The 72,089-nt window shown below is 48.1% G+C and overlaps 1 protein-coding gene across 2 annotated transcripts; it reads right to left on the reverse strand.

Annotated features, from left to right (window-relative positions):
- Positions 1-17,160: 17,160 nt before the first annotated feature.
- LOC144598401 (C-type lectin LmsL-like) lies at positions 17,161-40,035 on the reverse strand. Of its 2 annotated transcripts, XM_078408540.1 has the most exons (6): positions 39,990-40,035; positions 23,212-23,282; positions 21,327-21,481; positions 19,024-19,164; positions 18,171-18,276; positions 17,161-17,359 (listed from the first exon to the last, which is right to left on the reverse strand). In XM_078408540.1, the coding sequence occupies exons 2-6, from the start codon at positions 23,264-23,266 to the stop codon at positions 17,283-17,285; spliced, it is 534 nt and encodes a 177-aa protein (XP_078264666.1). In that variant the 5' UTR covers positions 23,267-23,282; positions 39,990-40,035; the 3' UTR covers positions 17,161-17,282. The 2 variants fall into 2 exon arrangements, with proteins under 2 accessions (XP_078264666.1, XP_078264676.1); XM_078408550.1 differs by lacking the exon at positions 39,990-40,035 and having other exon boundaries at positions 23,212-23,284.
- Positions 40,036-72,089: the final 32,054 nt, after the last annotated feature.

Here is a 72,089-nt window from a genome sequence, read left to right on the forward strand (position 1 = left end):
TCCCTTCTGCTCTGGGACCCTCCTCCCCCCCCCCCCCCCCAACCACCCCCCACCCCCCCGCCCTTCCCCGCCAATCTAGTGTAGACCCTCTAGAATAGAATACAAAATCTCCTTCCCAGGATATTTAGCTCAGGGCACCAGGAGGATTAGAAAAATTACTATCCTTAGTAATGTCCTGCTTTTTAATCTCTTTCCTAACTCACTGTATTAACTCCGCAGTAACCCTTCCATTTTCCTGGCTAGGTCAGGGTACCGATGTGCACCTTGACCTCTGACTGCTCACCCTTCCCCTTGAGAATGTTCTGCAGCTTGGAAAACAGTTGGGAAACATCCACATCATTGACTCCTTGTTCATACCGGTTATTAGCTGATGACACTTAAACCATTGTCACTGAGCCATCTTATATGAACCTTGGGAAAATCTTGGTGCAAAATTACCCAGAAAGATGATCAGGGAAGAAAACACAGGGGTCAATGATGCTGCGTTGCTTGAATATATAGAAGTCCACAATACTTTTTTAAAGATTTCTTCTATTCGTGTACAAAAAGGCCAATGCAAAACAAAACATATTGCTCGGGGCTTTGCACGTTATATTTGTGTAATGCACAAACATGCCTGAATTTGACATTGATCTTTATTTTTGCTGCAGATTGTCCATTTGTGTCACTGCCTGAATATTTGTTCTGACTCATAACTCATGTTCTGAATTTTCCACTTACACTGTACTCTGTTCCGAATCCCAAAATGTTTCTGCTGCAATCCATATCACTAACAGCTATGCTTCCACACCATTCCATGCAACATGAGATTGCCAATTTTACCACATGAACAAACAAATTGACATGTATATCACGGAGTACTGGGCTTGTCAAAAAAAAAAGGAAGTTGTCAGGGCAATTGAAAAGTAATAAAGAGAGATTATTTTTGCAGTAATTGCTTATTGGACCATTTTTCTCTTCAGATTTCCTAAAACATATTTGCTGGAGTTGCAGTACGCCAATTCCCATTTACTGGTTAATATTCTAAATAATTGTTTTTATTTCTAGTCTCTAACAGCATCAGTTCTTGTTTCCATTCCATTTGTTTTGTGCATTTTTAAAGTTATCTTTGAAGCTCTCATATAAGAATCACAGTTGAGTGCCATTAAACTATGCACAAGGTATATGTCACAAACAATTCACATTCTTCTTCTGCTGCAATATTTACTCCAACTCCAACTGGCAAAGAAACATCAATGTTTAAGGGAACAAGCAACAACTTAGACTTAAATAGATCCTTTAACCTCATTACAGATCCCCAGGAGCTCCACAGCGGTATATCAGTCCAGGCAGTAGGGGAAATAATCGAGTGCACCGATAACGTTAAGGATGCCGGTGGGTTTTGGTGAGTATGTAAGAGATGTAGCCAGACTGGACCCTTCCCCGCCCCCCCCCCCCCCCCTCCCCACCCCACCCCCCCTCCCCCCCCCCCACCCCACCCCACCCCACCCCTCTGCAATCACCACTTCACACCCACCTACAGCCTGACTTCTCCAGTCTGCAAGGACTGGCCCCCCGTCCACTACCCACCCCCCCCCTTGCTGCCCAAAACCAGTCTGGCCACTTCTCCATCCCCAACAATAGAAATTGCGGAGGTGGAGAGGCTATTCAGGAAACAGAAAAGCCGGAAATCTCCAGGACCGGACAATGTTTCCCCATTTATCCTCAAGCTCTGTGCCGAACAACTGGAACAGACAATTTCAACCAGTCCCTGCAAACATGTACTGCCCCTGCCTGCTTCAAAGTCTCCACTCTTGTCCCTGTAACCAAAAAGACAAAGATCACTGGTCTTAATGACTACAGGCCTGTCACACTTACCTCTGTAGTCATGAAGACCTTTGAAAGACTTGGGCTGGCCCAGCTGGAAAACATCACAAACCCCCTGCTGGACCCCCTGCAGTTTGCATACCAGGACAATAGACCGGTGGATGATGCAGTCAACCTAGGCCTGCACTTCATCCTCCAGCACCTAGCCCACAAGGGGACCTATGCAAGGATTCTGTTTGTGAACTTTAGCTCTGCATTTAACACCATTGTGCCAGAGCTACTATACACAGATGTGACTGTGGTGCTGTTGATGGTGAGTGAGTGGAGTGGAGGGGGAGCTCTCCTAAAGTCAGCAGTCAGTTCCACTCTCTTCAGAGCATTGAGCTCCAGATTGTTAGGAAATCACCAGGACGCCAACTGTGTCACTTCCCCTCTGTAGGCAGATTCCTCCCCATCCTGGATCAGTCCAATCAGGGTAGTGTCATCCGCAAACTTGAGAAGCTTGACAGAGGAGTCTGTGGAGGTGCAGTCATTGGTGTAGAGAGAGTAAAGGAGAGTGCAGGGAGAGTACGCAGCCTTGTGGTGCTCCTATGCTGAGGGTCTGCAGGTCCGAGGTATGCTTACCCAGCCTCACATGCTGCTTCCTGTCTGTCAGGAAGTTGATGATCCACTGACAGAGGGATTCAAACACAGTCAACTGGGAGAGTTTGTAATAATCCTTAAAATGCTTTTAATGCGCTATTTATGATACCTCATCTTCTCAAGCCCTTTTAAATCTTTTCTTCACTCAACTCTGAAATATAATTTAATCTTCCATGTTCTTTACTGCTTTTTTTAAACGATGCCAGTAAATCTGCATAAAACATTAACAGTGTTTTGTTAGTGTGTTTCCTTTCTGTAACCTGCTCCATTACAGCTACACAACTAATTAACAGAGGCTTTACACTCCAGTCTTGGGTTCAGCCATTTTAATTCAGGATCACTCTGGCTACAGCCTCATGGGTAATATATCCCCGGTACTGCACCACCGGGTGCGCTATTCCCATAACATCCCCCTTTATATACAAAACAGATATGTACAGGAACTTTACATGTATAGCCATAAATTAAATTCTTCCATGGTATCTTATTTCACTGAGTCCAACATGTCTCCAACAGTCCATTTTCCAACATGTCTTTGACAATCCATTTCCGTGGGAGCTTCCAAATTTTCCTCCCTTGGATCTGCGACAGTTCAGTGCTCGGAATTATCTAAACTTTGAACAACACACGTCTGGTTCCTCATTCCCTTTCCCTTTTTATCTATTAATTTGTTTGTTTATTTATTTAGTTTTATTTGCCATTATATAAAACAATGCATATCAAACTATAACCGAAATTATAACATTAACTTTTTATACATAACCTAATATCCTTTATATCTATATTTAACTACATGTACAGGCCCGATCCTTATGTGGGCACATAATCCTGCAGATAGCGTGGTTTTCGAACGCATCTACCAGATCTTGTTGTCAGGGTTTGATGCTCCCTGGGGACCGGTGGTCGGCTCATAGGTTGATTTTCTCGCTCCGGTTCAGGCAACGTCACCAGGTCATCTAGGTCACCATCAGCACGATGACATGGCTCGTTGGTCTTCCTCAGATGGCGCCGATTCCGACGATAGATGACGCCGTCCTCGGTTCTGACTTCATAAGATCTGGGTTGCGCAACACGGCCTACAACCACAGCCTTCCTCCAGGACTGATGTCGATTATCGGTCGGCTTCACTCGAACTGGATGGCCAGCTTTCAGGAGAATCAGATCTTGAGATCCTCTGTTGTAGTAGTCTGCTTGTCTGTCTCTAGCTGCTCTCAACTCATCTCTTACTTTTTTTGGAATTTCAGGTTTGAGCAGCCTCTGAGTAGTCGGTAGAATGGTCCTGGTACGTCTGTTCATCAATCTTTGAACTGGACTGCTACTCATGCCAGGTGTTGGTGTGTTGCGAAAAGCTAGTAGGCTCACGTAAGGGTCAGCTCCGGCAGCCTTAGCCTTCCTCAACAATGACTTCGCAACTTTCACACTGCTCTCCGCCTTTCCATTACTCTGTGGATAATAGGGTGATGTGCTCGTATGTTCAAACTGCCACTTCTTGGTAAATCTCTTGAACTCCTCAGCTGTGAACTGTGGCCCATTATCTGTGATGAGCTGATCTGGTATTCCATATCTTGCGAACTGGCCTTTCATTTTATGGATGACATTCACTGCCAGTGTTTTCTCTAGATAGTCTATTTCCCAATATCCTGAGAAATAGTCCACAGTGATCAAATAGTTCCTTCCATCGAAGTGGAACAAATCTGCACCCACCTTCGCCCATGGTCTCTCTGGAATTTCATGGGAATGCAGTGTTTCTTTTGGTTGCTCTTTCCCTTGAGCTTGACATGTCTCACATTTTTGTACGAAGTCCTTGATTTCTGCACGTACTAGGCTACTGGGACTACTACTAACAAGCACTACGATTGGCTAGCATGCAATAGTCCATCTACATCTCTTCTTGTAGAAATAAAGGAACAACAGTAGCTTAAGCAATGAAAACAAATGTGAAGAATATACTAGCACAGTTACACAAAATCACCATATCTAACGGGTGGTCTACAAACCCGTCCGGCCCTCGTGCGGTAAGAGACCGCCTCACCTCCTTTCACGGGAGAACAAGGAGAGGAGAGTGGGGACGCAACAGGCGACTTGACAGGGCTAGTGGGAGACGACATGGGCACGCCAGGCACCGACCGACGCGGGGAACCCGCGACAGGAACAACGGTTGGTGGTGGGGGTTGGGTTACCACTCAAGTACAGGTACCAGATGAACCAGAAATGGTACAAGAAGGTACACATGTTAGTGAGAGTTTGAATCAGCCTGAAAATGGAGGTTCAAGTGGGGTTGACAGTCAAACAAAATTGACTGATGGACTGGAATCTATGAATGTAGGTCAAAAGGAAGGCTGGACCTGATTAAAAATGAGTCCAAGTGGTTCTAAACAGCCAGAGACTTTTGGTCAGAGAAGATATCCAGAAAGAAGGAGAAACCCAGTGGTTAGGTTAAATTTGTGAAGTTATTTCCTGAAATGCACATATCATTGTATATGCAACATATATGCATAATGCCTCATTTTATTCAGGTTATATAAAAGTAAACTATCAGACCATTGTAAAAATTTCATACCATTGGTTATATTCAAAACAAATTGTCCACAAGGTAATATTTTTTTTTTATTAGGGTGGAAGGAGTTGTAATAGCGCCACCTTTGGTGGAGGATTGTAAATGATTGAATAAACCACAGTGCAGCTATGCAGCCATGAGTTAACTTGTTATTCTGTGTCTGAGCTCAAGATATCATAGGTGGTAAATGTAAACATGAACTAGTGGAAGAGATAACAAAGCTTGTTTATCCTTCCTGTGAAGTTACAGTAGACCACCTAGTGGCATAGAAATGTTACTGTAAATGGGGGGCTTATGATTGGCTCGGTGAGGGGATTGTGGTGTGGGTCGCCTAAAAGGTGAGATAGTATAATGTCAAGGCACCCTTGCATTGTGTTTGACGTGTATTAACCATTTATTGTTGAATAAGATTAACATAAACATAAAGTACATTATGGATATTTAAATAATTGGAACCCATGTAGTTAATGGAATATTTTCGTAGCGTAGTATCTAACAAAAAACAAAAGTTGTTTACTGCACAGTATCAGTGTTGGCTAATTCTGCTGTGAAGTCAGAGAACTGGTGGGCAGTTTACTGCCACCATCTCACCATGATATCATGCAATAAAACCTCAAAGCAAATCTGCAAAGTCTCCGCTTTTCATTTTCCATTAATTTCCCTCTAAATTAATTTCTTCCACAGAAGGACATCATCGTTGCACTAATGAGGGAGGATGATTTCGCAGGCACTTCAAACGCAACAATATGGGTCAAGGTTAAAACTCCAGGGGATTAGATTCCCAACAATTAGCAGAAGATAGAGGAGCAAATATCATGGCAAATTGCTGAGAGAAATTGTATTGGAATAATAGTGGATTTGAATTTCCCCAGTATTGTGGGATCATCTTCATGAGATAGGATTACAACGGGTAGAGTGTTTAAAGAGTATCCAAGAATGCTTTTTGTGCCAGAAGATAGATAGTCCACCTATGGATGGGGCCATTCCGTGCCCGGGTGGTGTTAGAGAGGGGCTATTCGCTGTCCACGGGCAACCTGGGGGATTTCCGGGACCGCTGGGCACCGCAGGGTATTGGATGCATCCTGGATAGGGATTGTAATATAGTTGTATCATCGTTTCATTTGGTTTATTTGTTTCTATTGTATTCTGGTTGTGGGTTCTGTATTGTTTTATTGTATGTAAATATTGTTTTAAAATAATTGAATACTTTTTTTGATTTAAAAAAAAGGATTGGCCGTGCTGGGCGTAGTCCGATGGAACGGCCAGATAAATGGGTGAAGTGTCCGTTGGTGAGCACTTTGGCATTAGTGGCCGTATCTCAGTAAGTTTCTGTTTGGGTTTAAACTTCAGCAGCATCAGTTTGACTTCCCAATCCCTCCCAACACGGCCGCTCCCACTCTACCTGGCCATCCTTCTATACCTCCGTCGTGCCAATCCCACAGCTACTGCCGGTCACCGTCCCCTCTCTTGGCCTTACCTCTCACCAGAGTAGTGTCTGTGGCTCCGATCACACGATCTCACCGCTCACACTGCCAGAAATAACATTGGAAGGTGAGTGAACTGAACACCAGAGACAGCAGTGAATAAGTGTAACGCAGACCAATAGACAGCAAAACGCACAGTGAATGATTACCAGCTCCTTCCTTCAGTGTCCCGGACAGGTGAGTGGCTGCTTCAGGTTGTCAGTGTAACTTCTACCCACATTATAGACAATAGACAATAGGTGCAGAAGGCCATTCGGCATTTCGAGCCAGCACCGCCATTCAATGTGTGTAAGAAAATAACTGCAGATGCTGGTACAAATCGAAGGTATTTATTTCACAAAATGCTGGAGTAACTCAGCAGGCCAGGCGGCATCTCAGGAGAGAAGGAATGGGTGACGTTTCGGGTCGAGACCCTTCTTCAGACCACCATTCAATGTGATCATGCTGATCATTCACAATCAGTACCCCCTGACTCCGCTACCTTTAAGAGTTCTATCCAGCTCTCTCTTGAAAGCATCCAGAGAATTGGCCTCCACTGCCTTCTGAGGCAGAGAATTCCACAGATTTACAACTCTCTGACTGAAAAAGTTTTTCCTCATCTCTGTTCTAAATGGCCTACCCCCTATTCTTAAACTGTGGCCCCTGGTTCTGGACTCCCCCAACATTGGGAACATGCCTCTAACGTGTCCAACCCCTTAATAATCTTATATGTTTCAATAAGATCCCTTGTCATCCTTCTAAATTCCAGTGTATACAAGCCTAGTTGCTCCAGTCTATCAACATACGACAGTCCCGCCATTCCGGGAATTAACCTAGTGAACCTATGCTGCACGCCCTCAATAGCAAGAATATCCTTCCTCAAATTTGGAGTCCAAAACTGCACACAGTACTCCAGGTGCGGTCTCACTAGGGCCCTGAACAACTGCAGAAGGACCTCTTTGCTCCTACACTCAACTCCTCTTGTCATAAAGATCAACATGCCATTAGCTTTCTTCACTGCCTGCTGTACCTGCATGTTAACTTTAAGTGACTGATGAACAAGGACACCCAGATCTCTTTGTACTTCCCCATTCCCTATCTTGATACCATTCAGATAATAATCTGCCTTCCTATTCTTACCACCAAAGTGGATAACCTCACATTTATCCACATTAAACTGCATCTGCCCAGTCACACAACCTGTCCAAGTCACCCTGCAACCTCTTAGCATCTTCCTCACAGTTCACACGACCACCCAGCTTTGTTTCATCTGCAAATTTGCTAACTTTACTTTTAATCCCTTCATCCATAACATAACATAACATAACATAACAACACTTTATTGTCACTCGGCACAACACCGAGCGAAATTTCAGCAGTCACACAAAATACAGCAAAAAAGAAAAGAACACAGGACACCCGACCCCAACACAAACATCCATCACAGTGACTCCAAACCCCCCCTCACTGTGATGGAGGCAACAAAACTTCCCCTCTCTTCCCCCCGCACCCACGGACAGGCAGCTCGTCCCCTACCGAGGCAAACGACACGCACAGCCCCCGCAAGGGGATGGAAGGCCCCCCGGCCGAGCCGCCCCGGGCACCGAAACGTCCCGCGGCCACACCGGGCAATGTTAAGTCCAACGGCCGAGCCGCACCGGGCACTGAAACGTCCCGCGGCCGAACAGCGCTGACGATGTTAAGTCCAGCGGCCAAGCCGCACCGGGCACTGAAACGTCCCGCGGCCACACCGGGCGATGTTAAGTCCAGCGGCCAAGCCGCACCGGGCATTGAAACGTCCCGCGGCCGAGCCGCACCGGGCACTGAAACGTCCCGCGGCCACACCGGGCACTGAAACGTCCCGCGGCCACACCGGACGATGTTAAGTCCAGCGGCCAAGCCGCACCGGGCACTGAAACGTCCCGCGGCCGAGCCGCACCGGGCACTGAAACGTCCCGCGGCCGCACCGGGCGATGTTAAGTCCAGCGGCCGAGCCGCACCGGGCACTGAAACGTCCCGCGGCCGAGCTGCGCCGGCAATGTTAAGGCCCGCAGCCGAGCCGCTCCGGGCACTGAAACGTCCCGCAGCCGAGCTGCGCCGGCAATGTTAAGGCCCGCAGCCGAGCCGCGCCCCGGGGAAGAGACCTAATAAAATAAAGGTTTCCCCCCGCCCCACCCCCCCACCCCACCCCACACCCCCACCACACACCCCCACCACACATACACAGCCAAAAACAGAAACAAAAACCATCCCAACACCGACACAAACAAAAAAAAAAGAAAAAAAGACAACAGACTGCCAGAGAGCCGCAGCCGTTAGTCATTAATGTATAAATAGCTGCGGTCCCAGCACCGAGCCTTGCGGTACTCCACTAGTCACTGCCTGCCATTCTGAAAGGGACCCGTTAATCCCTACCCTTTGTTTCCTGTCTGCCAACCAATTTTCTATCCATGTCAGAACCCTACCCCCAATACTATGTGCTCTAACCTTACCCACTAATCTCCAATGTGGGACCTTATCAAAGGCTTTCTGAAAGTCCAGGTACACTACATTCACTGGCTCTCCCTTGTCCATTTTCCGAGTTACATCCTCAAAAAATTCCAAAAGATTAGTCAAGCATGATTTCCCCTTCGTAAATCAATGCTGACTCGGAACGATCCTGTTACTGCTATCCAAATGTTCCGCAATTTCTTCCTTTATAATTGACTCCAGCATCTTCCCCACCACGAATGTCAGACTAACTGGTCTATAATTTCCTGTTTTCTCTCTCCCTCCTTTCTTAAAAGGTGGGCTAACATTAGCTACCCTCCAATCCACAGGAACTGATCCTGAATCTATAGAACTTCCTTAAGCACCCTGGGATGCAGACCATCAGGCCCTGGGGATTTATCAGCCTTCAGTCCCATCAGTCTACCCAACACCATTTCCTGCCTACTGTGAATTTCCTTCAGTTCCTCCGTCACCCTAGGACCTCTTTCCACTAGTACATCTGGGAGATTGTTGGTATCTTCCTTAGTGAAGACAGATCCAAATTACCGGTTCAACTCGTCTGCCATTTCCTTGTTCCCCATAATAAATTCACCTGCTTTTATTCACAAAATGCTGGAGTAACTCAGCAGGTCAGGCAGCATCTCGGGAGAGAAGGAATGGGTGACGTTTCGGGTCGAGATCCTTCTTCAGACTGAAATTCGGACATCAGTCGGAAGAAGGGTCTCGACCCGAAACGTCACCCATTCCTTCTCTCCCGAGATGCTGCCTGACCTGCTGAGTTACTCCAGCATTTTGTGAATAAAAAGCTTCGATTTGTACCAGCATCTGCAGTTATCCTCTTATAAATTCACCTGCTTCTGTCTTCAAGGGACCCACATTTGTCTTAACTATTTTTTTCCCTCTTCATGTACCCAAAGAAACTTTTACTGTCCTCCTTTATATTATTGGCTAGCTCACCTTCGTACCTCATCATTTCTCCCTGCATTGCCTTTTTCGTTATTTTCTGTTGCTCTTTAAAAGCGTCCCAATCCTCAGGCTTCTCGCTCATCTTTGCTATGTTATATTTCTTCTCCTTTACTTTTATACTGTCCTTGACTTCCCTTGTCAGCCACAGTCGCCTCTTACTCCCCTTAGAATCTTTCTTCCTCTTTAGAATGAACTGATCACGTGGCTGCGCCTAACGGCTGCGGCTCTCTGGCAGTCTGTTTGTCTTTTTTTCTTTTTTTTGTTTGTGTCGGTGTTGGGATGGTTTTTGTTTCTGTTTTTGGCTGTGTGGGGGTGGGGGTGGGTGTGGGTGTGGGTGTGGGTGTGGGGGTGGGGGTGGGGGGGAAACCTTTCTTTTATTAGGTCTCTTCCCCGGGGCGCAGCTCGGCCGCGGGACCTTCCATCGGCCGTGGGGCCTTACATCGCCCGGCGCGGCTCGGCCCAGCCGCTGGACTTAACATCGCCGGTGCGGCTCGGCCGCGGGACGTTTCAGTGCCCGGTGCGGCTCGGCTGCGGGACGTTTCAGTGCCCGGTGCGGCTCGGCCGCGGGACTTAACATCGCCGGCGCGGCTCGGCCGCGGGACGTTTCAGTGCCCGGTGCGGCTCGGCCGCGGGACGTTTCAGTGCCCGGTGCGGCTCGGCCGCGGGACGTTTCAGTGCCCGGTGCGGCTCGGCTGCGGGACATTTCAGTGCCCAGTGCGGCTCGGCTGCGGGACGTTTCAGTGCCCGGTGCGGCTCGGCCGCGGGACGTTTCAGTGCCCGGTGCAGCTCGGCCGCGGGACGTTTCAGTGCCCGGTGCGGCTCGGCCGCGGGACATTTCAGTGCCCGGTGCGGCTCGACCGCGGGACGTTTCAGTGCCCGGTGCGGCTCGGCCGCGGGACTTAGCAGCGGCCGCGGGGCCTTCCATCGCCTGGCGCGGCTCGGCCGCTGGACTTAACATCGCCCGGTGCGGCTGCGGGACGTTTCGGTGCCCGGGACGGCTCGGCCGCGGGGCCTTCCATCCCCTTGCGGGGGCTGTGCGTGTCGGTTGCCTCGGTAGGGGTCGAGCTGCCTGTCCGTGGGTGCGGGGGGAAGAGAGGGGAAGTTTTGTTGCCTTCCATCACAGTGAGGGGGTGTTTGGAGTCACTGTGATGGATGTTTGTGTTGGGGTCGGGTGTCCTGTGTTCTTTTCTTTTTTGCTGTGTCTTGTGACTGCTGAAATTTCGTTCGGTATTTATACCGAATGACAATAAAGTTCTGTTATGTTATGTTATGTTATGTTATCCTGCACCTTCTGTATTATTCCCAGAAATACCTGCCATTGTTGTTCCACCGTCTTCCCTGCTGGGGTCTCTTTCCAGTCAACTCTAGCCAGCTCCTCTCTCATGCCTCCATAGTCCCCCTTGTTCAACTGCAATACTGACACTTCCGATTTTCCCTTCTCCCTCTCAAATTGTAGATTAAAACTGATCATATTATGATCACTACCTCCTAATGGCTCTTTTACCTCTAGTCCCCTTATCAAATCCGGTTCATTACATAACACTAAATCCAGAATGGCCTTCTCCCTGGTAGGCTCCAGTACAAGCTGCTCTAAGAATCCATCTTGGAGGCACTCCACAAATTTGCAGCCATGTCTCTGTAATTCCCACAACATCATATGATGTTGTAGGGATCACTGAGACATGGCTACAAGAGGACCAGGGCTCGGAACTGAATATTCAGGGGTACATAACGTATAGAAAAGACAGACAGGTGGGCAGAGGGGGTGGGGTCGCTCTGTTGGTAAGGAATGATATTCAGTCCCTTGCAAGGGGTGACATAGAATCAGGAGATGTAGAATCAGTATGGATAGAAATGAGGAATTGTAAGGGTAAAAAGACCCAAATGGGAGTTATCTACAGGCCCCCAAACAGTAGTCTCGACATAGGGTGCAAGTTGAATCAAGAGCTAAAATTGGCATGTCGCAAATGTAATGCTACAGTGGTTATGGGAGATTTCAACATGCAGGTAGACTGGGAAAATTAGGATGGTAATGGACCCCAGGAAAGAGAGTTTGTGGAGTGCCTCCGAGATGGATTCATAGAACAGCTTGTACTGGAGCCTACCAGGGAGAAGGCAATTCTGGATTTAGTATTGTGTAATGAACCTGATCTGATAGAAACATAGAAAATAGGTGCAGGAGTAGGCCATTCGGCCCTTCGAGCCTGCACCGCCATTCAATATGATCATGGCTGATCATCCAACTCAGTATCCTGTACCTGCCTTAACTCCATACCCCCTGATCCCTTTAGCCACAAGGGCCACATCTAACTCCCTCTTAAATATAGCCAATGAACTAGCCTCAACTACCTTCTGTGGCAGAGAATTCCACAGATTCACCACTCTCTGTGTGAAAAAAAACGTTCTCATCTCGGTCCTAAAAGACTTCCCCCTTATCCTTAAACTGTGACCCCTGGTTCTGGACTTCCCCAACATCGGGAACAATCTTCCTGCATCTAGCCTGTCCAACCCCTTAAGAATTTTGTAAGTTTCTATAAGATCCCCCCTCAATCCTCTAAATTCCAGCGAGTACAAGCCGAGTCTATCCAGTCTTTCTTCATATGAAAGTCCTGCCATCCCAGGAATCAATCTGGTGAACCTTCTCTGTACTCCCTCTATGGCAAGAATGTCTTTCCTCAGATTAGGAGACCAAAACTGTACGCAATACTCCAGGTGTGGTCTCACCAATGCCCTGTACAACTGCAGTAGAACCTCCCTGCTCCTATACTCAAATCCCCTCGCTATGAATGCCAACATACCATTCGTTTTCTTCACTGCCTGCTGCACCTGCATGCCTACTTTCAATGACTGGTGTACCACGACACCCAGGTCTCGTTGCATCTCCCCTTTTCCTAATCGGCCACCATTCAGACAATAGTCTGCTTTCCTGTTCTTGCCACCAAAGTGGATAACCTCACATTTATCGACATTATACTGCATCTGCCATGCATTTGCCCACTCACCTAACCTATCCGAGTCACCTTGCAGCCTCCTAGCATCCTCCTCACAGCTAACACTGCCCCCCAGCTTCGTGTCATCCGCAAACTTGGAGATGTTGCATTCAATTCCCTCGTCCAAATCATTAATATATATTGTAAATAGCTGGGGTCCCAGCACTGAACCTTGCGGTACCCCACTAGTCACTGCCTGCCATTCTGAAAAGGACCCGTTTATTCCTACTCTTTGCTTCCTGTCTGCCAGCCAGTTCTCTATCCACATCAATACTGAACCCACAATACCGTGTGCTTTATGTTTGCATACTAATCTCTTATGTGGGATCTTGTCGAAAGCCTTCTGGAAGTCCAGATATAACACATCCACTGGTTCTCCCTTATCCACTCTACTAGTTACATCCTCGAAAAATGCTATAAGATTCGTCAGACATGATTTGCCTTTCATAAATCCATGCTGACTTTATCCAATGAATTCACCACTTTCCAAATGTGTTGCTATCACATCTTTAATAACTGACTCTAGCATTTTCCCCACTACCGATGTTAGACTAACTGGTCTGTAATTCCCCGTTTTCTCTCTCTCCCTCCCTTTTTGAAAAGTGGGGTTACATTAGCTACCCTCCAATCCTCAGGAACTACTCCAGAATCTAAAGAGTTTTGAAAAATTATCACTAATGCATCCACTATTTCTGGGGCTACCTCCTTAAGCACTCTGGGATGCAGCCTATCTGGCCCTAGGGATTTATCGGCCTTTAATCCATTCAATTTACCTAACACCACTTCCCGACTAACCTGGATTTCACTCAGTTCCTCCATCACATTTGACCCCCGGTCCCCTGCTATTTCTGGCAGATTATTTATGTCTTCCTTAGTGAAGACAGAACCAAAGTAGTTATTCAATTGGTCTGCCATGTCCTTGTTCCCCATGATCAATTTCTGACTGCACGGGACCTACATTTGTTTTAACTAATCTTTTTCTCTTCACATATCTATAAAAGCTTTTGCAGTCAGTTTTTATGTTCCCTACCAGTTTTCTTTCATAATCTATTTTCCCTTTCCTAATTAAGCCCTTTGTCCTCCTCTGCTGGACTCTGAATTTCTCCCAGTCCTCTGGAAGGCTGCTTTTTCTTGCTAATTTGTATGCTTCATCTTTTGTTTTGATACTATCCCTAATTTCCCTTGTTAGCCACGGATGCACTACCTTCCCTGATTTATTCTTTTGCCAAACGGGGATGAACAATTGTTGTAGTTCATCCATGCGGTCTTTAAATGCCTTCCATTGCATATCCACCGTCAACCCTTTAAAAATCAATTACCAGTCTATCTTGGCCAATTCACGTCTCATACCCTCAAAGTTACCTTTCTTTAAGTTTAGAACCATTGTTTCTGAATTAACTATGTCACTCTTCATCCTAATGAACTCAACCATATTATGGTCACTCTTGCCCAAGGGGCCACGCATATCAAGACTGCTAACTAACCCTTCCTCAGTACTCAATACCCACTTGCACGTCTTTGGAGTGTGGGTGGAAAGCGAAGAACTTGGAGAAAACCCACGCAGGTCACGGGGAGAACGTACAAACTCCGCACAGACAGCACCCGTAGTCGGGATCGAACCTGGATCTCTGGCGCTGCATTCGCTGTAAGGCAGCAACTTTACCGCTGCACCACCTCGCTGTTCATTTCCATCTTGGGACATGAGTATTGCTGAGAGATGTGCACTTGCAAAGTTTGGAGACATTATTGTGTCTTTCCTAATCTCCTCTGAGGACATTTGTTAAAGGGACAAACATTTGTTGTGACTTTAGTGTCACACAGAGGTTGGAGCTTCATTATACAGTGGAGTCAGAGAGTGATACAGTGTGGAAACAGGCCCTTTGGTCCATCGTACCCACACCGGCCAACATGTCCCAGCTACACTAGTCATAGAGTGATACAGTGTGGAAACAGGCCCTTTGGCCCAACTTGCCCACACCGGCCAACATGTCCCAGCTACACCAGTCATAGAGTGATACAGTGTGGAAACAGGCCCTTTGGCCCAACTTGCCCACACCGGCCAACATGTCCCAGCTACACTAGTCATAGAGTGATACAGTGTGGAAACAGGCCCTTTGGCCCAACTTGCCCACACCGGCCAACATGTCCCAGCTACACTAGTCATAGAGTGATACAGTGTGTAAACAGGCCCTTTGGCCCAACTTGCCCACACCGGCCAACATGTCCCAGCTACACCAGTCATAGAGTGATAAAGTGTGGAAACAGGCCCTTTGGCCCAACTTGCCCACACCGGCCAACATGTCCCAGCTACACTAGTCCCACCTGCTGGCATTTGCCCCATATCCCTCCAAACCTGTCCTGTCCATGTACCTAACTGTTTCTTAAAGGTAAATAGTCCCAGCCTCAACTGCCTCCTCTGGCAGCTTGTTCCATAACCCCACCACTCTTTGTGTGAAAATGTTACCCCTCAGATTCCTAATAAACATTTTAACCTTAAAGCTACAGTATGTTCTCTTGTGATTCACCTACTCTGGGCCAGAGACTGTGTGCTTCTTCATCCCAAGTGCGTGAAGGAGAGATATAGGAGGTCCTTCCTTCTCGCTGCTGTGAGACTGCACAACCAACACTGCTCCCAGCAGACGAGTCAACAATAACAGCTAAGGTCACACAGGAAACTGATGACAATTTATCCTTGTCTTTACTTTTATTTATAGTGTCTTGCTATCCACTTTGCTGCTGTAACACTGTAAATTTCCCCGGTGTGGGACGAATAAAGGAATATATTATTATTAAGATCACCCCTCATCCTCCTGAGCTCCAAGGAATAAAGTCGAAGGAAGTCAAGGAATATCCAGCTAATATGATTAGACAGCTTCCCCTGAAACAACAATGAGCCTTCCTCTTTCTCCTCAGTCACATTTTATCCCACATCACCATTCTGAATACTCTGGCAATAAAGGCTCAGGGCAGGAATTGGAGGAGAGATGATCATTGAGATGAACAGGTTGGACACGTGTGGGATGATCAAGGGGGTAAGGTGTGGGAGGCCCATTGTCCTGGCGGCAGCACTGGTTGGGGTGACAGGGGTCAGCCTGGCCAGACGATGTTGACAATGTCCATCACTGCTGCTCTGCTGGTCTGTGGTGGCTGCAGGCTGTGTCCCCATGGGCTCAGCTCCACCTGCAGGCTGTGTCCCAACTGTGGGCTCAGCTCCACCTGCAGGCTGTACCCACCCGTGGGCTCAGCTCCACCTGCAGGCTGTGTCCCTGTGGGCTCAGCTCCACCTGCAGGCTGTGTCCCCATGGGCTCAGCTCCACCTGCAGGCTGTGTCCCACCTGTGGGCTCAGCTCCACCTGCAGGCTGTGTCCACCTGTGGGCTCAGCTCCACCTGCAGGCTGTGTCCCACCCGTGGGCTCAGCTCCACCTGCAGGCTGTGTCCCCGTGGGCTCAGCTCCACCTGCAGGCTGTGTCCCACCCGTGGGCTCAGCTCCACCTGCAGGCTGTGTCCCCGTGGGCTCAGCTCCACCTGCAGGCTGTGTCCCACCCGTGGGCTCAGCTCCACCTGCAGGCTGTGTCCCACCCGTGGGCTCAGCTCCACCTGCAGGCTGTGTCCCACCCGTGGGCTCAGCTCCACCTGCAGGCTGTGTCCCCGTGGGCTCAGCTCCACCTGCAGGCTGTGTCCCACCCGTGGGCTCAGCTCCACCTGCAGGCTGTGTCCCCGTGGGCTCAGCTCCACCTGCAGGCTGTGTCCCACCCGTGGGCTCAGCTCCACCTGCAGGCTGTGTCCCACCCGTGGGCTCGGCCGGGCAACTGCCAGGGTGCAGACGGTGGGACCCCAACCCGAATATGGGCTCCAGCCAGAACCATGGGGACATTGCCCGACACCCGGGTGAGCTGATTTATAAACACACAGCACAGGTTTCCTTACAGATGTGCCGAGGAATTTCTGGGCCCAGTTGATCTTCTGCAGCCCACCCACAGGACTGTGAGAGCTCTCTCTCTCCCTGCAACTATTCCACTAACTCCCCGTGGATCCTCTCCACAGCCGTTATTTCTCTCCCAGGTGCGTGTCCGGGACCCGACACACCAGGTGCGGTCGAAGGGCAAGCGTTCATTTTGCAAAGTGTGTGCCACCTTCTCCTCAGCGCAGCACTGAGTGCAGAGGTGGGGAACAAGCAACAGTGGGTCAGGAAGGCTGTGGGAAACTGGACTCACACAGCACCAAACACACAGCTCATGATGCAGGTCTCTTTATTATTGGCTGAGAAGCTAAGCGTGTACAGTCACCACAGACAGTGAGAGGGACTACAAAGAAATCAAAGCACTGGATCCACTGCTGGGAGGTTGAGTGGACCATTCTGGAGTCTTCTAATGACAGCCCGCTTTGTAGGAACAAACAAAACCAATTGTTTCATCACACGGCAGGTCATTCCAAGCTCCATTATCTAGAAGCAGGAAAAGAGAAAAACATTTACCTGTTAGTCTACAAGCAAATGGAGCTGACACTGGGAATCTGAACTGAATGCTGGCAATACCCAATAGGTCAGTTGGCACGTGTGGAGAGGAAACAGGGAGGTCATTGGTCAAGAAGATTGTCCCTCTGCCCACTTTGATTTATCGGTGGCTATTTTACATTTACGACCAGTAAATCTAGTTTCACACTCGAGGAAACATCCTCTCGACATCCCCCTACAAATCCTTCACAGTGGGATCGGCCCCTGGCTGGTCACCCCTCAATCTTCTCTCTTGTGGAGAACAAACCCCAGCCTGTTGGATCTTCATGGCCATTCTGTTTTGTGACCAGTTCACTGCTCCACTGCCTCTCAGTCTTTTGTCAAACAGTATCATGGAACGTCTCACAGGACAGCATGTCCACTCCAACCGGATATACAGAGGTTGAGCAGAATGTTCCTGCATTTAATTCACTTTGAAATGAATCTCAGGACATTCCTTTCACTTTCCTGTCTGTGTTCAGTTCTTTCTTTATGTGTCGTATCTCACTGTATCTCCCTCTAACTCCAGTGTTCCCCCCTTGTACATTCCTCCTGCACAGTTACAGTCAGTGTCTGTTCCCCTGACTCCAGCATTACATCCCATATATCCTCCACTCACTGCTGGGCAGTCAGTCCAGTTCTGCAGAGCACAGGACCCATGGGGCTGGTTCACCCCTCTGTGTACCAGCGGGTCTGTAGAGGTCAATACTGTGTCTGAAATTAACTTCCAGCAAAACAACATTTCTGTCACGGTTGCACTTACAATGAGTGTGCGCACAATCTTCATTGCCTTGATAATTGTCAGGTTGATTATCATCCCATTGTCTGTAACTTGATGGAGATCCATCGATCCAAGTGAAAGTCCCTTCCTGTGGGTACAAATCAATGGTCATCACTGTTGGAATGCTGAGTAAGCTGCCACTGAACTGTACAGGGAGGAGCTGTACATGAGCCGAAGTGACCGCAGAATACGAGCAGCCGGGACAAGTAGGGCAGTGGATGGGAGTTTAAACTATGGAATGGCAGGGTGGGGGAATCTCATGGACGTAACAGAATCCTTGAGATGAAAGTGACAGGATCTGAGAGTGAAGGTCAGGGAAGAGGAGAAATGGTAACTCAGAAAATGAGGAAAAGATGGTCATTGAACACAAATACAAAGTAAGATCTCCCAGAGAAAGACAGATATGCCCAGTGTTATCCGGGTGCGTTTGTATATTCACCCTGTTTCCCAGCGAGTGCTCCGGTTTATGTGAGAGGAAGTAGGTTACAATGAAATGACTGCATGGATGGGGGTGATGGGATTGTACTGGGAGCTGGCGTGGACTCGATGGGCTGAACGGCCTTCTCTGTTGTCAGAAATTAAGAAACTAAATCCTGGAACAAAGTCAGCCATTGCAATCATTGTTTTGACCAAGTATCTTGGTTAATGGTGCCCGCCCGGGCCGGGAGGTGGATTGTTAACTGTACCTAGCGGTTGCCAACTTCCTCACTCCCAAATACGGGACAAGGTGACGTCACCGCCCCGCGCCCCACGTGACATCACCCAGCCAGCGGCCACGTGCGCCCACTCAACCAATGGCAGCCGCCCGGGCCGGGAGGGGGGTTGCTAACAGTACCTGGCATCTGTCGTTTAGGCCAATCCAGGTGTCTGGATTCCCTTGGTTCACTGCAGCAATCACGTTGGTAATGAACGTGTCTTGTTCACTCGAGGTCACAGTAGCCAGGTGCCCGTAATGTGCTTGCCGTTTGCAGAACGCCTGTAAAATAGTTTAATATCAAAATATTTTATCTGTGAATTAATACGTTTCATCCTCTCACATGCCTCCAAATAAATAATAATAATAATAATAATAATAATCCATTTATTTTATATAGCGCCTTATCACATGCTCAAAGCGCTTTACAAAAACAATTAACATAGAAACAAACAGACAAACTATCCTGACGGAAAAGCGGCGAATACACAACGCCAGCGTCCTCTCACGTCAGGGTCCGGCAGTAGACATTAAAAAGCACAAGACACACAGATATAATTTTTTACACAAAACAGCCATCACAGTGATTGCTCTAGGCATACCCTCACTGTGATGGAAGGCAAAGTCTTATCTCCTCCTCATTCTTCTCCCGTGGTGCCACGAGGTGATCGAGGCTCCCAACTTTTTGAAGCCCCCACCGGGCGATGGAAAGTCCCAGGGCCGAGCCGAGCAGGCCGATGAAAGTCCTGAGCCCCCACCGGGCGATGGAAAGTGCTGCGGCCGAGCCACGCAGGGCGATGAAAGTCCTGAGCCCCCACCGGGCGATGGAAAGTGCTGCAGCCGGGCCACGCAGGGCGATGAAGGGCCTGCGGGCGGGTTGATCGTACCTCGCGCTTCGGGGCGGTCGAAGCTGCTACGGCTGGAGCTCCCAAAAGCCGGTCGCCAGCCAGGGACCTGCGAACTCCCAATGTTGCGGTCTGCAGGGCCCACGGCCGAAGCCTCCGAGATGGTAAGTCCAGGCCCTGCGACCGGAGTCTTTGAGGTCGATCCCAGCTGGAGGCCGCCGACTCCACGATGTTAGGCCGTAGCGCGAACGGAGATACGACACGGTAAAGGTCGCATCTCCGTTGAGGAGGAGATTTGAAAAAAAAGTTTCCCCCAACCCCCCCACATACACAGAGTTAAAAATAGAACAAAACGTACATTTAACAACGACAATGACAAAAAAACGGAGAGACTGCCGGTGAGCCGCAGCTGCAGAACACAGCCACGCCCCCTTATCAGGATTAATATTGCAAATGGGCAACTTTGTACATTTGAATCAGAGTTCTTGTTCTTTAATCTCTCTGATGCCAACCCCAGCTCTGAGTTAACTCCTGGATGTGGAGTTTCCCCCGAATCCCAATATTTCACCCACCGGTCGGAGCGATAGAAACGGGAGCCCACGGCCGCAGTGAAGGGCAGCCTGGAACACAGGGCCTCATCGCAGGTATTCAACGACAGGCCGCAGTGAAGGGCAGCCTGGAACACAGGGCCTCATCGCAGGTATTCAACGACAGGCCGCAGTGAAGGGCAGCCTGGAACACAGGGCCTCATCGCAGGTATTCAACGACAGGCCGCAGTGAAGGGCAGCCTGGAACACAGGGCCTCATCGCAGGTATTCAACGACAGGCCGCAGTGAAGGGCAGCCTGCAACACAGGGCCTCATCGCAGGTATTCAACAACAGGCTGCAGTGAAGGGCAGCCTGCAACACAGGGCCTCATCACAGGGCCTTGGTGAGACCGCACCTGGAGTATTGTGTACAGTTTTGGTCTCCTAATCTGAGGAAAGACATTCTAGCCTTAGAGGGAGTACAGAGAAGGTTCACCAGATTGAACCCTGGGATGGCAGGACTTTCATATGAGGAAAGACTAGATAGACTGGGCTTGTACTCGCTGGAATTTAGAAGACTGAGGGGGGATCTTATTGAAACATATCAAATTCTTAAGGGGTTGGAGAGGCTAGATGCGGGAAGATTGTTCCCGATGTTGGGGAAGTCCAGAACCAGGGGTCACAGCTTAAGGATAAGGGAAGTCTTTTAGGACCGAGATGAGAAAACATTTCTTCACACAGAGACTGGTGAGTCTGTGGAATTCTCTGCCACAGAAGGTAGTTGAGGCCAGTTCATTGGCTATATTTAAGAGGGAGTTAGATGTGGCCCTTGTGCCTAAAGGGATCAGGGGGTATGGAGAGAAGGCAGGTACAGGTTACTGAGCTGGATGATCAGCCATGATCATATTGAATGGCGGTGCAGGCTCGAAGGGCCGAATGGCCTACTCCTGCACCTATTTTCTATGTTTCTATGTATTCAACGACAGGCTGTGCTGTGAGTTCATGGGAATGAACCAGCAGAGAGCAATGTTCCCCTGGCCTCCCAGAACAACCACTAGTTTCAGGGACTTACCTCAGCATCTGACCAGGTCTTTTTGTGACTGAAAAATTGATAACAGGATGATAAGGTAGGAAAATAAAACCAGTTTTCAGCACACGGCCCTTCGGATAAGGCGCGCATTTCAAGGTCTTGCTGAGTCTCCTCCGGTCCCAAGGAATCGGTCGTCCCTGTCAGTTAAGGAGAATTCAGATTTAAACCAACTCACCGACCAAAGGGCCTTCCTCAGCGTGTCCCGTTTGTCTGCATTTGGCCCCTCTCCTCTCATCCTTTCCGATCCATGAACCCGTCCAAGTGGCCTTGTAACATTGTAGATGTACCTGCCTGCCCCACTACCTCTGGCACCCTCATTGTGAATAACATCCCTCCAGTGTTTCTGCCCTGCACTGTGATATCTATGTTCAATTGTTGCACCTCATGAATTTATAACCCCCCCTCCCCTTATAACTCAATCCCACCACACCTGGTAACACCATGTCCTGGTGGGGTCTCACCAACATCTTGTAAGGCTGTAACATGGATCCCAACTCCTTTAATCTTCGATGAGGGCAAGCGTGCCAAACACCTTCTTCACCACCTTGTCCACCTGAACCACTACTTTCACAGAGCTATGTGATCGTATCCTGAGCTGAGAAAAGGGCAATGGGTAGAAGACATTGGTTGGATTTGTCCGCAGTCACCCAGCAGTTTGGCCCACAGCAGGGGTGGCCACGTCACTGAGCTGCAAACTGGAAGTGTCCTGAGCTAATGCTGCCACCACCATCATCAGGTAAGACAGGAGAGAAGCAATGGTTGGCAATTAAAGAATTAACCCACAGTTCATAACAGATAGAGAGCCATTTAAGAAACACCAACTACAGAGGAAAGTGTGGTCCAAGCGTGGCCATTGTTTAAACAAGACTGATCCGAGCCGGGAAACCATGAAGTCCAGGATCAGGAGCCGCTTCTTCCCTACAACCACCAGGCGACTCAACACAACGTACAAATAGGCTCTGAAATAGAGAGACTTTGGGGCATTATTTCTCATTGTACGTCCCCTTTTCCTAACTTGACACCATTCAGATAATACTCTGCCTTCCTATTCTTACCACCAAAGTGGATAACCTCACACTTATCCACATTAAACTGCATCTGCCATGCATCCGCCCACTCACACAACTTGTCCAAGTCAATAGACAATAGACAATAGACAATAGGTGCAGGAGTAGGCCATTCAGCCCTTCGAGCCAGCACCGCCATTCAATGCGATCATGGCTGATCACTCTCAATCAGTACCCCGTTCCTGCCTTCTCCCCTGCAGTCACCCTGCAAACTCATAGTATCTTCCTCACAGTTCACACTACCACCCAACTTTGTATCATCTGCAAATTTGCTAATGGTACTTTTAATCCCTTCATCCAAGTCATTAATGTATATTGTAAATAGCTGCGGTCCCAGCACCAAGCCTTGTGGTACCCCACTTGTCACTGCCTGCCATTCTGAAAGGGACCCATTTATCCCCAATCTTTGCTTTCTGTCTGCCAACCAATTTTCTATCCATGTCAGTACCCTACCCCCAATACCATGTGCTCTAATTTTGTGCTCAAATGCTCTGCAATTTCGTCTTTTATAAGTGACTCCAGCATCTTCCCCACCACTGATGTCAGACTAACTGGTCTATAATTTCCCGTTTTCTCTCTCCCTCCTTTCTTAAAATGTGGGATAACATTAGCTACCCTCCAAACCACCTGAATCTATAGAACATTGGAAAATGATCACCAATGCGTCCACAATTTCTAGAGCCACCTCCTTAAGTACCCTGTTCCACAAACTCCCATGTTCCACAGTCCCAACACAGTGCCTGTGCATTCATTCCTCACCCCAATGTATTTCTAACACTCCTGGAACCAATGGACCTTACCTGCCACATCACTGGCAAGCAGTGCGGTCAGCACCAAAACCCACATCAGCATCATGTTTCCTTCCTCAAACCTGAAACACAAGAAAACGATTGATGATTAGTGTCAAGTTTCACAGTGAAGGTGGGCATCTCCTGCTGTCGTTCCCACCTCTCTCTCTCCCAGCTCTCCGTGTCGATGAGGTTTCCAATGCTGTTGCATCTTATATACCTGTAGTTCTGGCATCTTGGAGGCTTTGCAACCATTGGAATCAATGCAATTGGCTGCAGCAATCTATGTAAAACTCCTGATGACCAATCACTGACTGACAGATTAGAACAAGATGAACAGGAAGCCACAGAAATGTCTTGTGATCTCCAAGTGTGACTGTACAATGTGGCACTGTATCTGAACACTTCATGGTCCCATTATCTGGTTATGATATGTCCAATTAATATTATCAATGGGGACAATTAAGATGGACAATCTAGGCAAATATTTCCAACACAACTGACTATTTATGCAGACCATTTCACTCGTACCTATTTTCACTCTGGGGTGGGACTGACTGATGGGCCAAATGGCCCTTTCTTTCTCTGGGTTTTCTCTTGTTCCCCAAACACTTCCCACTCTAAAGGCAGAGCAAGTGGGCCCTTGGACCCATTGTACTTTCAGCTTCATCGTCAACCCCTGGTAGAATCACAGCATGATACAATGATACTACACAGAAGGATGCCATTTGGCCCATCCTATCTGTGCCATCTCTTTGATCGTGTGATTCATTTAACACAATTCTCCTGCTCTTTCCTGGAACCACTGGAAATTGTTCCTTCACACATTTCGCCAAGTCCTTTGAAAGTTATTGTTGACTCTGCTTCCACCAGCCTTTCAATCGTCAGTTTCAGTTCATGACAACTTCCTGAACAAAACGGATTCCTCCTGTCCCCTCTGATCCATTTGCAAATGGAGGCAGTTACGCCGGCTAGAGTAACTGCTTCCAACATGGACCGTGGTGACATGGAGAGTGGGACTACAAGTGATGCAGGCAGGGGAACAAGGTGCGGACTGAGTGGGAGGACTGTAGGAAGCAACCTGATCAGGGCAATGTGGTTCGTGGCCATTTGACAGGGAAGAGGGAAGAAAAACGTAGTTGTCATTGGGGATAGTATAGTTAGGGGCATTGACACTGTTCTATGTCGTGAGGATCGAGAGTCGCGAAGGCTATTGCCTGCCTGGTGCCCAGGTTCAGGGCATCTAGTCTGACCGGCAGAGGAACTTGGAGTGGGAGGGGAAAGATCCGGTCGTCGTGGTCAATGTGGGTCCCAATGATGTAGGTAGGAGAAGGAAAGAGGTTCTGCTAAAGGAATTGAGCAGCTAGGTACCAAATTGAAAAGCAGAACCTAGAAGGTGGGCGCAGGTTATTGATTGTGGATGATCAGCCATGATCACAATGAATGGCTCGAAGGGCTGAATGGCCTCCTCCTGCACCTATTTTCTATGTTTCTATGTTTCTAAGGAAATAATCTCTGAACTGCTACCGTATGTTGGCAAAGGGTTAAGAGGATTAGAGAGTTGAACACTTGGCTCAAAGACTGGTGTGGAAGGTGGGTTTGAATTTGTGGGCCATTGGCACCAGTATTAATGATTTGGACGAGGGGATTGAAGGCTTTGTAGCCAAGTTTGTGGATGATACGAAAATAGGTGGAGGGGCAGGAAGTGTAGAGAAAGCAGGGACTCTGCAGAAGGACTTGGACAGGTTGGGAGAGTGGGCAGAGAAGTGGCAGATGGAATATAGTGCAGAAAAGTGTGGAGTCAACCATTTTGGTCCTAGGAATAAAGGCGTAGACTATTTTCTAAATGGGGAGAGAGCCCCTAGAGCTCTATCTAACTCTCTTTTAAATTAATCCAGTGAATTGGCCCCCACTGCCCTCTGTGGCAGAGAATTCCACAAATTCACAACTCTCTGGGTGAAAAAGTTTCTTCTCACCTCAGTTTTAAATGGCCTCCCCTTTATTCTTAGACTGTGGCCCCTGGTTCTGGACTCCCCCAACATTGGGAACATTTTTCCTGCATCTAGCTTGTCCAGTCCTTTTATAATTTTATACGACTCTATAAGATCCCCTCTCATCCTTCTAAACTCCAGTGAATACAATCCTAGTCTTTCCAATTTTTCCTCGTATGACAGTCCCTCCATTGTGGGAATTATTGGAGGGGGAATGACACTTGCCCACACTGTGGACAAGTCCTGATGATTGGGAACAGACTGATTGGTCATTAGCTGGACTGGATTTGTCCAGCTTTATTGTGGAGTCTAATGTATGGGCCAATTCACAGCGAAGACTTATGGAGGAAGGAAATATGTGAGACAAGGTGGTTGGAAGGAAGGTGAAGGAATGGTTCTCAATTGGAGGGGTGTTCATACTGTTGATGTAGAGGGGAATGCTCTTATGTTTGTCCTTGGGTGTCACCAGTGGGGTTTATCAGCACTAAAGACTGAAGCTTTTATAATACTGACCAGAGGAAGAAATTGAGGTTGTTTGGAAAAACAAGCAGGGAATATATTTCAGCCAGAAATACAGAATTAAATGTTTGAAATACACAACATCATCTGGGGGACAGACAGAGTTTACATTCGAGGTAAATATTCAATGTTTTGATTGGTCAGCCTGTTATGTAGAGAGCAGGAGCGAGGGAAAGAGATCCACGCAGGTGACTGATATCAGTTAAACATAAATGATTCCAAGCTGTGTTTGCTTTATCTATCTTTACAGCACCATTACATTGTAGAAATAATGAACACAATAGCACCTTTCAAAAGCTGAATTAATAAAACTAAGGCAAAACCTGTACACAATACTCCAGATGTGGTCTTACCAGGGCCGTGTACAAGTGCAGTGAGAGTTTAGAGTCACACAGAGATCAGAGCAGCGATGATCAGCAAGTTCCATCCAAAGGAGCTTCACTGAAGAGTTGGGTTTTTACAACATTCTGACGGCTTCATTTAACGAGATGCTCCCACATCTAATAATCAGTGTGCGCATTCTGCGCTCCACAGCCCTGAGGTGGAACATTCAGCAGATTCCCAACCCTCTTAACAAGGAGATTCCCCTTCATCTAAATCCTGAAATTTGCCCCCATGTTGAACCCACCCCAGTTCCAGACTCTCCAGATTGAGGAACCAGCCTCTCATTATCCACCCATCTGTCCCTCTCGGAAAACACAACAACATTTTTCTAAATTACAGTCGGATAAGTCCCATTATTCTCAGTCTCCCCATCTTTCATTCTGAAAATCCATCTGTTGAATCAATGCTGCACTGACTCCAAGGCAAATATTTCCTGCCTTCGGTCTGGAGAGTGAATCACCCGCTAAACTCCAAATGTGCTCTCACCAAAACTGGAATATCAGAGAAACTTGCCCCTCCGTTGCCCTTGAAATCTTTCCCCTCTCAGTTTAAAACTATATGTACCCTTTGGTTTCAGACTCCCCTACCCTTGTGAAAAGACTGTGGCCGTCCACGTTATCTGTGCCCCTCATGATTCATAAACCTCCCAAAGGTCACCCCTCAGCTAGCTCCACTCCAGGGTAATGGGGTGGGGGGGGGGGTGAGGGGTATGGGGAGAAGGCAGGAACGGGGTACTGATTGTGGATGATCAGCCGTGATCACATTGAATGGTGGTGCTGGCTCAAAAGGCCGAATGGCCTCCTCCTGTGTCTATTATCTATTGAAAACAGTCCCAGTTTATCCAGGCTCTCCTTATAACACAACCCCTCCATTCCTGGCATCAACATTGTCATTTTTTTCTGCCATCCTCTTTAAGTTATTATTATCCCTCCCTAGTCAGACCTGTACACAATATTCCAAGTATGGTCTCACCAATGTTGTGCTGCTGTAACATGCTGCCCCAACTCTTGTACTCATAGTCCCAGCCAATGAAGGCAAACTTGTCAGACAGTGCGTTCAGAAAGTATTCAGACCACTTTACATTTTCCACATTTTGCTACGTTACAGCCTTATTTTTAAATGGATTAAATTCATTTTCTTTATCATCAATCTACAAATAATACCCCAAAATAAAAAAGCAAAAACAGGCATTTAGAAATGTTTGCAAAATTAAATATTGTGGCGCGTCGAAGGAGGCCCGAAATAAAGGCGAGGAGCCGGGTATTTCTGGACGTTGGGTTTTATTTCACAGTTACCAGACCGGTCAAGTCTGCTGGAATGACTTCGCGCCCAAAACCTCGTCCTTATATACGTAGCAAAGGAACGCCCCCCTGGACTGGTCCATTCCAGTGCCGAGGGGTCGGTAGTGGTATGGCCCGACCTTGGGAGCCGCCGCAGGACCCCCCCCCAGAACCGGAGTCACGAAACGCACTGGCGGTCGCACAACCCGACCGGACCGCGTACGAAAATCGGCCGACAGAGGGGCCTGCGGAGGCACAGTTGGAGGGACAGGTGGCGAGACAGGTGGTGGGACCCGCAAAGGGGGGCGACCTCGTGGCCGAGGCTGGGCAACCCGCACCGATTGGTCAATGTCTAAGTGGGCTGGCTTTAAGCGGTCAATTGACACGGCCTCCGGCCGGCCCCCCATGTCCAAGACAAAGGTTGTCTGTCCGTGCTCCAGCACCCGGTACGGGCCTTCATACGGCCTCTGGAGTGGCGTCCGGTGGGCGTCACGGCGCAGGAACACAAAGGCGCAGTCCCGGAGGGCCGATGGCACGTAAGGGCAGAATGTCCCATGGAGGGACGTCGGCACCGGTGTGAGCTTGCCAACTCGCTCTCGAAGGCGCTGTTGGGTGGATGAGGGCGGTTCCTCTCGCCCCGGCAACGAGGGCACGAACTCCCCGGGCACCGTGAGCGGGGACCCGTATACGAGCTCCGCTGAGGATGAAGCCACGTCCTCCTTGGGCGCAGTCCGGATGCCCAGCAAGACCCATGGTAGCTCGTCCATCCAGTCGGGGCCGGAGAGTCGCGCCTTCAGCGCTGTCTTCAGCTGCCGGTGGAACCTCTCCATCAGGCCGTTTGCCTGCGGGTGATAGGCCGTGGTGTGGTGCAGCCGCACGCCCGCCATGGCCGACCACAGCTTAGAGGTGAACTGTGGCCCCCGGTCCGATGAGATGACCACCGGCACCCCAAAGCGAGCGATCCAGTGCGCGGCCAACGCACGAGCGCATGTAGATGTGGATGTGTCGGCCAGCGGTATGGCCTCCGGCCACCGTGTGAAGTGGTCCACCACCGTGAGGAGGAGGTTGATGCCCTGGGACGGCGGGAGAGAGCCCACAATGTCCACGTGCAGGTGGTCGAAACGCCGGCAGGGTAGACCGATCTCCTGGAGTGGTGCCCGGACGTGGCGTTGAATCTTCGCCGTCTGGCACGGAATGCAGGTGCGGGCCCAGTGGCCAACCTGCCTACGCAGACCGTGCCACATGAACCGCGCAGCTACTAGTGCGGTCGACGCCTGGATGGATGGGTGAGCCAGCCCGTGGACCACGTCGAACACCCTCCGTCGCCAGGCGGCGGGTACGATGGAGCGCGGCAGACCTGCCGACACATCGCACAGTATCGTCGCTCCTCCGGGGCAGAGAGGGACATCCTCAAGGTGGAGGCCAGAGATGGCAGTCCGGTAGGCGGGCATCTCACCATCTGTTAGCTGGGCCTCCGCCAGGGCAGAATAATCAATGCCGGGCGCCACTTCTGAAACGGCATTGACGGCGGGGCGAGACAACGCGTCGGCCACCCGGTTTTCCTTCCCCTCGATGAAGCGGATGGAGGTGGAAGGAAAACCGGGTGGTCGACGCGTGGAACTCTGTGACCTCTTCGGCCGTGTCCTGGTCAAGGGCTCCCACCAGGTGGAAAAAACGGGTGTCATCTGCGGTGATGCCCCACAGCTGGAACTGGGCCTCCGCTTGGTAAAACCAAACGCGAGCCTGGGTGGTCCAGAAAGTCGGGAGCTTGATGCCTACCGCGTCGACAGCTGGGGCCTGGTCGGCCTGTGAGCCGGACGAACGGTCAGCTTTCCATCGTGTGTCCATCCTACTATCAATGGACCGTCAGGGTCACCAATGTGGTGCGTCGAAGGAGGCCCGAAATAAAGGCGAGGAGCCGGGTATTTCGGGACGTTGGGTTTTATTTCACAGTTATCAGACCGGTCAAATCTGCTGGAATGACTTTGTGCCCAAAACCTCGTCCTTATATACGTAGCAAAGGACCGCCCCCCTGGACTGGTCCATTCCCGTTCCGAGGGGTCAGTAGTGGTATGGCCCGTTCCTTGGGAGCCGCCACAATATGAAGAAATAACTGAAATATCCCATTTACATAAGTATTCAGACCCTTTACTCAGTACTTTGTTGAGGCACCTTTGGCAGCGATTGCAGCCTCAGGTCTTCTTGGGTATGAGGCCTCAAGCCTGGCACACCTGTATTAGGATAATTTCTCCCATTCTTCTCTGCAGACCCTCTCAAGCTCTGTCAGGTTGGATGGGGAGCGTCGATGCACAGATATTGTCAGGTCCCTCCAGAGATGTTCGATCGGGTTCATGTCCAGGCTTTGGCTGGGCCACTCAAGGACATTCACAGACTTGTCATGAAGCCACTCCTGCGTTGTCTTGGCTGTGTGCTTAGGGTCGTTGTCCTGTTGGAAGGTGAACCTCTGCCCCAGTCTGAGGTCCAGAACACTCTGGAACAGGTTTTCATCAAGGATCTCTCTGTACTTTGCTCCGTTCATCTTTCCCTCGATCCTGACTAGTCTCCCAGTTCCTGCCGCTGAAAAACATCCCCAACAGCATGATGCTGCCGCCACCATGCTTCACCGTAGGTATGGTATTGGCCAGGTGATGAGTGGTGCCGTTTGGCATTCAGGCCAAAGAGTTCAATCTTGGTTTCATCAGACCAGAGAATCTTGTTTCTCATGATCTGAAAGTCCTTTAGGTGCCTTTTGGCAAACTCCAAGCGGGCTGCCATGTGCCTTTTACTGAGGAGTGGCTTCCGTCTGGCCACTCTACCACAAAGGCCTGATTGGTGGAGTACTGTAGATATAGTTGTCCTTCTGGAAGGTTCTCCCATTTTCACAGAGAAATCTGGAGCTCTGTCAGAATGACCATCGGGTTCTTGGTTACCTCCTTGACCAAGGTCCTTCTCCCCCGATTGCTCAGTTTGGCCGGGCGGCCAGCTCTGTGAAGAGTCCTGGTGGATCGAAAGCTTTTTCCATTTGAGAATGATGGAGGCCACTGTGCTCTTCGGGACCTGCAATGCTGCAGAAATTGTTTTATACCCTTCCCCAGATCTGTGTCTCGACACAATCCTGTCTCGGAGGTCTATGGACAATTCCTTCATCTTCATGGCTTGGTTTTTGCTCTGACATGTACTGTCAACTGAGGGACCTTATATAGACAGGTGTGTGCCTTTCCAAATCATGTCCAATCAATTTAATTGACCACTGGTGGGCTCCAATCAAGTTGTAGAAACATCTCAAGGACAATCAATGGAAATAGGATGAACATAAACTCAATTTTGAGTGTCATAGCAAAGGTCTGAATACTTATGTAAATGTGACATTTCAGTTATTTCTTTTTAATTACTTTGCAAAAATTTCTAAACACCTGTTTTTGCTTTTTTTAATATGGGGTATTGTGTGTAGATTGATGATTTTTTTTTTTTAAATCCATTTTAAAATAAGGCTGTAACGTAACAAAATGTGGAAAAAGTGAAGCGGTCTGAATACTTTCTGAATGCACTGTATGTCTCCTTCACCACCCTGTGTAACTGGTTGCTACTTTCAGAGAAAGGGGCATTTGTACCTCTTGGTGTCAGATCTACAACCTCTCCAAGGCTCCACCATTTACTGTGTAAGTCCTGCCCTCGTTTAACTGCAACACCTTTAAAATCAACACCTCACACGTTTCTGAGTTAATTTCCATCTGCCATTACTCAACAATCTTTTTCTGCCGATGAAGATGCTCTTTTATTCTGAGACAACCTTCTTCATAGTCTACAACACAAGCAATGTTGGTGTCATCCACAAACTCATTAACTTATCAACTTACTGACCACTTCAAAAAACTCAAATCCGTGTGTCATGATCTGCCACACACAAAGCCAAGCCGACTCTCCATAATCCATCCTGTTGTAGCGACCATGGAGAATGGTCTAGGTCGTCGAACCCTCGGATTGGCCAGCGAGGTCATGTGGGAACGCGACCATGGGGATTGGTCCAGGGAAGGACATCGCTAATTGGTCAGCGATGTCATGGGTGCGTTTGGCGCCCGATTTAGTTAGTTCGTCTGAGTCTTCAAGGAAGACAGTAAGTTTATATTGGTTGTCCTGCGACTTGTTGTTTTGATTCTGTATTCGTGTATTGCGGTTGCAATAAACTTCATCTACAACTACAAGTCTCGGACTCGCCATATTGGTGACCCCGAACGTGATCTGGACGATCACCGACTGAGAAAAACCCGACGCCTCGTTGACGATGACTGAGCAGGGCACACCAGAGTCAAGCGCGGCGGACGTTCATCTTCCGTTATTTTGGACGTACGCACCGCAAGCTTGGTTTATCCACGCCGAGGCCCAATTCCATATAAAGAAGGTGTCGGATGATTCCACGAAGTATTTCTACCTCGTCAGCGCACTATCGCCGGACACAACCAAGCGCGTGATGCGGTTCATAATAAATTCACCTGCGGAAGACAAGTATGAAACCATGAAGAAGGTATTACTGCGGACCTTCGGGTTAAAAAAGCATGGTGGTGCGGCAAAACTTCTGCACCTACCGGAGCTTGGAGACAAACTGCCTTCCGTCCTCATGGCCGAAATGATGGTGCTAGCCGGTGAGCATACGGATTGCCCGATGTTTGAGCAGGCATTCCGCGAAAAACTCCCCGAGGATGTCCGATTGCTGCTTACGGATTGTTCTTTTAAGGACCCCGAAGCATATGCAGCGAAAGCGGACGCGCTCATAGCGGGAAAAAACAAGGCAAGTGATTCCATCAACAAAGTCTCGACATCGGTGACCACGCCACAGCGACGGCAAGATGGCGCCACGTCTCCCGCCAATTCTCCGAAAGCCCGCCAAAAAGATCCGCACAAGCGCGGCTGGTGCTATTATCACCTACGATGGGGTAACGAATCCCGCAACTGCCGCTTGCCTTGTACCTTCGCGGGAAATGCCTCGGCCGATCGTACATAGGGGCAGTTACGATTGGCCAGAACCGGCGCCTCTATGTCCATGATCGATTCACGGACACAGAATTTTTGGTGGACACCGGAGCCATTGTCAGCATAGTGCCGCCGACCGACCTCGAAACCAGATCGGGTAAGACAGGTCCCACCCTCATCGCAGTTAATGGCAGCCCAATTCGCACTTTCGGCACACGGAAGATGTCCCTTGCGTTAGGCCTACGCACGTACGAATGGCCATTCATCATAGCCGACGTCAAACAAGCGATCCTGGGCGCAGATTTTCTCTGGGCTTTTTCACTGGTTCCTGATGTCCGCGGTAACGACCTCCGACCCGCTGCTGAAGATGAGCACGTCGCTCCGACAATCGCCTCCTCGCCCAGCCCTACTGTCCAGGCCGTCGTCGCGGCCCCCGACTCGTATGCTGCGATTCTGGCAGAGTTCCCAGAGCTGCTCGTCCAACGTTTCGACGCGCCTTCAGCTAAGCACGGTGTGGTCCATCACATCCGCACCGAAGGCCCTCCCGTTTTCGCTCGGGCCAGGAGACTACCGCCAGACAAACTGGTGGTGGCACGGGCGGAGTTCAGGAAGATGGAGGAAATGGGAATTGTTCGTCAGTCTGACAGCCCGTGGGCCTCGCCGTTACACATGGTCTCCAAGGCATCTGGGGGGTGGAGACCATGTGGCGATTATCGGCGTCTCAATGCTGTCACCACGGCTGATCGCTACCCCATACCGCACCTACAGGACTTTTCATCTGGACTGGAAGGAGCGGTAGTGTTTTCCAAAATCGATTTGGTGCGAGGATACCACCAGATTCCGGTGCGACCGGAGGACATACAAAAAACTGCAACTATTACTCCGTTCGGGTTGTTTGAATGGTTGCGTATGCCTTTCGGTTTAAAGAACGCGGCACAGGCTTTCCAGCGACTGATGGACCGCGTGGGCAGGGGTTTACCCTTTGTGTTTATTTATTTAGACGACATCCTGGTAGCTAGCCCCTCAGTGCAAGAACACCAGGCCCATTTGCGGACCGTGTTCCAGCGGCTCCAAGACCACGGGCTCATTATTCAACCCTCCAAATGTCAATTCGGCCTCCCTGCTCTCGATTTTCTAGGGCACAGAATTACCCCTGCCGGCGCTGCCCCTTTGCCAGAGAAGGTGGAGGCTATTCAGGCTTTCCCCAGGCCCACCACAGTAAAAGGGCTGCAGGAGTTCGTTGGCATGGTTAATTTCTACCATAGATTCGTTCCGGCAGCGGCGCGAGTCCTGCGCCCGCTTTTCCAATGCCTTGCAGGTAATCCAGTAGAATTGTTGTGGTCCCCGGCCGCAGAGTCGGCTTTTACGGCAGCTAAGGCAGCCTTGGCAGACGCCACCATGTTGGTCCATCCGAGCCCCTCAGCCCCCACGGCCCTGACGGTCGACGCCTCTGACGTGGCGGTGGGTGGAGTTCTGGAGCAGCAGGTTGGTGGCCGTTGGCAGCCTTTAGCGTTTTTCAGCCGGCAACTAAATTCGGCCGAGCTGAAATATAGCGCATTTGACCGAGAGCTTCTAGCTCTCCATTTAGCTGTCCGTCATTTCAGGTATTTCCTCGAGGGCCGCCCATTTGTGGCATTTACGGACCACAAGCCATTAACATTCGCTTTTTTGAAATTGTCTGACCCATGGTCGGCCCGCCAGCAGCGGCACCTCACTGCTATCTCAGAATTTACCACAGATGTCCGTCATATCGCGGGTAAGCTGAATGCTGTTGCTGACGCCCTGTCTAGACCTGCTTTTCCCCCTATTTCGGCGGTGGACTGCGAAGTGGATCCCCAGGAGCTTGCGGAGGCACAGCTCCTGGCGGATACCGTTTCGACGTACCAGTCCACCACTTCGGGATTGAAGTTGGCCCAGGTAGCTTGTGGTTCGGAGGGCACGAAAGTCTGGTGCGATGTTTCTCTTCCTCGCCCCAGGCCGGTAGTACCGCCCTCCCTTCAGCGCCGGGTTTTCGATGCCATTCATGGGCTGGCGCACCCGTCCATCCGCTCCACCTCTGCTTTGGTAGCAGCTCGGTTTGTCTGGCATGGCCTACGGAAACAGGTAGCGGGTTGGGCACGTTCCTGCGTTCCCTGTCAGACCGCTAAAGTCCAGCGCCATGTCCAGCCCCCCGTACAGGATTTCGAAGTCCCGGCTTTTCGTTTTTTTCACATCCACGTGGATTTGGTCGGGCCTTTGCCTTCCTCCCAGGGCTACACCCACCTCCTCACGGTGGTGGATCGGTTCACCCGGTGGCCAGAGGCTTTCCCATTGTCTGACATCTCGTCAGCGTCTTGTGCTAGGACTTTGGCCCTTCATTGGGTAGCCCGTTTCGGGGTCCCGGCAGTTATTACAACTGACAAAGGACCACAGTTCACTTCGTCCCTCTGGGCCGCGCTGGCGGAACTGTACGGGTCCAAATTACAACCCACAACTGCATATCACCCCCAGGCAAATGGTCTCGTGGAGAGGTTCCACCGCCAACTTAAGGCGTCCCTCAGTGCAAGGCTTGAAGGCCCGGACTGGGTAGACCAACTCCCTTGGGTTCTTTTGGGCATCCGGACGGCTCCAAAGCCAGATCTCGGTGCGTCGTCCGCAGAGCTGGTATATGGCTCGACCCTTCGAGTACCTGGAGATCTGTTTCCGGACACTTCAGCACTGCTCCCTACAGTCCCAGCAGCGTTAGCAGCTCTCCGGGAACGGGTGGGCTCCCTGGCTCCAGTGCCGACTTCACGTCATGGGTGTCCCATGGTACATGAACCGTCTTCCCTGAAGGAGTGTGAGTTCGTTTTTTTGCGTAAAGATGCCCATCGCGCCCCGTTGCAGAGGGTCTATCAAGGGCCGTTTCGGGTTTTACGTAAGGGAACGGCTACTTTCACCTTAGACATGGGCGGCAAGAGTGAGCTCGTCTCGGTGTCCCGGCTCAAACCTGCCCATTTGGACCCGGATCAACCAGTCCTGGTCGGTCAAACCCCTAGAAGAGGCCGACCTCCGTTAGTTCCGCCCAGTCCACAAACCCCCATTCCGACAGTTCCTCCGGGACCCCCAGTTTCGGCAGTCCCCCTAGGACCCCCCGTTCCGGCAGTTCCTCCAGGACCCCCCGTTCCGGCAGTTCCTCCAGGACCCCCCGTTCCGGTAGTTCCTCCAGAACCTCCCGTTCCGGCTGTCCCACCAAGTCCGGAACCTCCGGCTCCTGTGGTTCAGTCTGTCCCTCTCCGTACTCGTTATGGTCGCGAAATCAGGCTCCCAGCTAGGTTCCGCACCTCGGGTTCTGGGGGGGGTCATGTAGCGACCATGGAGAATGGTCTAGGTCGTCGAACCCTCGGATTGGCCAGCGAGGTCACGTGGGAACGCGACCATGGGGATTGGTCCAGGGAAGGACATCGCTAATTGGTCAGCGATGTCATGGGTGCGTTTGGCGCCCGATTTAGTTAGTTCGTCTGAGTCTTCAAGGAAGACAGTAAGTTTATATTGGTTGTCCTGCGACTTGTTGTTTTGATTCTGTATTCGTGTATTGCGGTTGCAATAAACTTCATCTACAACTACAAGTCTCGGACTCGCCATACTGTCCTTTTTAAATGCAGATAGATTCTGCCTCTCAGAATCCCCTCCATAACCTTCCCACCACTGATGTTACACTCATTAGTCTGTAGATCCCTGTCTATTTATTGCAGGCCTTCTCAAATAAAGGCACAAAATTCACCAGCCTCCAGTCACCCAATACCCCAACTGTAACAAATGAAGAAACACCAATCTCTGTCAGGGCCCCAACAATTCTCCTCTTGCTTTCAACCATGTCCCAGTCTACATTTGGTCAAACCCCAGGCATCTTTCCAGCTTTATCCACCTCTACACAGCAATATCTCCTCTTTCATAAAGTGACCTCCATGTTTCAGGGCATCACTGTTCTCTTTCCTGAACTCACCACCAGCCTTGTCCTTCTCCACGGTAAATACAGACGGAAGTATTCATTTAAAACCAGACCCATCTCCCCTCATTCCACGTATTGACAATCACACTGATTGCCGATGAGGCCTATTGTCTCCAAAGTTCCCTTTCCTGCTGTAAATATGCTTGTGGAGATTTTGAGATATCTGCTTTACTTTATCTGCCAGGGATATCTCGTGTCATTTGATTTGTTTAACTATACTCCACATCCTTTCTACTCCTCAAGGATTCACTTGACCACAGCTGCCTCTATCTGCCTATATCATTGTCCTCACATGAGCCTCAATATCTCTCATCATTTACGCCTCCCTAAAATTGCCTTCCTTGTACTTCATTTTCACCCTGAACTCACCCTCCATCACTTTCTGGTCATTTTGACCGCAAGATGTTGAAGGTGGGGAAACAGTGATGGCAATGGCAGTGAATGAGAGGTTGTGGGTGCGAGACACTCACAGGTTACAAATGATCACAGTCTGCTAATTGTCTGGTGCAAACGTTACTTGGCATTTATCATCCCGGGGTCGTCTATGGTCCTTCTTGGGTCTTGGTGCAAGGAAGGTCATTGATGGAGCAGGAGAACGTGTTCGTGTCGAGGATACTGTCCTGAGCAGCTCCTGACACGAGATCCTGGGGCTGGGATGTTGGACTTCCAATGGCCACAGCCATTCCCTTTGTGTGAGGAATGTGGACCACTCCTGCTGACACTTTGATTGGGAGCAGACTGATTGGTTGGTCTTTACCAGGGAGGATGGAGAATCAGCTGAGAACACTGGATATGTCAAAGGCTACAGGACCAGGTGACATTTCAGCTGTGGTCCTGAGTACCTGTGCTCAGACCAAGGCAGCTACACCTTGGACCAAATGGTTCCAGTTCAGTGACTAGACGGGCACCCACCCACAATGTGGAGAATTGCCCAGGTTAGTCCTGTTGTCAAAAGGCAGGACCAACCCAATCAGCGATCTGCAGCCAACCAGTCCACTTTAATCATCAGCAAAGTGTTGGAACCGAGAGAGCGAGTGAATAGCATTTACTCCCCACACCCGAACTACTGTGGCCCCGTGTAGCTTTACAGTCCAGCTGTGGAAAACATCAGTGAGGCCACAGCTGGAGCACCATGCACTGGTTCAGAGCTTCAGGACTGCTTTGCGCGCACAGAATGGACTATATTTGAACACCAGGACCTAGAGGAATATACGGAAACTGTTCTGTCCTATATAAAAAGCTGCACTGATAATGTGACTGTTAACAAGCACATCTGGGTCTATATCCCAACCGCAAACCCTGGATGACTAGAGTGGTACAATGTCTTTTGGAAGTGCGCTACTCTGCCCTCTAGTCTGGAGACAGAGCACAATACAGCCCGGCAGGGGCTGAGCTGAGGAAGGGCATCAAAGCAGCCAAGGAGGACTACAAGAGGAAAATAGAGGACCATCTAACTCAGAACAACCCACGACAGGTGTGGCAGGGTTTACAGCAGATAACCAACTACAAGGGCAAAACATCTGTGACCTCCAGCGTGGATACCTCACTGGCAGAGGAACTAAATCATTTCTTTGCCCGTTTTGAGACTGCAGTGCCACACACAGCCATCCTGCCCCCACCATCTACCACACCCCACACGTTCATTTTACAGGAACACCAAGTGAGACGTGTACTAAAGATGGTGGATCCAAATAAAGCAGCAGGATCTGATGGAGTACTTGGTAAAGTACTGAAAGCTTGTGCTGACCAGCTTTCAGAGGTCCTCACAAAGATCTTTAACATCTCCCTGACACAAGCCACCGTCCCATCCGGCTTAAAATCAGCTACTATTATCCCTGTCCCCAAAAAGCCTGCTGTCAGTAGTCTAAATGACTACAGACCAATAGCCCTCACATCGGTTGTGATGAAATGTTTTGAGAAGCTTGTGGCACAACACATCAACGCCATCCTTCCTCCCAGCTTTGACCCCCATCAGTTTGCCTATCGAGCGAACAGATCTACAGAAGACGCCATCAACACTGCCCTCTACACTGCACTGAGCCACCTAGAGAGCACGGGGACCTATGTCAGAATGCTCTTCATAGACTACAGCTCGGCATTCAATACGATCATCCCAGGCATACTAGTGGACAAGCTGTACAATAACTTGGGTTTTCCCCCATCCATCTGCGCCTGGATAAGAGACTTCCTCATAAACCGCCCACAATCTGTCAAGATCGGCCCCCACAGCTCCTCCACCATTACGCTCAGCATTGGCTCCCCCCAGGGCTGTGTGCTGAGCTCCCTCCTCTATGCTCTGTACACACACGACTGTACTCCTATCTACCCCTCCAATTCATTCATCAAATTTGCAGACGACACAACTGTGGTCGGTCTGATCACTGGAGGGGATGAGTCTGCGTACAGGGACAAGGTCTGTGCTCTGTCCGGATGGTGCGAGGCCAATAATCTAGTACTAAACACTAGCAAGACAAAAGAAATAGTGCTGGACTTCAGGAAACAAAGAGCGGCTTCCACCCCACCATATAAATGGGGAGGAAGTGGAGAGGGTCTCCACCTTCAAGTTCCTGGGGACCACCATCTCCCAGGACCTCTCCTGGGCTGCAAATACCAAGGCGGTAGTGAAAACGTCACAGCAGAGACTGCACTTCTTAAGATTACTTCGGAAAAACAGACTGAAGGAGAATCTGCTGGTGACCTTCTACCGCTCCACCATCGAGAGCGTACTGGCATACTACACCACTGTGTGGTATGCTGGCTGCTCAGTTGCAGACCAGAAGGCCCTCCAGAAGGTCATCAGGACAGCAGAGAAAATTATCGGCTGTCCACTACCTTCCCTGAAGGACATCTCCAGCTCACGCTGTCTGAGCAGGGCCAGAGTCATAATCAAGGGTTTATTTCACAGTTACCAGACCGGTCAAGTCTGCTGGAATGACTTCGCGCCCAAAACCTCGCCCTTATATACGTAGCAAAGGACCGCCCCCCTGGACTGGTCCATTCCAGTGCCGAGGGGTCGGTAGTGGTATGGCCCGACCTTGGGAGCCGCCGCAGGACCCCCCCCCAGAACCGGAGTCACAAAACGCACTGGCGGTCGCACAACCCGACCGGACCGCGTACGGAAATCGGCCGACAGAGGGGCCTGCGGAGGCACAGTTGGAGGGACAGGTGGCGAGACAGGTGGTGGAACCCGCAAAGGGGGGCGACCTCGTGGCCGAGGCTGGGCAACCCGCACCGGTTGGTCAATGTCTAAGTGGGTTGGCTTTAAGCGGTCAATTGACACGGCCTCCGGCCGGCCTCCCATGTCCAAGACAAAGGTTGTCTGTCCGTGCTCCAGCACCCGGTAAGGGCCCTCATACGGCCTCTGGAGTGGTGTCCGGTGGGCGTCACGACGCAGGAACACATAGGTGCAGCACCCATCCCTCTACCAGGAACGTCCGGGTGATGGCGCTATACAACCACTGCTGCATCTTTCCGTGCACAAAATGGAGGGCGGTCAGGGTGTCGTCTAAACCCAGACCCTCACTGATCAGGCCGGCCATGTGGGCTCGGCCCTTCGTCAGGCATCTGTCCCTCTGCACCAGGGACATCGTCGACGCTATGAACTGCGGGGACCCGCACTGGACGACCAAGGCTCTCCCCGTCGAAGACATCTCGCACCAGACAGCACAGTTTACTCACTTCAAGAAGGATTGTCAGTAGTCCGATCACACAGCCGCTCCAGAAGCTCATTGTGCTGCACTCGCATGGAGCACGGCTTATATAGCAGGGAGAGAGACGCGGCGGACACTCATTGGCTTGAAGAAGAGGTATAGATGTTTGTCTAAGGGGGTATGCTGTTTGACAGTCTTATCGGGTGACGCACGACATCGACCGCGCTAATCAGCAAGGTCGAGGCGGTCCGAGGTGCGTTGACATGTCCCTGAGTTGCGAAATTGTTTGAAAGAGCCTGTAAGTCCTTCACTACCACTCCCTGGGCGGAGCTAAAAAAAATGCAGGTAACTGCAATTGGATGAATGCACATTTGCAGTGTTTGCTTTCACTGTCTTTACAACACTCTTCCATTGTAGATGTTTAACAACACAAAGGTAGATCAGATTGTTGAAGGCCAGGGGATTTGCATATCTCATGAGACTAGATGTGATGTTTTTCTCTCTACCACCTGTGCTGTGGCCATTTCCAACTCGTGATATGAGCATGGATGATAAAACTGGGATTTGCTGCCAAAACCTGTTGCAGCAAGATGGGCAGGTACAAAGCTTTGAGATATTCCTGTGTGCTTCTTGGTAATGTGAGATGCAAATGTGAGTGCTCACAATCACGATGCTCGAGACAATCTAGAGAAACAAGTATAGTTTATTTGCAAGTCTGCAGAGTTGGGTGTCTCCCCTGTCGAGACACACCGAGGTCGGGAAAATCCCTTCTTTTTATTCACTTCATTTTACAATTGTTACACCTTTAATTCCTCCCCTTCGGGCTCCTTCCAATCGGAGCACTGAGGTGCACAATCTACAGTCACCGCCCCTGTTGCCTTCTACATCATACAGTAATATTCATTTATTTCATTAGGCAAGCGCAGTACAGAGTAGTTCATGCCCTTCCTCTCCCCTAGTTCTCTGATTATTTTGGCCTTCCTCCCAGTTCTCTGATTATCTTCTAACACTTGTCCTTGGACTGTCACCATTTGTTCTTGCGGGTTTTTTTTCTAGCCGAGCACGGTCTGGTCAGTTATTTCTCAGGGTCCCTTTTTTTTAGTCGAGCATGGTCGAGTCAGCTATTTCTCAGGATCCTTAGTCTAAATCAATTATCCCTTTTTACCCCTCTCTCACAATCCATCCTTTTTCTTATGCCACGCTACTTTGATTTATACTATTTCCTCCTTTTCTAGTGCTAGCAGCAGAGCCTTTGCCTCTCTATATTCCTCCTGCTTGTCATGCTGTGCTCTAAAGGCTATCATGGCGATGTCGTTCTTTGTCAGAGCTGCCTCTATCAATCACTGAGACAACCCCCGTATGCAGGGAATGATGCAACATCCGAATAGACACAGCAACCCCATCATAACTATCACTGATGTTAGGGCTGATGTAAAGATGTGCTTCCATTTCCCAAACCAGGAGTCTAGAAACTTGGTCCAGGAGGTGTCTACTCCTGAGTTCTCGGCCAATTCGATAGACAGGGAGGTGAGACTCGCTAGGACCCTTGACACGGACCCATCAGGAGCAGTGTTGTTGGGGATGAAGGTGCAACATTGTTCCCCAAACATTACGCACACCCCCCCTTTTTCAGCCAGCAGCATGTCCAAGGCCATGCGATTTTGCCAGGCCATTAGGCTGGTAGCTGTCAGTTGTTCCGCTAATCCTTCAACCGCATCTCGAGTGTAATTTATAAAGCGTTGTTGATTGTAGTATAGGTAGTTGATCCAGTCCACATTTTTATTAATTGTGGACCACCAGAAGAGTATGGACTCAAAGCCAGCAGCTATCTGGTTTCTGCCTTTGAATTCATCGGGTACCCCTCTTGGCACCCCTATTGCATGTGTGTGTCGAATGATCCTCTCACCTCTCTCCTTTGTCGTTGACCTCCTTCATTGATTTTGACCGCATGCTCTACTGCTATGGTGAAGGGCATCATTAGTTGTGTAAGGGTACAGGTTCCCGTCCATGACCCTGGTAGCCGGGGCCACAGGGTATCCTCTCCGCACCACCACCAGACATCGGCTCTACTGACTATCTGCTTTATCAGCCAGGAGCTACTGAACAGTGACCCCTGTTCCTCAGCTGTAATGTTATACATCTGATTGCAGTTTAGCACCTCCCCCATTTCCTGTCCATCTGGGTTATATCTTGTATAGCATTCAAATCCCTCCTCCCCGAGGGGAATGGTGAATGGGGGAGGTCGAGGGTCTTTCCTTCAGCCCTTCGTGTTGTTGTTGCTAGCCGGGAATAGGTAATGGTAGCTCCGGCAGGTCTCATTCTTTGGTAGTATGGGATTCGTGACTAGTTGTAGTATACATGACATAGCCCCAGGTGTCCTATTCCAATTCAGGGGAAATGGTACTGGGACCAGCTGAGGCTTAGCTCCGGCGCAGGCGTAGCAATTGGTTTGTTACATACTTCTGGCCGTGTACATCATCCAGGTAAGCCAGGTGTTGGTTCCCTTTTCCCCTGTTGGTATTCCCTCCCCATACAATTGCATTAATTCTATTTCTCCTGTTACTATCATTATCTTCAAATCCTTAGGCTCATATACCGTGGTGACATTGCTGACTACCGGTGGTGCTGGGGTTGCCCAGGGATCCCTACTCTGACTGTCATCTATCCGAAACATTTCCCCCTTATCCTCATATTTTACTATATATCCGTCCCGTTCTACCTCTATTTCAAACCTCAGGCATGCGTCCTTCCCTGTTCTGTCTGCACATATCCAATACCTACCACTTTCCATTATTTGAACCCTCTGTATGCTTACATATACACGTCCTGGCAATCCCTTGTTTGGGTTTTGATATACTCTCCACCTATCAGTTTGATAGGTGGACTTTAGCCACCCTTCTCTGGATGAAGTGAATACCTCGTGCCAATTTTTACAGGGATGGGTGCATACATACATTCTATAACCACACCATGATTTTCCTCTACATACATCAAATGGGATGGTGGTGGCCCTTCTATTCTGTGGTATAGTGATTTTTATACATGCTACATTACTCACAAGCTGGGTAACCACCCAGCACCCGATCCACCAGCACGAAGTCTTCATTTTCCGTGCGGGGTTTTGGTGAATACCAAAGTCAATGGCTCCTTTCCTCCACGTACCGTCCACGGGCTGATATTGTCTGGTGGGGCCTCCACGGGACCCTTAAATAAACTTGCGTGTGTCCACCCTTTTTCTTTTGTTCGTACTGCTGTCTCGGTGGTTAATAACACAAGGTAGGGTCCATTCCACCTAGGTTGCAACTTTTCTTCCTTCCACGTTTTTATTAGTACCCAGTCTCCAGCCTTGACTGAGTGAATCGGAAAATCCAGTGGCGGGCTCTGGGCCAGTAATCCTTTAGTTTTTAGTTCTGCAAGAGATTGGGATACTGCCAGTAAATAGTTCCTTAGGAACACGTCGTTCCCTGGTATTGTTCCCTTCTATCTTTCCTAAGTACGGGAGCCCGAATAACATCTCATATGGTGATACCCCTATGTCTTTCAGAGGTGCCGTTCGGATTCTTAACAAGGCTATCGGAAGGCACAGTCCAGGGGAGTCTCGTTTCCTCTACTAACTTGATGATTTGGGTCTTCAAGGTGCCATTCATTCTTTCCACCTTTCCGGAACTCTGGGGATGCCGCAATTTCCATTCAATCCCTAATGCTTCACATATCATTTAATGTGTTTTGGAGGCAAAATGGGTCCCTCTATCCGAGTCTATTGTTTCCACAATCCCATATCTGGGTATAATTTGCTCCAATAATACCTTGGCTACCGACTGTGAGGTGGCAGTTGCTGTAGGGAATGCCTCTACGGGAGTGCGGCACGGTAGCGCAGCGGTAGAGTTGCTGCTTTACAGCGAATGCAGCGCCGGAGACTCAGGTTCGATCCTGACTACGGGTGTTTGTACGTTCTCCCCGTGACCTGCGTGGGTTTTCTCCGAGATCTTCGGTTTCCTCCCACACTCCAAAGACGTACAGGTATGTAGGTTAATTGGCTGGGTAAATGTAAAAAATTGTCCCTAGTGGGTGTAGGATAGTGTTAATGTACGGGGATCACTGGGCGGCACGGACTTGGAGGGCCGAAAAGGTCTGTTTCCGGCTGTATATATATGATATGATATGTTCACAAAATGCTGGAGTAACTCAGCAGGTCAGGCAGCATCTCGGGAGAGAAGGAATGGGTGACGTTTCGGGTCGAGACCCTTCTTCAGACTGATGTCGGGGGTGGGACAAAGGAAGGATATAGGTGGAGACAGGAAGATAGAGGGAGATCTGGGAAGGAGGAGGGGAAGGGAGGGACAGAGGAGCTATCTGAAGTTGGAGAAGTCGACGTTCATACCACCGGGCCGCAAACTGCCCAGGCAAAATATGAGGTGCTGCTCATCCCCCAGGCGAAATATGATATGATATATCATATGATATGGTATGATATGATATGGTATGATACCCATCTAGTGAAATGGTCCACTACCACTAACAGGTATTTCCATCTTTGTAGTCGGGGCAACTCGGTGAAATCTATCTGTATTCTTTGGAAGGGCCTTATTGCCAATGGTTGTCCTCCTCCTGGGACTGCTCTCATGATTTTCTTGTTGATTCGCTGACATATTATACAACCCCCTATGACTTGTTTGGCCATGGTATACATCCCACGGCAAGCGTAGGTCCTGAGGAGGGTATCACAGAGGGCTTGGGATCCCCAATGGCTTTGTCATTGCAGCAATCACGTTGATAATGAATGTGTCGTGTTCACTCGAGGTCACAGTAGCCAGGTGCCCGTAATGTGCTTGCTGTTTGCAGAACGCCTGTAAAATAGTTTAATATCAAAATATTTTATCTGTGAATGAATACATTTCATCCTCTCACATGCCTCCAAATAAATAATCAGGATTAATATTGCAAATGGGCCTCATCGCAGGTATTCAACGACAGGCCGCAGTGAAGGGCAGCCTGGAACACAGGGCCTCATCGCAGGTATTCAACAACAGGCTGTGCTGTGAGTTCATGGGAATGAACCAGCAGAGAGCAATGTTCCCCTGGCCTCCCAGAACAACCACTAGTTTCAGGGACTTACCTCAGCATCTGACCAGGTCTTTTTGTCACTGAAAAACCGATAACAGGATGTTAAGCTAGGAAAATAAAACCAGTTTTCAGCACACGGCCCTTCGGATAAGCCGCGCATTTCAAGGTCTTGCTGAGTCTCCTCCGGTCCCAATGAATCGGTCGTCCCTGTCAGTTAAGGGGAATTCAGATTTAAACCAACTCACCGACCAAAGGGCCTTCCTCAGCGAGTCCCGTTTGTCTGCATTTGGCCCCTCTCCTCTCATCCTTTCCGATCCATGAACCCGTCCAAGTGGCCTTGTAACATTGTAGATGTACCTGCCTGCCCCACTACCTCTGGCACCCTCATTGTGAATAACATCCCTCCAGTGTTTCTGCCCTACACTGTGATATCTATGTTCTATTGCTGCACCTCATGAATTTATAACCCCCCCCCCCCCCCTTATAACTCAATCCCACCACACCTGGTAACACCATGTCCTGGTGGGGTCTCACCAACATCTTGTAAGGCTGTAACATGGATCCCAACTCCTTTAATCTTCGATGAGGGCAAGCGTGCCAAACACCTTCTTCACCACCTTGTCCACCTGAACCACTACTTTCACAGAGCTATGTGATCGTATCCTGAGCTGAGAAAGGGGCAATGGGTAGAAGACATTGGTTGGATTTGTCCGCAGTCACCCAGCAGTTTGGCCCACAGCAGGGGTGGCCACGTCACTGAGCTGCAAACTGGAAGTGTCCTGAGCTAATGCTGCCACCACCATCATCTATTGTACCTGTGTGATGGCTGTCACTGATTGCTGCCGGAAGCTGCCGGAAGCTGCCGGAAGCTGCCGGAAGCTGCCGGAAGCTGCCGGAAGCTGCCGGAAGCTGCCGGAAGCTGCCGGAAGCTGCCGGAAGCTGCCGGAAGCTGCCGGAAGCTGCCGGAAGCTGCCGGAAGCTGCCGGAAGCTGCCGGAAGCTGCCGGAAGCTGCCGGAAGCTGCCGGAAGCTGCCGGAAGCTGCCGGAAGCTGCCGGAAGCTGCCGGAAGCTGCCGGAAGCTGCCGGAAGCTGCCGGAAGCTGCCGGAAGCTGCCGGAAGCTGCCGGAAGCTGCCGGAAGCCTGTGGCCTTTTCAGGATGGACAATGACAGCGATGAACATCAAATTGAGACATAGATGACGGACACAAAAGAAGAGGAACCCACCAGTGGTCGGGTATTCTCGGGCACCAGGTCGGGTATTCTCGGGCACGTATCAGGAAATGAGAGGCAAATTTAGGAAGAGTAATGGCACAATTATGAGAGATTTTAATCTTTATGTAGATTGGGCAAAACAAATTAACGGTAAATATGTTGAGAATGTACTCACTGAGTGTATACCTGATGGCTTTCTAGATCATTCTGTTGTGGGACCAAGAAAGCTCCAGTGTTGTGCAATGAAAAAGTGTTAATTAACAATGTTGTGCTTAATGAGCCTATCGGGTAAAGTGATTATAATGTGATGACATTTTATGTTAAAATTCTCACTGGTCTTGTTCAAATCCAGACCAATGCCTTACAACTAGGGTGAGACGAGGAAAGCTGGAGGCATTCAAGAGAGAGCTGGATAGAGCTCGTAAGGATAGCGGAGTCAGGGGGTATGGGGAGAAGGCAGGAACGGGGTACTGATTGAGAATGATCAGCCATGATCACATTGAATGGCGGTGCTGGCTCGAACATATGACAGTCCCGCCATTCCGGTAATTAACCTAGTAAACCTACGCTGCACGCCCTCAATAGCAAGAATATCCTTCCTCAAATTTGGAGACCCAAACTGCACACAATACTCCAGGTGTGGTCTCCCTAGGGCCCTGTACAAATGCAGAAGGACCTCTTTGCTCCTATACTCAACTCCTCTTGTTATGAAGGCCAGCATTCATTGACAGGCTCTCCCCTGTCAATTTTCCTAGTTACAAACTCAAAAAATTCCGGAACATTAGTCAACATGATTTCCCTTCGCAAATCCATGCTGACTCGGAACGATCCTGTTACTGCTATCCAAATTCTCCGCAATTTCGTCTTTTATAAGTGACTCCAGCATCTTCCCCACCACTGATGTCAGACTAACTGGTCTATAATTTCCCGTTTTCTCTCTCCCTCCTTTCTTAAAAAGTGGGATAACATTAGCTATCCTCCAATCCACCTGAATCTATAGAACATTGGAAAATGATCACCAATGCGTCCACAATTTCTAGAGCCACCTCCTTAAGTACCCTGTTCCACAAACTCCCATGTTCCACAGTCCCAACACAGTGCCTGTGCATTCATTCCTCACCCCAATGTATTTCTAACACTCCTGGAATCAATGGACCTTACCTGCCACATCACTGGCAAGCAGTGCAGTCAGCACCAAAACCCACATCAGCATCATGTTTCCTTCCTCGAACCTGAAACACAAGAAAACGATTGATGATTAGTGTCAAGTTTCACAGTGAAGGTGGGCATCTCCTGCTGCCGTTCTCACCTCTCTCTCTCCCAGCTCTCCGTGTCGATGAGGTTTCCAATGCTGTTGCATCTTAAATACGTGTAGTTCTGGCATCTTGGAGGCTTTTGGAACCATTGGAATCAACGCAATTGGCTGCAGCAATCTACGTAAAACTACTGATGACCAATCACTGACTGACAGATTAGAACAAGATGAACAGGAAGCCACAGAAATGTCTTGTGAGCTCCAAGTGTGACTGTACAATGTGGCACTGTATCTGAACACTTCATGGTCCCATTATCTGTTTATGATATGTCCAATTAATATTATCAATGGGGACAATTAAGATGGACAATCTAGGCAAATATTTCCAAAACAACTGACTATTTATGCAGACCATTTCACTCGAACCTATTTTCACTCTGGGGTGGGACTGACTGATGGGCCAAATGGCCCTTTCTTTCTCTGGGTTTTCTCTTGTTCCCCAAACACTTTCCACTCTAAAGGCAGAGCAAGTGGCCCCTTGGTCCCATTGTACTTTCACCTTCATCGTCAACCCCTGGTAGAATCACAGCATGATACAATGATACTGCACAGAAGGATGCCATTTGGCCCATCCTATGTGTGCCATCTCTTTGATCGTGTGATTCATTTAACACAATTCTCCGGCTCTTTCCCGGAACCACTGGAAATTGTTCTTTCACACATTTCGCCAAGTCCTTTGAAAGTTATGGTTGACTCTGCTTCCACCAGCCTTTCAATCGTCAGTTTCAGTTCATGACAACTTCCTGAACAAAACGGATTCCTCCTGTCCCCTCTGATCCATTTGCAAATGGAGGCAGTTACGCCGGCTAGAGTAACTGCTTCCAACATGGACCGTGGTGACATGGAGAGTGGGACTACAAGTGATGCAGGCAGGGGAACAAGGTGCGGACTGAGTGGGAGGACTGTAGGAAGCAACCTGATCAGGGCAATGTGGTTCGTGGCCATTCGACAGGGAACAGGGAAGAAAATATGTTGAAAGACTGGAGCGACTAGGCTTGTATTTACTAGAATTTAGAAGGATGAGAGGGGATCTTATCGCAAAACATATAAGATTATTAAGGGGTTGGCCAGGTTAGAGGCAGGAAACATGTTCCCAATGTTGGGGGAGTCCAAAGCCAGGGGCCACAGCTTAAGAATAAGGGGTAGGCCATTTAGAACAGAGATGAGGAAAAACTTTTTCAGTCAGAGAGTTGTGAATCTGTGGAATTCACTGCCGTTCCATCTTGGGACATGAGTATTGCTGAGAGATGTGCACTTCATTATATAGTGGAGTCAGAGAGTGATACAGTGTGGAAACAGGCCCTTTGGCCCAACTTGCCCACACCGGCCAACATGTCCCAGCTACACCAGTCAGAGAGTGATACAGTGTGGAAACAGGCCCTTTGGCCCAACTTGTCCACACCGGCCAACATGTCCCAGCTACACTTGTCAGAGAGTGATACAGTGTGGAAACAGGCCCTTTGGCCCAACTTGCCCACTCCCACCAACATGTCCCAGCTACACTAGTCCCACCTTCTTGCATTTGGCCCATATCCTTCCAAACCTGTCCTGTCCATGTACCTAACTGTTTCTTAACAAGTTTGGAGTCAGTTCACAGAATCCTCATCCACCTGCTACTTCTACTGCCAGGAAGAGTCCGTGCACAACATGTACATGACATATGTGAGTTTGCAGCCCCTCTTTGAATATTTGAAGGGGCTGGTCCTCAAATTCTGGTTTCACTTCAGCCCCACTCTTCTGATCTTTGGGCATGCAGTGCAACAGGGGATGGGTTGGTCGAGAGATCTCTTGAGTAATTTGCTGCTTGGCCTGGCCAAGCTGGTCATTCGAGGGTCATTTTGGTGGATAGCTGAGAGTTCCACCCAGGCCAAATGTCTACCCTCTTGGCCTTATGTTTATCTGCAGGTGTTCCTAGAGAGGGACATGTAACATCCATGGGCATCTTGGCCACCTTCCAGAACGCTGGTCACTGTAGGGGCTTAGGTGCATGTTAGATGAGACTAATATTGTTTTCATTTAATACATATGGATATTCTTTTTTATTAAATATTCTTTTAGAGTTACGTTTTTCAGTTGTCAATTAATAAATCAACTTCTGTAAAAAAAAATGCAGCCTCACCAACATCCTGCATAAATGCAACATAGCATCCCAACTTCCATACCCATGCACTGACTAATGAAAGCCCGCATGAGCCCTGTTCACCTGCGACGCATTTTCAGGAAATTGTGAGTTGATGAGAATGTGGAGGGATTAAACCACGGGATTAATTTAAACGATTGGTTGATGGTCAGTACTGAGTCTGTGGAACAAAGGGCCTGTTTTCATGCAGTATTTCTGTGGCTATGACTTTTTTTTGCATTTGTTCTTTTGCCAATCAAGTAACAAGTTCTTCTACAACAATGGTATCATTAACAAAGGAATTAATTGCACACATTTGCATATGGTTATCGTAAATGGTGGCCAATATGGGCATGAGTTTTCATCTGTAGTTTGTTCAACATCTTTGTGGGATGTGTCTTGGGCCATTTTTGCACCACATTGACCAACTGTTCATGATATTCTGGGTTGGGTTTGATGTCTATCGCTGCTTTGTTCGAGGTCTGCTGCAAATTAATTTCAGTTGGCTTTCTTCAAGTTGAATCGATTAACAGAATGGCAGTGTTATTTTGGTGTTCCAGCTGGATAGTCAAGTCAAGTCAAGTCAATTTTATTTGTGTAGCACATTTAAAAACAACCCACATTGACCAAAGTGCTGTACATCTGATTAGGTACTAAGGAAAAAATGAAACATACAGTAGCACCCAAACATAACAGCACATACAATACAGTTCACAGCGCCTCCTCAATGAGCCTCAAACGCTAGGGAGTAGAAATAGGTTTTGAGCCTGGACTTAAAGGAGTCGATGGAGGGGGCAGTTCTGATGGGGAGAGGGATGCTGTTCCACAGTCTAGGAGCTGCAACCGCAAAAGCGCGGTCACCCTGAGCTTAAGCCTAGACCGCGGTCGACCTGAGGGACCTGGAGTAAGAGAGGTGGGTTAGAAGATTTTTGATGTGGGGGGGGAATGTCCATTTAGGGCTTTATATGTGAATAGGAGGAGCTTGAAGTTGATTCTGTACCGTACAGGGAGCCAGTGGAGAGAGGCCAGAATCGGGGTGATGTGGTCCCTTTTACGGGTACCCGTCAGGAGTCTCGCTGCGGCGTTTTGGACCAGTTGCAGGCGGGACAGGGAAGATTGGCTGATCCCAGTGTATAGGGAGTTGCAGTAGTCTAGGCGGAAGGAAATGAAAGCGTGAATGATTTTTTCAGTGTCATGGAATAAACGTGCATTGCAATGGCACAGCATTGAGAGAATTAGATTGGGTCCATGATCATCTTGCCTGTTAGTGTTGTGACTGAGATGAGGTGATGGTGCATTCAGAACTTTCAACATTTATTGTTGGTAGCCCAGGGTCTTAAAACAATCGCAACTGCACATTTCCACTAGTTCATGTTAATTGTGTGTGTGCATGTGTATGTATGTATGCATGTATATTTGTGTGTGTGTGTGTGTGTGTATTGGTGTGTGTATGTGTGTGTATATCTGTGTGTATACACGCTGAACTTTTTTTCTCTTTTTATATTGTTTACTTTGTTTACAGATTCTGTTGTGCTGCTGCAAGTAAGAATTTCATTGTTCTATCTGGAACATATGACAATAAAACACTCTTGACTTCACTCTTGACTTGACTCTTGAAACCGGAGTACCCAGGGGAAACACATGCGGTCATAGGAAGAACGTATAAACTCCATGCAGGCAGCACCTGTAGTGAGGATTGAACTCATGCCGCTGGTGCTGTAAGGCAGCAACTCTACTGCTGAGCCACTGTGCTGCCCACAAATCTCTTCTATAGTTGCCACGTGGTAAAGGTTATAACTGTTGTGCCATGTGATGGATGTACTCCACAAGGCAATGCAGTGAGCAGCTGTTTGGGAGGAGAGGTTGAAGAAGATCATGGTGCTGACTTTCTTTATGCTGAACAACACTGTATATACTACAGTGAGATTTATCTTCCTTTTTGAAGATGATTACATCTCTGATATTCCCTACTAAGTCCTTCTCTTAGACGTGGGAATTACAGCTGTGAATCTGTGTCTGAGGTTCCTCTCCAAACATTGTAACTTCTTCAGGGTTATTGTCCACACCCAAGGCCCTTGTTTTTCTGTTAATGTGTGAGAGTAATCTCTGACGTGACCAACACGCCCCCCCACCCCCCACCCCCCCCCTCACCACACCATGGCTCCCACCATTAGCCTCCCCTGCTCCCTCTGCAGTCCTCTGGGGAGTGTTGTAGAGCAGAGGGATCTAGGAGTGCAGGTGCATGGTTCCTTGAAGGTCGAGTCGCAGGTAGATAAGGTGGTCAAAAAGGCTTTTGGCACATTGGCCTTCATCAGTCAGAGTACTGAGTATAGACGTTGGAAGGTGATGTTACAGTTGTATAAGATGTCAGTGAGACCGCATTTAGAATATTGTGTTCAGTTTTGGGCACCATGTTATAGGAAAGATATTATCAAGCTTGAAAGGGTTTAGAGAAGCTTTACGAGGATGTTGCCAGGACTAGAGGGTCTGAGCTATAGGAAGAGCTCGATTTGGCTGGATCTCTATTCCTTGGAGTGCAGGAGGATGAGGGGTGATCTTATAGAGGTATATAATATAATGAGAGGAATAGATCAGGTAGATCATGAATTTCTTGCCCAGAGTAGGGGAATCGAGGACCAGACATAGGTTCAAGGTGAGGGGTAACTGAGGGGTAACTTTTTCACACAAAGGGTGGTGGGTGTAGGAAACAAGCTGCTAGAAGAGGTAGTTGAGCCTGGGACTATTCCAACGTTTAAGAAACAGGTAGCCAGGTAGATGGATAGGACAGGTTTGGAGGGATATGTACCAAGCACAGGCAGGTGGGACTAGTGTAGCTGGGACATGTTGGCTGGTGTGGGCAAGTTGGGTTGAAGGGCCTGTTTCCACACTGTATCACTCTGTGACTCTATGACGGGCCTGTTTCCACACTGTATCACTCTATGGCTCTATGATTCTGAGGAATAGCGTAGATTTTGTGTTCAGTTATGTAAAGTGGACTTCAGCCTCACAGACACGAGTGGAACCAAATAATCCTTGATTGTCATCTGAAGAGTAGTAGAATGTGTCTGGGTTGTGCCTGCATTCTCATCCACGGAAGACAAAAGATACAAATATTATGTTTCTCCAAATGAACTGTGTTGGAAAACTCAACGATGTAATATCAAGCAATTGGAAAAGTTTTTTAAAGATTTAACACGATAACATGGAGATGTTCCCTAACCAGCTGAGTTACTTCAGTATTTTGAGATTTCTTTCAAAAAAGATGTAGGGCCTTGTTTACACATTGTATCACTCTATGACTCTATGACTCTGTCTTTTGCCACAACCCAAGAGAGAATTGGCTGATCACTATTTTCAAAAGTTTGGCACCATCTCAAAATGCAGAGAGTGCAGTAGGTATTTTAATAAGGCTGAACAAATGGCTTGAATCCACTTTGCCACACTGTGCCACAGTCTACTGAGGTTGCAGCGCAGTGCTCAGCCTCCAGTGACAAGCTTAATTGGGAATCATTCTTTTTTAAAACTAATGATCTTCGTACTTTGGGAACATGCTGCTCCAGCAGAAATCTACGTGAGAAAGTGGAATGGATAAATTACAATATTTCCAGAACTGCTAGATTAGCAATACAATAATTGTTTAAGTTGAAGGACTCCTCAGGAGCCTGCATTGCAAGACAGGCATTGGGATCAATAGAATGCTGATTGCTGCATTCTTTCCACTATTCCTGAAGCATACTTGTGAATAACCGGCTGCCTTTTAAAATAGTCAAAATGGAAATGGCACCCCTTGCGCTGTCAGGAGAGCAATTTTCAGGATGATCAGTGCCAGTTATATCCTGATCCGGTGTTAAACCAGCTTTTTGTGCACCAGTTATCTGGATAGGCTAATGTTCATGCCTGTCATTGTACCTAACTCTTAGGAAGTCAGGATTCAGCTGGATTGAGAACGTGCCAGCCTAATCATATTACAATTGAATTCAAATAAATCTCCATGGTGGAATGAGAATGAGAATGGTAAAAAGAAATGGGTAGGGTGGCAGCATGCAATGTTACTGCATCAGTACTGAGGCCTGAGCAATTGTGACATAGATATTCCATTTAGCAAAGCTAAGAGTTTTGAATGTCTGCTGGATTGCATTCCAATGAAAGATTGTTAGCAGAATTCAGCACCATCACCTGCAGGAATAAAATGACATTTCTGATTCATGTAGCATGTAGTGATAGCACTGCAAAGAGTGTGATCTCGGCTCAGTAGCATTCAGATATATAGCTAAGTGTTACTAACGTTTTAGGTATGTAAAGAACTGTACTCTCCTGGGACCAATTACAAGATAGTAATCTCACTGTCACCTGAACACTGATATTGCTGCATGAATCTCTGTCTCATGCAGCATCTTTCTCTTTGTGTCAGCTTTACATTTTCCATATTCCTGTCAGTCCAGCTTAGTGTTAGACTCAGAGAGTTTGGAACAACGGCACCTTGCAGTAAAATGAGGTTAAAGGACAATGGATAATTCAACCTTGATGTAAGTGTAGCTCAGTCCTAATTTTATATTTCAATCTTCAGATTTTTATTGGAAATTGGCAATAAAAAACATGAAATATTCCTTCTTATTGATGCTGTATCACTTGTAATGGAGATCGTGTTCAATTAGATTATGAGGTTTATACAGGTAGTTTCCTTAAAGATCTGGACATAAGAATTCATATTTTTTTTAAAGTGACAAGAACCGTGACTGATTATAAGACACGGTGCATTGAGTCCACATTTGCTGTCAAAATGATGGCGAGATTACTAATGCTCGCCTTTTATGTGTAAATGATATAGCTCTTTGAAGTAATAAGCAAATGCACTGTTAAGTGCCAATACCCAAATGTTGATGTTTGAATTTTATTTCGGAGTCACGTGAGTGACTACGTGAAGACCCCGTCCAGCACGCATGCACGACATTAGCGTTCATGCAGTGCAGCGCGACGAACGGGAGTTCAAGGTGCTCCCGCTACAATTTGAAAAGTCGGGCCGACAGGTAAGTTTTACCGTGGCCGTGAGTATTTTCTCTCTTGTCTGTTTTATGTTCCATGAATGAACAAGACCAGAGGGAAGAAACTTGCAGCTCGCCCCCGTTCGTTATCCGTTGAGGAACGTTCTTTGGAGGGGGGGCAAGAGGCGGCAAACTACCGAGCCGAGCCCAGCACCGCTAGTGCAGCCTGAGCAGCGAGCTGGAGGTACCTGCAGCCAGAACCGGGCGGTAGTATCCGACGATTCGGATGAAGATGCCACACCGCTCCAGAGCGGCACTGGCAGCCGCCTAAGCCGAATGGAACGGCTTATGGAGCAAATGCTCCAGCGAGATCTGCTGAGAGCAGCAGCAGACTCGCCAAGGGAGCCCAGGTACTCCCGCAGTGCCCTTTACGGCACTGGCCATTGCCTCACCTTCTTTTGAAGGCAGCATTGGCGACCAGGTCTGGGCTGGTCAAGAAGAGGGGTTGTTGGCTGAAGATGTCCGGAGTACGCAGAGTGTACAGGATCAGGAAGAGCTGCTGGGTGTGGTCAACCGCTACGTGGTCATTCCACGAGGGGGTCGGCCTTTAGAGCCGAAACTTGCAGCCAGCATTGACCACCTGTCCTCAAAACCCCTACAAGAACGGGTGGTCAATGAGGCTCTTAAACTATATTCAGCCCCAGAAAATTGTACATCATTGAATGTACCAGCTGTAAACAGCCAAATTTGGGGACATTTGGGGCAGAACATCAGGAACCTGGAGTGAAGCTCCAGAAAATCCTTAAACCCCTGACTGCAGGGATGACATTATATGCTCGGTCCATTGATGGTGTGGACATCTCCACAAATCAGCAAGATACATTAGCTCTGCTGTGCACCAAGGAAATCATCAAGCCTGCCCTCAACCCTAAGTTTGCGGGACTTCGCAAAACATCGGGTTCAGAACCTCCAATCTGCTTTTGGAAAGGACCTTCCAAAAAAGGTGAAAGACCTAGAGGAAGAATCCAAGACCTTTGGTCTCGTGAGGGCAGGTTTGGGACCGAGCAGACCTAACAAACCCAGGCGGCAGTACCTCACGGCGTCCACGAGTCATAGACCACCATATGGGACTGGTGAAAGCTCGGGGACCGCAACCATTCCCCGTAAGCCTTTTTTAGGCCAGGGCCCAGAGCGGACCCCATGGAAAATGCGCCACCCCCAACAACATCAATGTCAACAGCAGCCCTCTACAGCCCAGCAGACACCTCATCGTCCAGCGAAGAGGCAGAAGAAAAATTAACACCAGTAACCATGGAGGTAGGTGGGTCTGGTACCTCTCGGCATATGAGCAGTAGGGACTCTATACTATCAGGGGGGAGATTGCACTTGTTTTTGGATGCATGGGAAACCATCACTAATGACAAGTACATACTAAGCTGCATTCATGGCTATAAAATTGACTTTGTTCATGAAAACATTCCGCCAGTTCAGCACATACCCCAAAGGGTATTCACCCTCTCAGTCAAAGAGACACAAGAGGGTCAAGCTGAACTTGTGAGGCTACTAGCAAAAGGTGTCATTGAAAGAACAAAACATCAACCTTTGGAATTTGTGTCTAATATTTTCATTAAAACTAAAAAAGATGGTGGATGTCGCATCATCATTGACTTAACTACGTTAAACGAGTCAGTTAAGTATACACATTTTAAGATGGAAACTTTTGAAACCGCCAGACTTTTGATTTCTACAGGGTACTTTCTAGCAGGCATTGATTTAAAAGATGCCTACTACTCAGTACCCATACACAAGGAGCACCGTAAATACTTAAAATTTATCTGGATGAAACAGCTATGGCAATTTAAAGCCTTACCAAATGGACTAACCTCCGCTCCAAGGTTGTTCACTAAAATCTTAAAACCCGCCTTGGCATTATTGAGAAAACAAAAGCATATAGTCATGGCGTACTTAGACGACATTTTAATAGTAGGGAAAACCTTGGAGACAGCTATTTTGGCAGTAGCAGCCACCAAACGTTTGTTTGAAACTTTGGGGTTTGTCATACATCCAGATAAATCCAATTTTACACCGTCCACTACCATGGACTATCTTGGATTTACGATTGATACTGTTCGCATGGTTGTAACTCTGCCAAAGGGGAAAGCATCACAATTGGCACTATCATGCCACGAACTAATGCATAAACGTCAGCCAACCATACGGCAGGTAGCTAGAGTTATTGGTAAAATGGTAGCAGCTTTTCCAGCTGTACAATTTGGGCCTTTGCACTACCAAAATTTACAAAGAGCAAAAGTGCACGCACTAAAGCAAAACTCAGGTCACTTTGACCGAGCTATGTATTTAACTGCTGAATCCATTCCAGAGTTACAATGGTGGACAAGGAACATTAGGCTCAGTTCCAGTCCCATAATAATCACCAACCCAGTATTAACCATTCAAACGGATGCCAGTGCTTTGGGCTGGGGAGCAACTAACATGCAATCCAGCACAGGGGGCAGATGGACTAATTCTGAATCATCTTGCCTACAGACACGGGGTATCAACTATTTAGAAATGTTGGGTGCGTTTTATGGTTTAAAAGCATATTCATCTAATACGCATCATGCACATGTCCGGTTGCAATTAGATAATACCACGGTGGTGGCTTATATCAACCACATGGGTGGTATAAAGTCGATATCGTGTGACAAATTGGTCAACCTAATCTGGCAATGGTGTGTCGAAAGACATACTTGGTTATCAGCAACTTACCTACCAGGTAAGCAAAATAAAGTGGCAGACACCAGGTCACGCAAATTTAACGATAACATCGAATGGATGTTAAATCCCAAAGTATTTGCCGAAATTACAAAGCAATATGGCACACCAGATATCGATCTATTTGCATCCAGGCTGAATCACCAGGTACCAACGTATGTCGCTTGGGAACCAGACCCTGAGGCAGCAGCAGTTGATGCATTCACGCTGTATTGGGGGAAAATGTTCTTTTATGCTTTTCCTCCCTTCTGCCTCATCAGTCGGGTATTACGCAAGATTCAATTGGATTCCGTGGCCTACTCAGCCATGGTTCCCAGTGGCCCTCGACATGGCTGTCGAAACACCGTTGGAATTCCCCAGCAGTCCGGAATTATTAATCCACCCAGTGTCAGGCATTAGTCACCCGTGCCATAACAGAGTCAATCTCCTGGCTTGCAGATTCTAAAAAGACCTCTACTGGGCCTGGGACTGTCTGAGGACGCCATCAACATGATGACCGCATCCCTCCGGGAGTCCACCAGGAGACAATACCTGACCAACATAAGGAAATGGGAACGGTATTGCTCCAAAACAGGAACTACCTACACTACAGCGACACCCACCAGTGTTGTGGAATTCCTGGTTGGATTACATCGGGAAGGACTCAGCTACAGCGCCATAAATACAGCCAGGAGTGCGTTGTCAGCTTATTTGGTTCCAGCAGCAGGACAACTGGCTTTGGGGTCCCATCCACTAGTAATCAAAATCATGAGGGGCATTTTTAACACTAACCCCCCCAGACCAAGGTACACTCAGATCTGGGATGTCAGCATTGTGCTGACGTACCTTAGGGGATGGCCACCGCCCAGGGCACTCACGCTGGAACAACTTACACTGAAATCAGTCATGCTCATGGCACTAGTGTCAGCTCAAGGGGTACATTCCCTCCACCTTCTGAGGCTGGACAGCATGACAGAGTCATTGGACTGCTTCACATTCCATATTCAGGGACTGGTCAAACAAACTAGACCAGGTACCACGCCTCCAGTCATGGAGTTCTGGGCATATTCATCTGACCCACGGCTGTGTGCCAAGACCAATCTCGCCAATTACATAGACACAACACACAACTTAAGAGGGAGAGAAAAAGCCTTATGGATAAGCCACAAGAAGCCTCATGGTCAGGTGACGAGCCAAACCATTTCAAGGTGGCTCAAGCAGGTGCTTAAGTCCGCGGGAGTCAATACCAATGTTTACAAATCTCACTCCACCAGGGCTGCATCTACGTCGGCGGCTAGTCGAATGGACGTGCCTATGGACCATATTCTGGCCAGACCAGGATGGTCCCCGGAAAGAACTTTCCAAAGGTTTTATAATAAACCGCTGGCGCAACCTGCTACATTTGCAGACAGAATTTTAGAGTCTGCAGATAATATTTAATTTAAGCCCTGGGGAGCTCTCTGTTTTTTGTTGTCATTAATAAACCTTTTTTGTTCACAAACAGGTTCTTGATCGCGATAACATACTTCCTCCCTCTAAGGTCTTCAGACAGTGAGTGAAGCATGAGCTGGTACACGGTTCGGAATCACAGAGCTTTGAAGTCTTCACGTAGTCACTCACGTGACTCCGAAATAAAATAGTAAGATTAAACGAGAACTTACCAGTTTGAAGTTTGATCTGTATTTTATGAGGAGTTACGATGAGGGATTACGTGCCCTCCGCTCCCACCCTCTATTATACAGATCAACTGGTAATTAAGTTCTTATTTTTTCTTTACTATATTTATTTCAATCGTTGTGTTTTTTCTGTGAATCCACACCGCTGCTTTGAAGAATGTCGTGCATGCGTGCTGGACGGGGTCTTCACGTAATCCCTCATCGTAACTCCTCATAAAATACAGATCAAACTTCAAACTGGTAAGTTCTCGTTTAATCTTACTATTCTATCACTCTGCTCTCAGATTAGAAAATTATAATGTTGCTGCCTGCAGTACAGTTGACATGCATTGAATATCTTGAAGCTCTGTATTTGTACGTCAGAGACAAACCAAGTCCGATGCACATATTTATGTCACGTAATTAGCAGCACAAGCACCCTTTAATGATAGCTGGTTCGTGATAATTATTAATTACTGTCAGTTAGACACTCTGAAAACAAAATTTGTATTACAAGTATGAAGTCTCACTTCTTCCATTTGTTTGAAGTTATTGAAGATTTTAATATCAACAAATTTTAAATGAAAACTTTGTTCTTCTTTCTCACTTAATTCAACTTAGTTTAGTTTAGTTTATTGTCACGTGTACCGAGGTACAGTGAAAAGCTTTTGTTGCGTGCTAAACAGTCAGCAGAAAGACAATACATGATTACAATTGATCCATTCACAGTGTATAGAAACATGATAAGGGAATAATATTTAGATTTAGAGATACAGCGTGGAAACAGGCCCTTCGGCCCACCGTGTCTGCGCCGCCCAGCGATCCCCGCACATTAACATTATCCTACACACACTAGAGACAATTTTTACATTTGCCCAGCCAATTAACCTACATACCTGTACGTCTTTGGAGTGTGGGAGGAAACCGAAGATCTCGGAGAAAACCCACGCAGGTCACGGGGAGAACGTACAAACTCCGTAAAGACGGCGCCCGTAGTCAGGATCGAACCTGAGTCTCCGGCGCTGCATTCGCTGTAAGGCAGCAACTCTACGGCTGCGCCACCGATAGTGCAAGGTAAACCAGCATAAGGCCGATCAAAGTTCGTTGAGGGTCATTAAAGAGGTAGCTAGTAGTTCAGCACAACTCTCTGTGGTAGGATAATCCAGTTGCCTGATAATAGCTGGGAAGAAACTGTCCCTGAATCTGGAGGTATGCGATCTCCACCTTAGAAATATCCATTGACTTGGCCTCCACAGCCTTCTGTGGCAATGAATTCCCTAGATTCACCACCCTCTGACTAAAGACATTTGTCCCCATCTCCTTTCGAAAGATCTGTCTTTTTATTCTGAGCTATGGCCTCTGGTACTAGAATCTCCCACTCATGGAAACATCTTTTCCACATCCACTCTGTCCAGGCCTTTCAATATTTGGTAAGTTTCAATGAGGTTCCCCCTCATCCTTCTAAACTTTGCCTGGAGATTTTCCCTGGATCAGGTTGCACAGAAGTGGATTTCCAAGTTAAATAGTACCCTTTAAATCGGGGCACTATTCACCTTATTTTGTGACTATTGTGAGAATCAGAAGTTCGCCTCATGACATCCCAAGTCTCTCATTTACACCCTCCTCAACATAAATTGGGACTTTGATGTGAAACTAGCAATCTCAATTATTTGCTCTTAATACCATAAGGAACATATTGCAAAATTTTGTTGCATATGTTATATATTAGAGATAAGCTGATGATATCAGGAGATATTATAACAGAGCTTTATTTGTCATTCGGTACCGAAGTACCGAACGAAACTACATAGCAGTCATAGAAAAAAAGAACACAAGACACATGACCCCAACACAAACGTCCATCACAGTGACTCCAAACACCCCCTCACTGTGATGGAGGCAACAAAACTTCCACTCTCTTCCACACGCCCACGGACAGACAGCTCGTCCCCGACCGACCCGCACAGTCCCCGCAAGGGGATGGAAGTCCCCGCGGCTGAATCGCACCGGGCGCTGAAACGTCTCGCGGCCGAACCAGGCGATGAAAGGCACGCGACCAAGCCTTGCGCAGCTATGTCCCGTGGCCGAGCCGCACCGGGCGATGTTAAGTCCCGCGGCCGAGCCGCACCAGCGATGAAAAGTCCCGCGGCCGAGCTGCACCAGCGATGTAAAGTCCCGCGGCCGAGCCGCACCGGGCGATGTTAAGTCCCGCGGCCGAGCTGCACCGGGCACTGTTAAGTCCAGCGGCCAAGCCGCACTGGGCGATGTAAAGTCCAGCGGCCAAGCCGCACCGGGCACTGTTAAGTTCAGCGGCCAAGCCGCACCGGGCGATGTAAAGTCCAGCGGCCAAGCCGCACCGGGCGATGTTAGGCCCCGCAGCCGAGCCGCACCCCACGCCGTGAGGAAGAGAAAAGTTTCCCCCCCCCCCACACACCCACCCACCCACCCACACCACCACCCCCTCCCACACATACACAACCAAAAAAAAATACAAAAACCATCCCAACACCGACACACAACAAAAAAAGGAAAAAAGGAAAAAAGACGAACAGACTGCTAGCGAGCCGCTGCCGTTAGGTGCCGCCACTTCCGCTGGGCAGGTTCAGGTCCAGAACCTAATGAAGGCAGTTTAATTACCTCCAGGAAGCATTCATGATACATTTGTACTCTTGTTGATCCAACGGACATTTTCTGTGGCAAGCACTTCCTGGATAGATGTTTCCCGAGCAAAAAGGTCTATCCTGCATTTTATTGTCTCATCAAACCTGCTTGCAGTCATAAAGTCATACAGCACGGACACAGCCCCATCGGCCCAAGTTGCCCATGCTGACTAAGATCCCCATCTACACTAGTCCCACCTGCCTGTGTTTGGCCCATATCTAAACCTTTCCTATCCAGGTACCTGTCCAAATGTCTTTTAAATGTTGGTCTCGTACTTGTCTCAACTTCCTCTTCCAGCAGCTCGTTCCATATCCCCACCACCCTATGTATGAAAAAGTTGCCCCTCAGGTTGCTATTAAATCATTCCCGTCACCTTAAACCTCCACCTTAGTCCTACAACAGCCACTGTGTGTCATTACAATAAGAACCACGCAAGCACCAGAATAATGGAATCAGAGACATGGAGTCATAAAACATGCCATGGCCATGCTGACAGCAGATACCCATCTATCCTATATACCAATATTTGATCCATAGCTTACTACACTTTGGCAATTTGTGCTTGTCTAGATACTTCTTAAATATTGGGTGTATCTGCGTCCATGACATCCCAATTCTCACATTTATACCCTCCCCAGCATAAATTGGAACTTTTATGCAAAACCCGAAATCTCAATTATTTGCTCTTTGTACCATAAGGAACACATGCATAATTTTGTTGCATATGTGTACGTTTAAAGAGATAAGTTGGCAATCAGCCTCGCCTTCCGGCAGATCAGAGAAGGCAGCTCGTCCCCGGCTCGTATCTTAAAGACCAGAGACCGGGAGGATGGAGGCAGCGATGGTGATCGACATGACCAGTGAGAAGCGAGGCTGATTTTAGAAGGAACCAGGGTCTGGTTTACCGGGTCTTTAAGCAGCTGTGGGAGGTGTCCCCGGGGCACAAAGGAGGATGGGAGAGGAGAGGGACGTTGGTTCACAGGTCGGCCTGCACTTCCAAGGGAAGTGTGACAATAAAAACATCATTGACCATTGAGCATCTGTAATGCAAGGGATAAACAGGCCTATGTCAGCTAAAATGGAGTTGTCAACTAAATTAGCAGCACCACGTTTCAAACCCTGCTTATGAAAACAAGTGGATGTTTTGGAAGAATGCTTTGGCTAACTCAAAGGGACCAGTAAATTATGAGGCCACATGCCAGGTCATTAAGGTAAGCTTTGCCTTCCGAGAGACATCTGAGACTACCTTGGCGTTTGATAGGACACACAACTCGTCATTATGGGACCAAGGAGGATAGCGGGAGGGAGAGGGAGAGAGATTGAGAAGGATCTTCACCAGAGGGGGGGGGGAGAGAAAGAGGGAGGAAGAGCTTAGTCCTTGATGTGTGCCGGTTCCAGCCAGTGCAGATTGGAGACTCAAATACGCAGAGAGCAGTGAGACCTGTTAAAGTCTTTTGTAATGTTACTTTATTGATAGTTTTTTGTATTTTACTGGTAGTTTGATTTAATAAATAGTTATTTGTGCTCTTCAGCGTGTGATTTCTCCATTCATTGATCCGAATCCTTGAATCCTGCATATATTTCGTCACACCATCTAAAGGCATCAATTGCAGAGGCAATATGAGAGTCCCTGGTAGACATAACAGCTTCAAAATTACAGACCTCAATCCAGACCATGTTACTTTCTTCATTTGCAGTGCTAATATATTTTCTAATTTGCAGTGCTAATATATTTCACTGGTCATCAGTTGTGAGCGCTCAAATAGAACAAAATAATTCCTCACATCCTGCCACTCCGATTAATGATTCATAGAAACATAGAAACATAGAAAATAGGTGCAGGAGTAAGGCCATTCGGCCCTTCCAGCCTGTACGCACCGCCATTCAATATGATCATGGCTGATCATCCAGCTCAGTAGCCTGTACCTGCCTTCTCTCCATACCCCCTGATCCCTTTAGCAAAAAGGGCCACATCTAACTCCCTCTTAAATATAGCCTCAACTACCTTCTGTGGCAGAGAATTCCACAGACTCACCACTCTCTGTGTGAAGAAATGTTTTCTCATCTCGGTCCTAAAAGACTTCCCCCTTATCCTTAAGCTGTGACCCCTGGTTCTGGACTCCCCCAACATCGGGAACAATCTTCCCGCATCTAGCCTCTCCAACCCCTTAAGAATTTTATATGTTTCTATAAGATCCCCCCTCAGTCTTCTAAATTCCAGCGAGTACAAGCCCAGTCTATCCAGTCTTTCCTCATATGAAAGTCCCGCCATCCCAGGGATCAATCTGGTGAACCTTCTCTGTACTCCCTCTAAGGCCCTTTAACATCACTGGCTTGGGACCAATGATCTGTAATTCTGGAGAAGTGATAGCTTGCTTAAGCAACAGTGACCACTGAACAAAATACATTTTGCATGGATCAGCTCGACACTATAGGTGCAAACTGATCAAGCAATTGACTCCTTTGGACTGCCGATTAACATAATTGGTGGCTAGTCAGCATTGTTAGTGTAGCTGTTACAACGGAGATAAGGAAAAACTTTTTCACTCAGAGAGTTGTGAATCTGTGGAATTCTCTGCCTCAGAAGGCAGTGGAGGCCAATTCTCTGGATGCTTTCAAGAGAGAGTTAGATAGAGCTCTTAATGATAGTGGAGTCAGAGGGCATGGGGAGAGGGCAGGAAGGGGGTACTGATTGTGAATGATCAGCCATGATCACATTTGTGAGATGCAAATGTGAGTGCTCACAATCACGATACTCGAGACAATCTAGAGAAACAAGTATTTTATTTGCAAGTCTGCAGAGTTGGGTGTCTCCCCTGTCGAGACACACCAAGGTCGGAAAAATCCCTTCTTTTTATTCACTTCATTTTACAATTGTTACACCTTTAATTCCTCCCCTTCGGGCTCCTTCCAATTGGAGCACTGAGGTGCACAATCTACAGTCACCGCCCCTGTTGCCTTCCACATCATACAGTAATATTCATTTATTTCATTAGGCTAGCGCAGTACAGAGTAGTTCATGCCCTCCCCTTCTCCTAGCTCTCTGATTATTTTGGCCTTCCTCCCAGTTCTCTGATTATCTTCTAACACTTGTCCTTGGTCTGTCACTATTTGTTCTTATGGGTTTTTTTCTAGCCGAGCACTGTCTGGTCAGTTATTTCTCAGGGTCGTATTGTCGAGTCAGCTATTTCTCAGGGTCCTTAGTCTAAATCAATTATCCCTTTTTACCCATCTTTCACAATCCACCCTTTTTCTTATGCCACGCTACTTTGATTTATACTATTTCCTCCTTTTCTAGTGCTAGCAGCAGAGCCTTTGCCTCTCTATATTCCTCCTGCTGGTCATGCTCTGCTCTAAAGGCCATCATGGCGATGTCGTTCTTTGTCAGAGCTGCTTCTATCAATCGCTGAGACAACCCCCGTATGCAGGGAATGATGCAACATCCGAATAGACACAGCAACCCCATCATAACTATCACTGATGTTAGGGCTGATGTACAGATGTGCTTCCATTTCCCAAACCAGGAGTCTAGAAACTTGGGCCAGGAGGTGTCTACTCCTGAGTTCTCGGCCAATTCGATAGACAGGGAGGTGAGACTCGCTAGGGCCCTTGACACGGACCCATCAGGAGCAGTGTTGTTGGGGATGTAGGTGCAACATTGTTCCCCAAACATTATGCACACCCCCCCTTTCTCAGCCAGGAGCATGTCCAAGGCCATGCGATTTTGCCAGGCCATTAGGCTGGTAGCTGTCAGTTGTTCCGCTAATCCTTCAACCGCATCTCAAGTGTAAGTTATAAAGCGTTGTTGATTGTAGTATAGGTAGTTGATCCAGTCCACATTTTTATTAATTGTGGACCACCAGAAGAGTATGGACTCAAAGCCAGCAGCTATCTGGTTTCTGGCTTTGAATTCATCGGGTACCCCTCTTGGCACCCCTATTGCATCGATATAGATGTGTGTGTCAAATGATGCTCTCACCTCTCTCCTTTGTCGTCGGCCTCCTTCATTGAGTTTGACTGCATGCTCTACTGCTATGGTGAAGGGCATCATTAGTTGTGTAAGGGTACAGGTTCCCGTCCATGACCCTAGTAGCCGGGGCCACAGGGTATCCTCTCCGCACCACCACCAGACATCGGCTCTACTGACTATCTGCTTTATCAGCCAGGAGCTACTGAACAGTGACCCCTGTTCCTCAGCTGTTATGTTATATGTCTGATTGCAGTTTAGCACCTCCCCCATATCCTGTCCATCTGGGTTATATCTTGTATAGCACTCAAATCCCTCCTCCCCGAGGGGAATGGTGAATGGGGGAGGTCGAGGGTCTTTCCTTTGGCCCTTCGTGTTGTTGTTGCTAGCCGGGAATAGGTAATGGTAGCTCTGGCAGGTCTCATTCTTTGGTAGTATGGGATTCGTGAATTGTTGTAGCATACATGACATAGCCCCAGGTGTCCTACTCCAATTCAGGGGAAATGGTACCGGGACCAGCTGAGGCTTAGCTCCGGCGCAGGCGTAGCAATTGGTTTGTTACATACTTCTGGCCGTGTACATCATCCAGGTAAGCCAGGTGTTGGTTCCCTTTTCCCCTGTTGGTATTCCTTCCTCATATAATTGCCTTAATTCTATCTCTCCTGTTACTATCATTATCTTCAAATCCTTAGGCTCATATACCGTGGTGACATTGCTGACTACCGGTGGTGCTGGGGTTGCCCAGGTATCCCTACTCTGACTGTCATCTTTCTGGAACATTTCCCCCTTATCCTCATATTTTACTATATATCCGTCCCGTTCTACCTCTATTTCAAACCTCAGGCATGCGTCCTTCCCTGTTCTGTCTGCACATATCCAATACCTACCACTTTCCTTTATTTGAACCCTCTGTATGCTTACATATACACGTCCTGGCAATCCCTCGTTTGGGTTTTGATATACTCTCCACCTATCAGTTTGATAGGTGGACTTTTGCCACCCTTCTCTGGATGAAGTGAATACCTCGCGCCAATTTTTACAGGGATGGGTGCATACATACATTCTATAACCACACCATGGTTTTCCTTTACATACATCAAATGGGATGGCGGTGGCCCTTCTATTCTGTGGTATAGTGATTTTTATACATGCTACATTACTCACAAGCTGGGTAACCACCCAGCACCCGATCCACCAGCACAAAGTCTTCATTTTCCGTGCGGGGTCTTGGTGAATACCAAAGTCAATGGTTCCTTTCCTCCACGTACCGTCCACGGGCTGATATTGTCTGGTGGGGCCTCCACGGGACCCTTAAATCGACTTGCGTGTGTCCACCCTTTTTCTTTTGTTCGTACTGCTGTCTCGGTGGTTAATAACACAAGGTAGGATCCAGTCCATCTAGGTTGCAACTTTTCTTCCTTCCACGTTTTTATTAGTACCCAGTCTCCAGCCTTGACTGAGTGAATCGGAAAATCCAGTGGCGGGTTCTGGGCCAGTAATCCTTTAGTTTTTTAGTTCTGCAAGAGATTGGGATACTGCCAGTAAATAGTTCCTTAGGAACACGCCGTTCCCTGGTATTGTTGGGATCCCTTCTATCTTTCCTAAGTACGGGAGCCCGAATAACATTTATATGGTGATACCCCTATGTCTTTCCGAGGTGCCGTTCAGATTCTTAACAAGGCTATCGGAAGGCACTCGTTTGCTCTATTAACTTGGTGATTTGGGTCTTAAAGGTGCCATTCATTCTTTCCACCTTTCCGGAACTCTGGGGATGCCATGGTGTATGCAATTTCCATTCAATTCCTAATGCTTCACATACCATTTTATGTGTTTTGGAGGCAAAATGGGTCCCTCTATCCGAGTCTATTGTTTCCACAATCCCATATCTGGGTATAATTTGCTCTAATAATACCTTGGCTACCGACTGAGGTGGCAGTTGCTGTAGGGAGTGCCTCTACCCATCTAGTGAAATGGTCCACTACCACTAACAGGTATTTCCATCTTTGTAGTCGGGGCAACTCAGTGAAGTCTATCTGTATTCTTTGGAAGGGCCTTATTGCCAATGGTTGTCCTCCTCCTGGGACTGCTCTCATGATTTTCTTGTTGATTCGCTGACATATTACACAACCCCCTATGACTTGTTTGGCCATGCTCCCCTCCCCCAAGGTGTCCCCCAAGGTTCAGTTCTTGGCCCCCTCCTCTTCATCCTGTACCTGTTCCCCCTTGGTCAATTAATCCGCCGTCATGGTCTCAAGTTCTACTGCTATGCCGATGATATCCAGCTCCTCATCTCCACCAAGTCTATCTCCACCGCTACGCACTCGACCCTGACAAACTGCATCACTGAAATAAAATCTTGGCTTCAATTCAATTTTCTCAAACTCAATTGCGACCAATCTGAAATCATCATCATTGGACCAAAAACCTTCACCAAATCCACCCACAACTTCACCCTCAATATTGATGGTTTCCCAGTATCCACTTCCCCTCACATCCGGAATCTTGGAATCATCCTTGATCAAACCCTCTCCTTCGACAAACACATCAAACACATCACCAAGACAGCCTTCTTCCACCTAAAAAAAAAACATCGCCCGTCTCCGTCCATCCCTCTCCTCCACAGCTGCTGAAACCCTCATCCACGCCTTCATCACCTCCCGTCTGGACTACTGCAACAGCCTCCTCTATGGTTCACCCTCAAAAATCATCAATAAACTCCAACACATCCAGAACTCCGCTGCCCGTCTACTCACCCACACCCCGATCCGTGACCATATCACCCCCGTCATTTACAATCTCCACTGGCTCCCCATCCCCCAGAGAATCCAGTACAAAATCCTCCTCATGACCTACAAAGCCCTCCATAACCTGGCCCCATCCTACCTGACTGACCTCCGCCACAGGCACACTCCCACCTGCACCCTCCGCTTTGCTGCTGCCAATCTCCTATCCCCCCCACATCCGGACCAAACTCAGATCCTGGGGGGACAGGGCTTTCTCCATCGCTGCTCCCACCCTCTGGAACTCACTACCTCAAACCGTCAGAGACTCCTCCTCACTCACCACATTCAAAACATCACTGAAGTCTCATCTGTTCAGCACTGCCTTCAATCACTGACCGTTACCTCACCTTTTTTCATCTATACATCTGGAGGACCCGTCTATAAACCACCGGCTACCCTCAGCCAGAGGTTGTTCTTCCAAATCTTCTCTACTTTTTGTCTGTAAATCTATTATATCACTACAGCAGTGTTCTGGCCTCCCTGTCTCGTTTTCTCTTTCTTCGGGCGGGTACAGAAACTGAGATGGGTTTGAATTTTTGATAAAACTGCCACGGGCTGCCGGTTTCCCCCCCCTCTCCTTTGAGTCACTACCCCGAAGGCTATTAATGGCATCATTCTCCCCCTCAGCTCCTGTCTCTCGTTCACCATCTCCTGTTGCGGTTCCATCTGTATACTTTCCCACCTCATTCTTCTCTGGGCGTACCCCTGGCTTTCCTTTCTTTTCTTTCCATATCTTTTTCCATCTCCCTTATCTCTATCTCTAAGCGCTTTATGGATGCCTCTATTTCCCTTCTACACTCCCTTGTTCTTTCCCCATCACTTTCTAATTCTGCTTCATTCTCACAGTTTTGCCTTCTCTCTGATGCCTGCTGATTACTTGCCTGTGTTTCTGTGTTGCTGTCTCCCTCATACTCCTCATTTGCTGCCTGACGGGTCCCATAAATCTTTCTGTCCCTGAGGTCCTGCAGCCTTTTGATGTCTGCTTCTAGTTCCCGTGCTTCTTGCTTCATCCTTTCCTTTTCTCGCTGCCCCCTTCTCTGTCTATATTCCTTTATGTCTTGCTCATCGTTCCAAGTTGTGACTTCTCCCTCTATCTCCACTATTCCCTTTTACCAAAGGGCACTGCATTGTTCCGTCCTGGCCGGAATAGGGAGGGGGATACCCAGGGTCCCATAGGCTGGGGTACAGAGTTGATTTTTTTTCTCCTGAAGCTCCTGACTTTCATGCTGTTTTGGGGGGTTTTCACCCTTGTTCGGGGTGGTATTCTTTTCCTGCTATGCTTTCCTCAGCCTTTCTCCTTCTATTCTAAACAATTTAAGTACGTCTAGTTCTTTTTCATTTCATTTCATTACTCGGGTTTCTGATTTATCCTTAGGTTTATAGTTCTTAATTAACACTCCCATTTCATCACACATGTTTATATCAAAATATAAATATATCAAAATTTATATCAAAATTTATATCAAAATTTATATCAAAATTTATATCAAAATTTATATCATTCCGTGGGCCATTTCGTAACCAATTTTTTAAATTTTTTAAATTTTTTTCCCATTTCTCAGAGTGTTTTTTTTTAATATCCTCTTTGGATACGGGGAACTTCCTACTTAGTAGTTCAACTGCAGTTATTTTATTTTATTTCGAACATGTTAAAAGACATCAATTAAAAAACAAAATAAACAAAGAAATACAAGGAATTTCATCCATTACTTAACATGTGCGAAAAGGAGTAGGAAGAAGTGTGAACTTATTTAATCCTACCCCCATTCCCTAATCAATATTTATCAAGTATCAGATATTAATACAAAAATACTCATACACCCTTATATGTTCATATAGATATACTTATTTAAATAATGATGTGTTATTATATGTAGACCCCTGGTGACTGTTAATCCCCCTCCTCACTGTACCTAGAAAAAATCATGTGTTTATATTTGTCTTTAAACTGGATGATGTTTGAACATTGTTTTAATTCCGCATTCATTCTGTTCCATAGCTTTACTCCACTGATTGATATAGAAAATCTTTTCATTGTTGTTCGAGTATTGCGAATCTTGAAATTTAATGTTCCCCTTAAATTATACCCCCCCTCTCTTTCATAAAACATTTCCTGTAAGTTACTTGGTAGCAAATTGTTTCTCACTTTGTACATGAATTGAGCTGTTTGATATTCCACAATGTCATACAATTTGATTATTTTAGACTTTATAAATAATGAGTGGTTGTAGTGAACTTATATATGTACTTTCCAACACCTCTACACAGTAACTTAAATAAGGTGAAACTAGTGAACAGAACAGAATGCGAAGTGATTTGTTATCTAGGAAATGTTTTGCTTTGGCCAGAACTGAAATGCTTCTAGATACGTTACTGTTGATATGTTTAATGTGAGATTTCCAGCAAATCTTTTTCATCTATTATCACCCCAAGGAATTTAGTTTCATTTACTCTTTCTATGTTAACACCCTCTATCTGTACCTGTGCTTGAATGTTTATTTTACTGTTCCCAAATATCATAATTTTTGTTTTCTCCAATCCCTGGGTTTTTCCCTGCCCCCAGTGGCTCAGCATTCGCCCCAACGGACTATCAGGCGGAATGTGGGGGTCGGGCTTACCGTCCGTCCCCTCCCCTTTGGGCTTTCCGTTTTCACTGCCCATCCTCCCGATCGGAAATTCCCCTCCGATCTTATCCCGATCGGAATTCCTTATATATATTTTTATTTTTTTATTTTTTATTCCCTCCGATCTTAGCTGTAATCGTCCGAGTAGTACTTAATAGTCAGTTTTCTTACCCGGGTCCTGTGCACAAGAATTGCTCGATTTAGCTCCTCGCGAGATCCTGGTCCTCCCACTTGTTTCTCGAGTCTCTGGTCCGGGTATCACTCGCTCAAACCGCTGATGGCAAGCAAGGAGATCAGGGACTGCTGAAATCAGCAGGGTGCACCTTCCCTTCCTTTCGTGCCTCCGCCAAGCGGCCGGAGTGGCGATCCCGGACGAGCCCCCAAGCTTGTGAGATGCAAATGTGAGTGCTCACAATCACGATACTCGAGACAATCTAGAGAAACAAGTATTTTATTTGCAAGTCTGCAGAGTTGGGTGTCTCCCCTGTCGAGACACACCAAGGTCGGAAAAATCCCTTCTTTTTATTCACTTCATTTTACAATTGTTACACCTTTAATTCCTCCCCTTCGGGCTCCTTCCAATCGGAGGCCTGAGGTGCACAATCTACAGTCACCGCCCCTGTTGCCTTCCACATCATACAGTAATATTCATTTATTTCATTAGGCAAGCGCAGTACAGAGTAGTTCATGCCCTCCCCTTCTCCTAGCTCTCTGATTATTTTGGCCTTCCTCCCAGTTCTCTGATTATCTTCTAACACTTGTCCTTGGTCTGTCACTATTTGTTCTTATGGGTTTTTTTCTAGCCGAGCACTGTCTGGTCAGTTATTTCTCAGGGTCGTATTGTCGAGTCAGCTATTTCTCAGGATCCTTAGTCTAAATCAATTATCCCTTTTTACCCATCTTTCACACATTGAATGGCGGTGTTGGCTTGAAGGGCCGAATGGCCTCCTCCTGCACCTATTGTCTATTGCTGAGAATAAAGCACATAATCA

This window comes from Rhinoraja longicauda, chromosome 1 (genome assembly GCF_053455715.1).
Source record: "Rhinoraja longicauda isolate Sanriku21f chromosome 1, sRhiLon1.1, whole genome shotgun sequence".
Taxonomy (NCBI): Eukaryota; Metazoa; Chordata; class Chondrichthyes; order Rajiformes; family Arhynchobatidae; genus Rhinoraja; species Rhinoraja longicauda.

Bases quoted from the DNA above. Each gene is read 5' to 3' on its own strand.
- LOC144598401 (XM_078408540.1), bottom strand. From the start codon at position 23,266: ATGATGCTGATGTGGGTTTTGGTGCTGACCGCACTGCTTGCCAGTGAT. The intron at 19,165-21,326 runs GTAAGTCCCTGA...ACTATTTTACAG, and splicing joins AGACCTGGTCAGATGCTGAG to GCGTTCTGCAAACGGCAAGC. The intron at 17,360-18,170 runs GTAAGTGCAACC...TCCTGCTTCTAG, and splicing joins AGATTGTGCGCACACTCATT to ATAATGGAGCTTGGAATGAC.